Here is a 60,948-nt window from a genome sequence, read left to right on the forward strand (position 1 = left end):
AGCCTTCTTAACTGTTTCTATTCTTTCTTTCATCTTCACGTTTTCGCTCATACTTTCTCCGATGTTCTGCAATTTTCTGTGCCCCAGGTTGAACTTCTTTCAGCATTGCACTAGCATCTTCATCATAATCCAATTTACAGGCAAGTCTGTGTGCTTTCCCTCACCACTTGTAAGGCTGAGCTGAATCAGGATTTATTTATTTATTTATTTTAGATGGAGTCTCGCTCTGTCACACAGGTTGGAGAACAGTGGCGCAATCTTGGCTCACTGCAACCTCCACAACCCAGGTTCAAGCAATTCTCTGCCTCAGCCTCCTGAGTAGCTGGGATTACAGGCGCTTACCACCACGCCCAGCTAATTTTTGTATTTTTAGTAGAGATGGGGTTTTACCTTCTTGGCCAGGCTGGTCTTGAACTCTGACCTCGTGATCCACCCGCCTCGCCCTCCCAGTGCTGGGATTACAGGCGTGAGCCACCGTGCCTGGCCCAGGATTTATATCAATGGCTCTATCACAGTCTCAGATGGCAGCATTTGGCTTCCATAATTTGACAAAGACACTGGCCCTCTTGGCATACAAAATGGCCAAGTGAGGATTCAGCTTGATGGCATCTGTGAACAACTCAATGGCTTTCTGCAGTTCACCATCATTTAGGGCTTCAATAGCAGTCACTTTCTTATCATTTGCCTGATCCATCATCTCCTCTTATCTCTGCATTCTTATCTCCCATTTCTTGAGGGGCATCGGTCCCTCTTTCAATCACACCTTCATTGTCAATTTCTAGATCACTTTCCTCACTTGACGGTTTGTCTGCCTTTAAGTCTTCCTCCACCTTCTTACTGTCAGGTGTTTCTTCCTTGGTATTTTCTTCTGATTTAGCTTTCTGAGTAGCAGGTGGTACTTTACCCCCATGCTCTCCACTCACTCCCTCAGGAAGCGTATTTCCTCGGTGTGCAGAACACTCGGATCCTGCTTACACATTTTCACAAAGGCCGAAGCTTGTTCACTTTGCTGGCGTCCACAGTCAGGAGGCGGTGGGCGAGGCTGAGGAGCTGCGGCCCGGTTCCAGGCCCAGGCGCTGGCTTGGCGTGACCGTGCAAAAGGTGACTTTTGGTAATTATTATTAGGCGTTTTCCCTTATCCAGACCTGAGGCCTGGATTCAGCCCCCATGGGGCAGAGTGAGACACCATCGACCTCATGGGGTTAGTTCAGGGCTGCAATTAAACGATACACATGAACATGTATCGTTGCAAATGAATGTAAGAGGTAAAGACTAGAGAAAGCTACCTCCAGATCGCTTTTCAAATATGTCCAGACCTTGATTCACATTTTAGGGGATAAAAGCAGGGTTCTTTTTTTCCCTCACATTCTATGATCCAATTAAATAGGTATCCAAAGTTGTATGAATAAGCATTGTTTCCTGTTTTTAAAACAGTATTTTCATTTTGGTTCTTTTTTTTTTTTTTTTTTTTTTTTGGAGACAAGGTCTCGCTCTGTTGCCCAGGCTGGAGTGCAGTGGTGTGATCTCGGCTCACTGCAACCTCTGCCTCCTGGGTTCAAGCGATTCTCCTGCCTCAGCCTCTCAAGTAGCCGGGATTACAGGCGCGGGCCACTAGGTTCAAATAATTTCTGTATTTTTAGTAGAAATGGGATTTCACCATGTTGACCAGGCTAGTTTCGAACTCCTGGCCTCAAGCGACCCACCTGCCTAGGCCTCTCAAAGTGCTGGGATTACAAGCATGAGCCACCACGCCCGGCCTTGTATTTTCATTTTGATTGGGGCAAAAATACAACCTTTAAATCTTTTTTTCCCCCAACTTTTATTTTAGATTCAAGGGGTACGTGTGCAGGTTTGTGAGCTGGACATATGGTGTGATGCCGAGGTTTGGGGTAGACATGATTCCTTCCCCCAAGTGCTGAGCACGGTATCCAACCGTTTTTCAACCTTGCCCTTCTCCCTCCCCCATCTAGGAGTCCCCAGGGTCTACTGTTCCCATCTTTATGTCCATAAGTACCCAATGTCTAGCTCCCACTTATAAGTGAGAACATGCAACCGGCCAGGTGTGGTGGCTCACGTCTGTAATCCCAGCACTTTGGGAGGTTGAGGTGGGTGGATCACTTGAGGTTGGGAGTTCGAGACCAGCCTGACCAAAATGGAGAACCCTCCCCCCATCTCTATCAAAAATACAAAATTAGCCGGGGGTGGTGGCGCATGCCTGTGATCCCAGCTACTCGGGAGGCTGAGGCAGGAGAATTTCTTGAACCCGGGAGGCCGAGGTTGCCGTGACCCGAGATTGCACTATTGCACTCCAGCCTAGGCAACAAGAGCGAAATTCCATCTCAAAAAAAAAAAAAAAAAAAAAAGGTTAGATAATGCATATTTGGTTTGTTTTCAGTTCCTGTGTTAATTCACTTAGGATAATGGCCTCCAGCTGCATCCTTGTTGCTGCAAAGGACTCCACACCTTTAAATCTTTATTTTCCCTGGTTTGGCTTTGGAAACAACAGGTTACAGCCTTTCTGAAGCCCCATCCCATTCTTCACTCTTTCCCAGTTTATTAACCAACAGGTGACACCAATGGCCTCTGACAGCCTCGACCCTGGAATCCTGAGCAGACGCCCAGGAACCTGTGCCCGGCACATTCGCAGGGCAGAGCGAATTCACATCAAGCTCCCAAACACACCCTGTTGTTGCTGTTGTGTTATGTAATTTTAGTCATTATTTCGTTTACAAGCTGTGAGCACACAGAGCCACTCTGGTTCCGCCCTTGGATCGCCGCTCGCGAGCTGCGGAGGCCCACCTGGGCATCCCGAAGTGCTGAGATTACAGGCGTGAGCCAACGCCCCCCGCCGGAATGCTTTTGAGTCACATCTCCCGAGTCTCCTGCTCTCTCCAGCCTTGCGTTGCCTTCGTGGCCTCAAGGCCCCCGCCTTGGAAAACTTCCGCGTCCCCTCTTTGCCTCTGCAATCCTGCGTGGGAGCGCGGTCCCGCAGCGCTTTTCTTTCCTGTTACGTGCGGTCGCCCTCTAGTGACAACAAGGACGCACTGCTACGTTCCCACGCGAAGGCTTCCACCGCTGCGGCTCTGGGGCTTCTGGTCTGCGCGGGAGAACTCTGCGGCCCCGGAGTGCACCTCATCCGGACTCTGGTGAGGAGCATCACTGGGGGCCCTTGGCTCTTCGGCAACACGCGGCCTGGGGCCGACTCCCCAGAGGAAGGCTGGTCTAATGCAAACACTGGATCATGTTGACTGAATCCCCAGCGTCTCCAGAGCAGACGACTTGTCTGGAAGTCCCGCGGGCTTAGGAAATCCCATCGTTTGTTGGCAGGTGGGAAAAGTGTTCAGAGATGGGGCCGGGTGCGGTGGCTCACGCCTGTAATCCCAGCACTTTGGGAAGCCGAGGCGGGCAGAGCACTTAAGGCCAGGAGTTCGAGACTAGCTTGACAAACATAACGAATCCCCGTCTCTATTAAAAATGCAAAAATTAGCCCTGTGTAATGGTGCACGACTGTAATACCAACTACTTGGAAGGCTGAGGCAGGAGAATCCTTTGAACCCAGAAGGTGGAGGTTGCAGTGAACCGAGATCACACCACTGCACTCCAGCCTGGGCAACAGAGCCAGATTCCATCTCAAAAGCAAAAACAAAACTGTTCAGGGAGACAAGGATATGAGAGGGGGCTCCAGCACTGACTAGAAGGCCTGCCCCCTGCCCTCCCTGAGGGCACCTCCATTATAGACCCTGAAGACAGGGAGAGCAGAACTCCTAGGTCCCAGAACAGTCTCTTTAGAGCTATTCAGAACTACCTCGCTCCCCACCACCCTTCCCACAGGCACAGCCACCAGGAGCAAGCACCTTCTGCACCCAGCAAGCATCCAGGCAGGGGACAAACTCCCAAGGGGAAGGAGGTTTTGGTGGCCAAAACAGACCCTGAGTTAGCTTAGCGGCCAGAGAAACTGAGATCTGCAGAAGGCCAGGTGGGCCTGGTCAGCGCACCTGAGCCGCCACAGGCCTTGCCGAGGTCACCCCTTCAACTTTTGAAATACATTTTCTGCATCATCATTGTGAAGACCTCTCAAAAGTGACGATAGCTTCAACACCTGTTTTTTTTGTTTGTTTTTGTTTTTGTTTTGAGACAGAGTCTTGCTCTGTCGCCCAGGCTGGAGTGCAGTGGCCGGATCTCAGCTCACTGCAAGCTCCGCCTCCCGGGTTTACACCATTCTCCTGCCTCAGCCTCCCGAGCAGCTGGGACTACAGGCGCCCGCCACCTCACCTGGCTAGTTTTTTTGTGTTTTTAGTAGAGACGGGGTTTCACCATGTTAGCCAGGATGGTCTCGATCTCCTGACTTCGTGATCAGCCCATCTCGGCCTCCCAAAGCAACGCCTGTTTTAGTTGATGTGTTTTGCTTGCAGAAATGTGAAAGTTTTCTGCCTGAATATCACAGTGTGCCATTCTCAAGCGCTATGATCAGACTAGCTCTCGTGCTGGCTGAGTCAGGGTATTTAACTCTGGTATTAAATCTGGATAAAAGCCATCCATCATCTCAGTTTGGGGCTCTGAAGAATCGATAGAAAACAGCCCTCCCTGGCCGGGCGTGATGGCTCATGCCTGTAATCCCAGCACTTTGGGAGGCCGAGATGGGCGGATCACGAGGTCAGGAGATCGAGACCATCCTGACTAACACGGTGAAACCCCGTCTCTACTAAAAATACAGAAAAAATTAGCCGGGCGCGGTGGCGGGGGCCTATAGTCCCAACCACACGGGAGGCTGAGGCAGGAGAATGGCGTGAACCCGGGAGGCGGAGCTTGCAGTGAGTGGAGATGGCGGCACCGCACTCCAGCCTGGACAACAAAGGGAGACTCTGTCTCAAAAAAAAAAAAAAAAAAAGAAAACAGCCCTCCCATGCCCTGTGACAGCCTCCTGGGCAAAAAAGCAGTGGACTCAGTAAGCCAGCTGGTAGAGCTCCCGCCTGGTACCAGGGCTCCTTCTGTTGTTGCTCATGAGTGGGTTTCAGGTTGTGACCCCCTGAAACGGAAATGTATAGGTATTTACTAGGGAGAAGTTTCCCAACTTTTACTGGCATTTTCAAGGAATCTATATACAAACCAATTTGGAACTACTTCCCTAGGAACTCCCATTACCACGAGTAAAATAGTAAACCGATTTTTCCTGAACTGTAAAAGGTTCATCACGAAACTAGAATTGTTAGCAATGAAAGCAAAAGCTTTAAACTTGACAGTGGTCGATTTCCCAAGCTGGGCCTTGAAATTCCTGTCAAGGTTACATATGTGGATTTATAAAGTGCAGTCTGAGCCCCTGTGATCACAAAATGGCAAATGATTTTGTCCTCAGGGGCCTGGTGTCTCTGATGGGTACTCAGTAGTAGGGGTGTCTATTCCCTTAGGGAGGAGGGTGGACCTTGGTGGATCCATGGACTTGGTCCCAAGATTGTTAGAGATGTTAGATTTGTCCCTTAGAAGGTCACCTCTATATGTCGGAGGTAGTGGCTCATGCCTGTAATCCCAGCACTTTGGGAGGCTGAGGTGGGCGGATCACTTGAGCTCAGGAGCTTGAGACCAGTCTGGGCAACATGGTAAAACCCCGTCTCTACTAAATAAATAAATAAATAAATAAATAAATAAATAGCCTGGTGTGGTAGCACACACCTGTAATCGCAGCTACTCAGGAGGCTGAGGCATGAGAACCATTTGAACCTGGGAGGCGGAGATTGTAGTGAGAAGAGATTGAGTCACTGCACTCTAGCCTGGGCACAGAGTAAGACTCTTGTTTCAAAAAAAAAAGAGAAGGTCACATCTATAGAAGGTTTTTGTTCACTTCAGCCAGAGCTAAGTGATGGCTGACAATTTCCACTTGGCTGACGCACTCACAATATTTTTTTGTTTTTGTTTTTGTTTTTGAGACGGGGTCTTGCTCTGTCACCCAGGCTAGAGTGCACTGGCACAATCTCGGCTCACTGCAACCTCCGCCTCCTGGGTTCAAGCAATTTTCCTGCCTCAGCCTCCTAAGTAACTGGGATTACAGGTGCCTGCCACCATGAATGGCTAATTTTTGTATTTTTAATAGAGGTGGGGTTTCACCATGTTGCCCAGGCTGGTCTCAAACTCCTGAGCTCAAGTGACCTGCCCACCTCAGTCTCCCAAAGTGCTGGGATTACAGATAAGAGCCACTGTGCCCGGCTTCAAGATGTTTTTGATTAGGACCCAAACTGTCCAACTTTCTCTTTCTCCCATTCATCTGACCCTGATCCTCCTCTACTCTTCACCCTTAAAATATTTATATCTGCTTAGACTTCAGCAAAGCGAAACTCTGCATCCTGAAAACCTCAGCAGGCGTTTTGGGCCACATGTTCATGGCAACATAATCTGGATCCTATTCGTGGGGTCTGCGGTAGGGAACATTCTCACTTTGCATTAAGAAAAGGACAACCAGATACCAACTTTTATAGAATGAAATTAGGAAATTTTAGCAAAGCATTTAAACTATTTTTTTTTTTTTTTTTTGAGATGGAGTCTTGCTCTGTCACCCAGGCTGGAGTGCAGTGGCGCAATGTTGGCTCTCCACCTCCCAGGTTCAAGCAATTCTCCTGCCTCAACCTCCTGAGTAGCTGGGACTACAGGCGTGTGCACCACGTCCAGCTAATTTTTTCATATTTTTAGTAGAGATGGGATTTCACCATGCTGGGCAGGCTGGTCTCGAACTCCTGACCTCAAATGATCTGCCTGCCTCGGCCTCCCAAAGTGCTGGGATTACAGGCATGAACCACCGCGCCCGGCCTAAACTATTTTCTGAAGTAGATTTCCCCTGAAGCCAGAGGCTCCTCATCAGACATTTATTCTTCTCTAACTGACGAATGTGGCTTTTACTCTGGGGAGAAAAGCCTCTTTGTGGGCTGTGACCATCTGCCTCCAGCCACCTGGCTCCTCGTATTTGACAGGCTGGCGATCATGTTATGCTTGTACCACAGAGGACTGTGCAGATATCTGACCAGATAGTCTCGCTGCTTGGAAAGCGCATGTCTGACGCAACCCCGCCTGATGCCGTCATGAACCCTCCTCCCCAGCCAAGCCGTATGCATGGATGTTAGTGTTGGTGTGCTGTAGTGTCATTGTGTGCCCCCAATCTCCCTTAAAGACCACGGTTATTGCCAGAGTTATTAACCTGGGCCAAGGAGGAACTCCTACAACTCCCACTTCCAGGGCAGTGAGGGAATTTCAGGCTTTTTCTGGGCCACAGTTGATTTGCACCCTTGAGGGTGGTCCCAACAGGTACAGAAGAGCTTGGCACAAAATGCCCATGGATAGCAAGTCCTGGCTGGGGGGTTCTCCCTGCCATTGCCAGTTTTGGGTCAATAGGGGCACTGAGGGCTGGATGTGAGGCGGGAGGCAGGATGTGACCCTGAGCCCCCAGAGAAAAGGGACACATGGTTTGGATTAAGGCCCAAAGGAAGATCTGGCCTTGAAGTGTGCTGGTGTCACGGCCTGCAGGACGGAGTGACTGTGATTTGGGAGCAGGGTGTGGAGAATACCTGGATTCTAGGGCTGCTCCCTTTTGGGGTGTGTGAGTGTCCCTGGAAAGGCACGGTGGTCATGTGAGCTCCCTCCTCTGTTTCACATGGGCAAGTCCTTGAGTATTCAGGATCCTCCCAATATCCGACAGCTCTCAGGAAGCATCCCCTCCTGTCCTGAGGTGGGCAGAGGAGATGGAGAGAACAGGTGAAGGCAGGTGAGAGGGAGCCGTCACAGAAGCAAGACAGGATTGAGATGCACCAGGGCCTGGCTGGACGGTGGACCTCAGACTGAGGACAGGCAGAGGCGACCAGGCCAGTTCAGTCCCGATAGAGCCAACGCCGGGGCCCGAGAGACCGTCAGGCAAAACTGAACCCTGGAGAGCTGTGGCGCCGCTGAGGCTTTGCATCTACCCTTTAATCCGGGGTAGCCCAGACTGCTGGCTGCCTCCAACCCTGCCATCTAGCCTGACATCCAGCTTTACTGCAGTGGACTGACTTCCCTGGGAGGACCATGCTCTTAGATCCAGGTGGAACCAGAATCTGGTGGGTTTGAAATGGATTCAATCTCTTTGTCCTCATTGAGCTCCACACAGTCAGGCCAAAGCGGGTAGCCAGGATCTTGTGAGGAGACCCCCAGGTCTTCCTCTGCAGTCTGGCAACCCACTGGGGCCTGGGCACAGGCTGTAGGAGAGGGGCTGTTCACCAGGGCTGTGCATTCAGCAGAGCAGACTGTGGGCTGCTTAGCCCCAGAGAGTGCCATTCACCCGATGCAGATGTGAATGACATCCCTGGAGCTGAGCCACTCATCATCCCCGCTCCTGACAGTGACAAAAACACCCCGCTGAGGGCTAGAGAGAGTCTGGTTTAAAATTAGCCCTTTCACTTTCCTATTGAGTCATTACCCAAAAAAAGAGAGATTTTCTGCTTCCTTCTCTGAAGAGGGCAGTTGAACTTTTTATCCTGAAAATGGAAGTGTGCCTAGCCTCAGGGGAGAGTTGAGTGTTTTGTTTTTAAAAGCCTAGACTCATAAAATAATAATAATACAGGAGGTTTGGAATCAAGGAAGCCTCCGTGGACTGAGACCTAAAAATAGCCCAAAGATGGAGGAGGCTGATGGGACAGGTGTTCCCAGAGGGTCTGGGGAGGCGGCAGGCCCCCAGACTGTGGAGGGTGTGAGTGAAGGCTGCCTGTAGGGGGTGGCCCTGAAAGTGTGGGCAGGTGCAATGGCTGTCAATGCCACATAAAGGGCATCTACATCCTAAAGAGTGAAAGACTGGTGCCCAGAAACTACATCTACATCAGGCAGAAGAAGCAGCAAAATTCTGACCCACAGCCCAAGAGTGAGCATCCTTTTTCAGGACGTGAATAAGCCCTGGGGTCCTTGTTTACTCTCTTGGGAAGAGGTAGCACCAGAATGCACACATTGTGGAGTTCTCATGTATCTTTATAAATGAGGCCTGGAGCTGGATACAGTGTAACTCGGGGAAATAAGAAAGGTGACATTTCTCATACCTGAGTGTTAAGAAGCACATTGCTACTCATCAGTGACTTTTAGGAGCCCTGTCCACCTAAGGGACAACAGTAATGCAGAAATAGGAGAGGAAGTTGATAGGATTCAACCAACAAATAGTTCATCTCCAAAGCTGTTTCCTAAGGTTCGGTGGGGTTGGACTTTAAAGAAAGTGAGGTCGGGAGCCAGGCATGGTGACTCATGCCTGTAATCCCAGCCCTTGGGAGGCTGAGGCAGGCAGATCACTTGAGGTCAGGAGTTCGAGACCAGTCTCGCCAACATGATGAAATCCCGTCTCTACTAAAAATACAAAAATTAGCCGGACATGGTGGCACACGCCTGTACTCCCAGCCACTCGGGAGGGTGAGGCAGAAGAATCGCTTGAACCCAGGAGGTGGAGGTTGTAGTGAGCTGAGATTGCGCCACTGCACTCCAGCCTGGGTGACAAGAGCGAAACTCCGTCTCAAAAAGAAAGTGAGATCAGGGACATCAGGGATAAGCACGTTGCAGACATGATGGTTGAGCTAGGAGATCTCCCTTTAAAAACTCTCCCCTGGCTGGGCAGGTTGGACAATACCTGTAATCCCAGCATTTTGGGAGGTCAAGGTGGGAGGTTCGTTTGGAGGCCAGGAATTTGAGACCAGCCTGGGCAACATGACCAAGACCCTGTCTCTTAAATTAAAAAAAATAAATAATTAGCCAGGCATGGGCCAGGCGTGGTGGCTCACGCCTGTAATCCCAGCACTTTGGGAGGCAGAGGCGGGCGGATCACAAGATCAGAAGATTGAGACCATCCTGGCTAACATGGTGAAACCCCGTCTCTACTAAAAAATACAAAAAAATTAGCCGGGCATGGTGGCTGGCACCTGTAGTCCCAGCTACTCGGGAGGTTGAGGCAGGAGAACAGCGTGAACCCGGGAGGCAGAGCTTGCAGTGAGCCAAGATCGCGCCACAGCACTCCAGCCTGGGCGACAGAGAGAGACTCAGTCTCAAAAAAAAAGAAAAGAAAAAAAATTAGCCAGGCATTGTGCTATGTCCCTGCAGTCCCAGCTACTCAGGAGGCTGAGGCAAAAGGATTCCTTGAGCCCAGGAGATAAAGGCTGCAGTTATTATGATTGCACCACTGAGCTGTGATCACACCACTGCACTCTAGCCAAAGTGACAGAGCAAGACCCTGTCTCTTAGACATAAATTTAAAAATAAATTTTAAAACTCCCTTAAAAATCTCTTGCTTAAAAAATGAAGCACATGGGCTGGGCACAGTGGCCCACGCCTATAATCCCAACACTTTGAGAGGCGAAGGCAGGTGGATCATCTGAAGTCAGGAGTTCAAGACCAGCTTGGCCAACATTGTGAGACCCCGCTGTACTAAAAACACAAAAATTAGTTGGCAGTGGTGGCACGCACCTGTAACCCCAGCTACTTGGGAGGCTGAGGTGGGAGAATCACCTGAACCTGGGAGGCAGAGGTTGCAGTGAGCTGAGATCATGCCACTGCACTCCACCTGGGTGATACAGCAAGACTCTGTCTCAAAACAAAACAAAACAAGGCCAGGCACCGTGGCTCACACTTGTAATCTCAGCACTTTGGGAGGCCAAGGTGGGCAGATCACTTGAGGTCAGGAGTTCAAGACTAGCCTGGTCAACATGGTGAAACCCCGTCTCTACTAAAAATACAAAAATTAGCCAGGCATGATGTCGCACGCCTGTAGTCCCAGCTACTCGGGAGGCTGAGGCAGCAGAATTGCTTGAACCCAGGAGGTGGAGGTTGCAGTGAGCCAAGATCACGCCACTGCACTCCAGCCTGTGTGACAGAGCAAGACGCCATTTCAAAAAAAACAAAACAAAAAAGCCAAAGCAGATGGTCACCAAATCACACATATATCCAAATACAAGATCATTCATATAAGGTGGGGGAGATACTGCAGCACGGCCTCTCCTTCTACCTGCAGGGAGTTTTCTGAAGGGAAGAAAGAGCCATGATTAGGCGGAAGAGGAACTGGAGAAATCACAATAGATGAGGGGACCCCAGTATGAGGCAGTAGCACTAAGATTACAGGAGAATAGTAAACTCTAGACCAAGCAGGCAGGATCCCGTCTAAGGGGCAAGGTTGAGTGGATGGTTTTCAATGGCAGGTTTTCACAGCAGGCTAATGGATTCAGCTTTAAATGAGAGGGAAAAAGGGAAGGGAATGGCCAGGAACTATGTTGGGACAGACAACTGGGCCAAGCTTCAGGTGAGACTGACCTAAGGAGAGTCTGGCAGGATATGGAGTCCAGGACCTGGGCAGACTGGCCCTATGCTCAGGAGTTAGACAGGGAAGCTGCTGTGTGTTGAATGTATTCACCAGAATTCATGTGTGGGAAATTTGGTCCCCAACGTGGCAGTGTTAGGAGGTGAGGTTAGTAAGAGGTGAATAGATCATTAAGTGAAATCAATGCCTCTCTTGAGAGCATAAATGGGTAAATTATTCACTCACTTGCCCTTCGCCTCTGCTGCCATGTTATGGGGCAACATGAAAGCCCTTACCAGAAGCTGCCACCATGCCCTTGGACTTCCCAGTCTTTAGAACTATAAGAAACAACTTTCTTTTCTTTTTTCTTTTTCTTTTTTTCATTTTTTTGTTTTTTCGAGACAGAGTCTCGCTCTGTTGCCCAGGCTTGAGTGCAGTGGCATGATCTTGGCTCACTGCAGCCTCTGCCTCCTGGGTTCAAGTGATTCTCCTGCCTCAGCCTCCTGAGTAACTGGGATTACAGGCATGTGCCACCACACCAGCTAATTTTTGTATTTTTAGTAGAGATGGGGTTTCACCATATTGGCTAGGCTGGTCTCGAACTCCTGACCTCAAGTGATCTGTCTGCCTTGGCCTCCCAAATTGCTGGGATTATAGGCATGAACCACTGCACCTGGCCTTTTCTTTTCTTTATGAATTACTCAGTCTCAGAATACCTGGCAGGTGTTCTGCTAAAGCAACAGAAAATGGACTAAGACAGAAGCAGAGGAGAGACTCCCAGCCACCTGCACATTAGTGGTGAAGGACCCCTGATACTTCCCAGGCCAGCTCTCCCTCCCATATTGGCTTAGGGCTTCAGTGTTAGGAGCCTGGCAGTGGGTGGCATGGATCAGGCATGGGTCCCCTGCATCTCAGGGAATCAGAACATCTGGTGTCTCTCTATCTTGGGCAGTGCTAGAGAAACTTGCCAAGGTCTTGTTATTTCGGAGACCTTATATTCTACTCTTTTCTCCACTGCTGCCCACTTTTCCCTGAAAATGATTGCTTCATGGCTTTTTTCCTGATTATATAAATAATTACCACCTTTGTCTTAAAACACATATGAACACATATCTATTAATATATTTGATTAGACTACAATTTTCTAAATTTAGTCATGACTTTCTGGTGGTGTGTTCTAGGCCCTTTAATTAGATGTTTGCAAGGCCTGTTTGATATGGGGGATCCCTAGGCCTCAGGACTCTTGGACTAGCAAATCTCATTCATAATGATTTAGTTCAAAGGAGAAGAGAATACTATTATCCTTAAATCTGGGGCCTCTTCACCAAGGTGCTCCTGGGCACTTGTGTCTCCTCCCTTTGCTACCCTCAGTCTCTGGTGACAGGAGTCCCACACAGCCTGGCAGGAAAAGTCTGTTACATACCTGTGATGCGAGGAAGTGCTTTTCCTGGTCTTGTATATCCAAGCCCAGTCCTACTCCATTGCTCCCCCGGGTTCCCTGGTCCTTCTACCTGCTCCCATCTAGGTCTTTCCAAGTGCTGAGCCCCAGACTCAGCAAAGTCAGCTAAGGCTGGGGACACTAATCCAGAGGAAAGCTAGGTCTGCCCCCCATATCCCTGAGTCACAGCTGTCTATCCACACCATTATAATCCCACAAGTGCTGCATTGGACAGGAAAGGATTCTGGGGATGGAGTTCCTAAAAGGGAGGGTTTTGTTTTGTTTTTTCTTTCGATATGGAGTTTCACTCTGTCACCCAGGCTGGAGTGCAGCGTCACCATCTCGGCTCATTGCAACCTCCACCTCCTGGGTTCAAGCGTTTCTCCTACCTCAGCCTCCTGAGTAGCTGGGATCACAGGCGCCTGCCACCACGCCCAGCTAATTTTTGTATTTTTAGTAGAGACGGGGTTTCACCGTGTTGGTCAGGCTGCTCTTGAACTCCTGACCTCGTAATCTGTTTTGGTTTTTGGGGGTTTTTTTTTTTTTTTTTTTTTCAAGACTGAGTTTCACTCTTGTTGCCCAGGCTGAAGTGCAATGGCACAATCTCGGCTCACTGCAACCTCTGCCTCCCGGGTTCAAGTGATTCTCCTGCCCCAGCCTCCTGAGTAGCTGGGATTACAGGTGCACGCCACCACGCCCAGCTAATTTTTGTATTTTTAGTAGAGACGGGGTTTCTCCATGTTGGTCAGGCTGGTCTCAAACTCCTGACCTCATGTTCCTTTTTTTTTTTTTTTTTTTGAGATGGAGTTTCCCTCTTGTTGCCCAGGCTGGAGTGCAATGGCGTGATCTCAGCTCACTACAACCTCCACCTCAAGGGAGGGTCTTTGTTTCAACATGCAGATGTCTCAGGGAGCTGTTTTCCTGCTGGGCCACGGCTCTTTTCCAGTTCTCCCAGGATAAGCTTGCGTGCATTCAGGTGGAATGTTTTCTCAGTCCCTGCCTTACCCACACTCTCGACTTAAAGCCACCTTTTGTTCCTCTCCTAGAGCTGCCTAGCTCTCTCCTCTGCCTCGCCCAGCTGCAGGTGGATCCTTCACTAAAATGAGGTTGCCTCGTCACTCCCAATGGGTGACTGATGTCTCGGAAAGTTACAGGGGTGTGGTGTGGCTGAAGGAACTGGAAAGCGAGGCTTAGTCTGTTGAGTAACAGGAGCAACATCTATACCTCTGCCCCAGCCCATGACCTGCAAGGACTCCATCAGTGGGAGACGGAATGAAGCATTCGGGGAACCAGGAGAACTAGGGGAGCATAAAGCAGCAAAAAGGGAGAAAAGATGTGTTTGGGAGCCAGAGCTGCCCAGTGACGTGCTGGCGTTCCCACTTAGGAGCCATGCAACCCTGCACGAGCTCCTCAACCTCTCTGAATCTCAGTTTCCTTACCTATGCAGTAGGGATTTTGTTATTATAAAGAGTAAATGGACCTAACAGTCAAATGTAATGCGTGAACCCTGATGGGAACCTGGTTGGAAAAAAAAATAGAAAAATTTAAATTTGGTTTCTAGAATATCACCTAGCTTGGCGTTACTGTTAATTTCTTTGGTGTGAGAATGGTATTATACTTCAGGAAAACACGTGTATTCTTAGCAGATGCACGCTGAAATACTGAAGGGTGAGGGTTCATGAGGTCAGCAGCTCACACTCAGATGGTTCCATAACAACAGACAGAATGTTTGTACAGAGATGGAGAGAAGGACAAGAACAAGGTGTGAAATGCTAACTGTTGAATCAAGGTGGAGGGTGTTCATGTGATCACTGTTTATTCTTTCCATTTTTCTTAATGTTTAAAAATGTGTCAACTAAAGATTAGGGGGGAAAAGATAGACCAGGTGTGTGAAGCACTCTGTGCAATGCCCCATTCAGCATAATTTATTTAATAAATATTCACTAATTTCCTGGCGGAGATGTCAGTCAAGAACCAGGGATGGAGTGCCAGATACTGATCTGGGGATGCAGTGAGGATTTCTAGGGGGCCAGAGACAAGCATTAAAGGATGAACAACCGTGTGCACGTGTTGACCACAGACAGCGGAGAGTGCTAGAAAGACAGCTGACAGGTGAGAGACCAAGGTGGGGGCTTAGGCAGGGTGGGGGATGTCATACTGGCTTGGGTACCCTCTGAGCCTCTGAGCAGGTAGAATGTGAGCTGGGGATGGGCCTTGCCAGGGAGATGGCTGTGCGGAAACCTCTCTCCTTTCTCATGTGTGTCTCCAGGGCCCCTAAAGGGGCCCAAGATACCACGGGATGACATCAGCCAAGAACCAGGAGTGGGAATGTTTGCCTCCTCTCTGGGGAATTAAGCTGCAGTTTAATTTATGCTTGTAGAACTCCTCAGTCTGTTCGGACAGACCAGATACCATCAGCCACCCTTGACCAGTGAACTTCATGGTGTGGGGCAGGAAAAATAACGATGATTCCTGCAGGGCCACCTCCTGGAACCAGCCAGTGATCTGGAACTGGCATTAGAGGAAATTTTAGTGATATTTTACCCAGGTCCTGACAGTGTCCAAGATACTTCTCAGTAGCACAATTAACAAACGATATGATGTTCAGCTTCATTCATAGTTAAAGAAATGCAAGCTGGAATTCAATATTTGTGCCCATCAGATTGGTAAGGACTAAGAAGATTGATGATACGGAGCGATGGGGCGGCCATGGGAACAGCCCTCTCATCCTTTGTTTGTTGAGACTCTTGCGGGTAATTTACCAGTACCCATCACATCCAAAATTCTGACCACCCTTTGGCTCAGCAATTTCATTTTAATGATTCTATTCTGAAGATATTATCAGAGATGTGATTTTTAAAAACAATATATACAAGGATGCTCACTGAATTATACCTATATCATGTACAGCATTGCAGTAATTATGTCACCCGAATGGAAATAACTCAAATATCCATCAATAGGAGACTTCTTAAATAAATTACATATAGGAAAATGTTTAATGTGAGTGAAGTTTTGGAAATAAAGATATTTTTATATATAATAACAGTACAGGTTAGCATATACATTTGTTTAAAAATCTTGAATACTGCATACCAAAATGTTAATAACAGGGCATAGAAAACAGGTGACCTTTATTTTCTACAGTATACACTTTTGTAATATCTACATTTCGTATTGTAGGCATGCATTGCTGTTGCAAGCAGCAAACAGGATTTTAGAAGCGAGGGAAAGCGAGAAAAGATGAAAGGAAGGATCACAGTAGGTATTTGTTCCCTTTTGCCAGCCAACATCTGAACCCCCTTGAAACATTTGGGTAATTCACCTCTCTTAGGATGTCCACTTTAGAAGTTGTAAATGGCCTTCTGGTGCCAGGCTGCTGTGCTGTGTCACAGGAGGTACCGAGAGACGTCATCGAAGCCTGGCCCTCACCCCAAGAGAGACGTGGAGCCCAGTGGGACTTGGGTTTTCGGCCACTTGCAATCAGAGTCCTCCTTCCTTACTTTTATCCACCTTCCCTTCCCTCCTTCTCGCCCTGCGCTTCCCTTCCCCCTCCCCCTCCCATTCCCTTCCCCCTCTGCCTCCTCCTCCTCCTCACCTTCACCTTATCCTTACCCTTACCTCCCCCTTCCCTTCACCCTTCCCTTCCGCTTCCCCTTTCCCTTCCCCTTCCCCTTCCCTTCCCTCCTCTCCCCTTTACTCTCTTTCTGTCCTTCCTTCCTTGCCTTCCTTTCTTTTTTTTGAGACAGGATCTCACTCTGTTGCCCAGGCTGGAATGCAATGGCACAATCACAGCTCACTGCAGCCTCAAACTCCCAGGTTCAAGCAATCCTCCCGCCTCAGCCTCTCTAGTAGCTGAGACCACAGGTGCATGCCACTGCACCCAGCTAACTTTTTGCTTTTTTAGTAGAGACAAAGTCTCCCTATGCTGCCCAGATTCAAACTCCTGGGCTCCAGTGATCCTCCTGCCTTGGCCTCCCAAAGTGCTGGGATTACAGGTATGAGTCACCATGCCTGACCCAGTCTTAAATGATAAGGCAAAAAGTGGAGGAGGTATGGGAAGGATACTCAGGGTCTCATGAAATCCACAGAATTGAACAAACAAGCTTTAGGAAGGGCTGAGACTGGACAAACTCTGGGGCCCAGAGCCGGAGTTTCTGGGCCTTCTCTCTAGGGAGCTGCCCTACTAGGAAATCTGACAACATTCAGCTCTGGGTCTTTCAGATCTAGTGTCAAATTCCTGCAAAGAAGAACCTAAGCTCAGGAGAAAGATCTAGGCTTGAAGGTCACTCATATATGGTGGGTGAGAAGCTCTGCAGCAACTTTCAAAGGAACAACCAGGGAGGCAGAAGGAGAGCTGGTAGAGGTGGTGTCAGGAAGGCCACAAGCCACAGATGAGTGGGTTTTGAGAGGAGGAAGAAATGATCATAATGTCAAAACCTGAGATAAAACAAGCACTGAAGAGCATCTGCAGGCCGAGCACAGTAACTCACATCTGTCAGCCCAGCACTTTGGGAGGCCGAGGTGAGAGGATGGCTTAAGGCCAGGAGTTCAAGACCAGCCTGGGCAACATAGCGAGACTCCCCCATCCTTATAATGTGTGTATATATATATGTATTTTTTTTTTTCCAAAAAGGGAAAAAAAGCATTTGCTGGGTGACTGGTACCCTTGCCAAGGAAAATTTTGGCAGACAAATGGGGGCAATTACCTTGTTAAAGAAGGTTGGTCATGGCCCGGTGTGGTGGCTCGCGCCTGTAATCCCAACACTTTGGGAGGTTGAGTGGGCAGATCACCTGAGGTCAGGAGCTCAAGACCCTGTCTCTACTAAAAATACAAAAATTAAGCAGTTGTGATGGCGCACACCTATAATCCCAGCTACTTGGGAGGCTGAGGCACGATAACTGCTTGAACCCGGGAGGCCATGGTTGTAGTGAGCCAAGATCAGACCACTGCACTCCAGCCTAGGTGACAGAACAAGACTCTGTTTCAAAAAAAAAAAGTTGGCCATTGTCAGGCCTCTGAGCCCAAGCTAAGCCATCATATCCCCTGTGACCAACACGTATACATCCAGATGGCCTGAAGCAACTGAAGATCCACAAAAGAAGTGAAAATAGGCCGGACGAGATGGCTCACGCCTGTAATCCCAGCACTTTGGGAGGCCGAGACAGGCAGATGACAAGGTTAGGAGATCACGACCATCCTGGCTAACACAGTGAAAACCCGCCTCTACTAAAAATACAAAAATTAGCCAGGCGGGGCGGCGTGCGCCTGTAGTCCCAGCTGCTAGGGAGGCTGAGGCAGGAGAATGGCGTGAACCCGGGAGGCGGAGTTTGCAGTGAGCCGAGATCGTGCCTCTGCACTCCAGCCTGGGCAACACAGCGAGACTCTGTCTCAAAAAAAAAAAAAAAAAAAAAAGAAGTGAAAATAGCCTTAACTGATGACATTCCACCATTTTGATTTGTTTCTGCCCTACCCTAACTGATTAATGTACTTTGTAATCTCCCCCACCCTTAAGAAGGTTCTTTGTAATCTCCCCACCCTTGAGAATGTACTTTGTGAGATTCACCCCCTGCCTGCAAAACATTGCTCCTAACTCCACCGCCGATCCCAAAACCTATAAGAACTAATGATAAGCCCACCACCCTTCGCTGACTCCTTTTTCAGACTCAGCCCGCCTGCACCCAGGTGAAATAAACAGCCTTGTTCACACCAAGCCTGTTTGGTGGTCTCTGTACATGGACGCATGAGACTGCCATGACAAGGAAGAATAGAGAGGGTGTTAGCAGGAGGAGGGTGTTGGGCCCAAAGAGGCATTTAAAATTTGAGCATGTTGAATGATGCCCTTGACTGATGAGGAATGAGCAGAAGCCTTGTGGTGGTGGAGAAGGACCCTCCTCCCTGGAGGTTTTCTGCTAAAGCTTTGACTTTGTCAAAACACTCTCATAATAAGCAGATGGTATTGCTCTTTGGCCCTCTAGAAAGCCAGCAAGCAAAATGCCTTGAGCCACCCAAAAAACTGTTGCCGTGACTGTGACTTCTGCTCTTGACCTGTCCACTTTTGCTGTGACTGGGCCACTTCCACCTCTTGGGAGCCATTGCTTTGTGCTTTGTCTTCAGGATCCTACTGGTAAAGCCATGTTCCCATTTCCTGTTACAAATCTTCAGAGAAATGCTTCAGGATCTTGATCCTCCTTGTTTTAAATTTCCATTGAAAGTTCTGCTCTTGGCTGCAGTTGATCTGGACACAATGGTTTTCCATAGAGTGGAAACTTTGCTCAACTTTAATCTTTCAGTCAGAAAAGTGTAAGCTGAACCAGCTGAGACGTCTCTGGTGTTGGCTGTTGTTTATGCTGTTAATCATTGGTCCTCTTCATTAGGGCACAAACAAGATTAATTATTTTACTCAAAAATTGACATGGATGGTCTGCCACTGAGGGTTTTATCCTCAACATTGTCTCATCCCTTCTCTTTTTTTTTTTTTTTTTGAGATGGAGTCTCCTTCTGTCACCCAGGCTGGAGTACAGTGGCACAATCTCAGCTCCCTGCAACCTTTGCCTCCCGGGTTCAAGCAATTCTCCTGTCTCAGCCTCCCAAGTAGCCAGGATTACAGGCGCCCACTATCACGCCCAGCTAATTATTTGTACTTTCAGGCACCTGAGTAGCTGGGACTACAGGCGCATGCTACCATGTCCAGCTAATTTTTTGTATTTTAGTAGAGACAGGGATTCACTGTGTTGCCTGGGCTGGTCTCGAACTCTTGAGCTCAGGCAATCCACCTGCCTCAGCCTCCCAAAGTGCTGGAATTACAGGCGTGAGCTGCCGCGCCTGGCCTAATTTTTGCATTTTTAGTAGAGACAGGATTTCACCATGTTGGCCAGGCTGGTCTCGAATTCCTGACCTCAAGTGATTCACCCACCTCGGCCTCCCAAAGTGCTGGGATTACAGGCTGAGTCACCGCACCTGGCCTCATCCCTTCTTAAAATGAGTTATCCATTTGCAAACTGCTGGTTTCTTCGGGGCATTGTCCCCATGAGCTTTTCATGAAAACATCACTGATTTCGCCATAAATGTGATGGCTATTCTTGTTTCAAATTTAGCAGAATTCTTGTTGCTCTGACAGGAGCTCTTTTCAAGCTGATGTCTTATCCTTCTTAGTGCTTCAAACTAGATCTCGTTCAGACATGTGATAACAAGTTAGTACAAATTTATTTTGGTGCCAAAAATTTTTGAAATCCATGCATAGTTTTGCATTTTTCATGCATGCATAATATGCATTTTCCATGAACCTTTTGAAGACCACTTGTATAGAAAAAAAAACAGTATATATAGGGTTTGGTGCTATCCAAAGTTTCAGGCAATCACTGGGAGGTCTTTGAACTATCCCAGTGGATAAAGGAGGACTACTGTGCTAAAAACTATCCCTTGTTTAACTGAAATTCAAATTTAACTGACTGACCTGCATTTTGTCTATCAACCCTATCCTGGGGGCACTTAAAAATACCAGAGGACAGGCCGGGTGCGGTGGCTCATGCCTGTAATCCCAGCATTTTGGGAGGCCGAGGCGGGTGGATCACGAGGTCAGGAGATCGAGACCATCCTGGCCAACATGGTGAAACCCTGTCTCTACTAAAAATACAAAAATTAGCTGGGCGCGGTGGCGGGTGCCTGTAGTCCCAGCTACTCAGGAGGCTGAGGCAGGAGAACCGCTTGAACCTGGGAGGCAGAGGTTGCAGTGAGCTGAGATTGCGCCACTGCACTCCAGCCTGGGGACAGAGCAAGACTCTGTCAAAAAAAAAAGGAGGAGGAGGAGGAGGAAGAGAGGAAGAGAAAGAGGGGAAGAGGAGGAAGAAGAGGAGGAAGAGGAAGAGGAAAGGAAGAGGAAGAGGAAAGGAAGAAGAAGAAAGGAAGAAGAAGAAGAAAAGAAGGAGAAGGAGAAAAGAAGAAAAGGAAGAAGAAGAAGACAAGGAAGAAGAAGGAGAAGGAAGAAGAGGAAGAGGACGAGGAGGAAGAGGCAGAGGAGGAGGAGGAGGAGGAAGAGGAAGAAAGAAGAAAGAAGAAGGAGAAGAAGAAGAATTGCTTATCTTTTATCTTAGCGTTACTCAGTGGAGGGAGTCCTCCCAGGTGTGATGGAGAGTCCGTTCGAAACTCCACTGGATTGTTAGGACAACCAGGTGAGCTACTTTTCCACAGGCCGCCCCAATTCCTTTGGGTTCTGATTTCTCTGAGGTTCCAGGATCCAGACAGGCTTGGCCAATCCTTCCCCGCCCAAACTGTAACTCTCAGAACCAACACCCTGGCATAGGGCTGGAGGGGAAAATAGGTGAGGTCAGAGACAAAGAAGAGGGAAAGGTCAGGTGGGGCTCCGGGTTCCCTGCCACACGCCTCCGCTCACGTTCTGCTTTTCTCCGGAGAGCTCCCGCCCACCCTGCAACCCTCGCCTGGCCCGGCCGCCCTTGCCAGCTCCCTCCCAGTGCCTTGTGGAGGCGGGGCAGCAGAACCGCAGCCACAGCCAATCACAGCGGGGGCCTTCGAGGAGGGGCGTGGCCTGACAACTTCTGCAGCTCGGCTGGAGCAATCTGGACGCAGGAGAGCAAAGCTCCTCTGCACCTGACCCCAGGTGCGCCCCTCAGCGTCCCCGGCTCGCGGGGCGCGCGGGATGGAGCGGGTTTGGGAGGCTGCGCGCGGAGGCCAAGCCGGGGCGGAGCTCCCAATGGAGCCCGTGGGAAGCCTGGTGCCCGGGCTGGAGCAGCCGCAGGTCCCCGAGAAGGCGCGACAACCTGAAGGTCCCGAAAGCAGCCCGAGTCCGTCCAGGGCCATGAAGAAGGCGGCGGGCGCAGGCCGGGAGCCCTCGAGCGAGAAGCAGCTGCCTTCGCCTCGCCCCGGGACCCCGCGCGTGCCGCCGCTCAGCCTGGACTACGGCGCCTGCCCCGAGCCACCGTCGCCGGGACCCGCCTCGGTCAAGCTGCCCCGGAATGGCGAGGCGCCCGGGGCTGAGCCTGCGCCCGGCGCCTGGGCGCCCATGGAGCTGCAGGTAGATGTGCTTGTGAAGCCCGTGGGCGCGGCCGGTGGCAGCCGCACGCCGTCGCCCAGGCCCTCCACGCGCTTCCTCACGGTGCCGGTGCCCGATTCCCCCGCCTTCTCCCGCCAAGCGGACCCAGCGCACCAGCTCCTGCCGCGCGCATCGTCCCTGAGCGGCACGTGGGGACGCGGCTCGACGCTGGCTGCAGCCGGGACGGAGAGCGGCCGCGACGCTGAGGGCCGGGCCAGCCCAGTGGAAGGAAGCTCCCCGGGCTCCCCCACGTGCTGCCGCTGCAAGGAGCTGGGGCTGGAGAAGGAGGATGCGGCGCTGCTGCCCCGCGCGGGGTTGGAGGGCGACGAGAAGCTGCCCCGGGCAGTAACGCTTACCGGTGAGTTGCTCACCTGCGCCGGCAGCCGGCGCCGCCAGGTCGGGTGGACGTAGCCGAAACCCCCACACGCGCCCAGTCCTGGACCGCTGGGTAGCTGACCGACTAAGGGACCCAGTGGGCCATCCGGATCCCCCACCCGATCTGGCATCTCGGGCTTACAATCAATAACATTCCTGCCTACGTAACTGTAATCCACATTGTTGCGGTGGCTCACGCCTGTAATCCCAGCACTTTGGGAGGTCGAGGCAGCTGGATCACCTGAGGTCAAGAGTTCGAGACCAGCCTGACCAATATGATGAAACCCTGTCTCTACTAAAATTACAAAAATTAGCCAGGCATGGTGGCAGGCACCTGTAATCCCAGCTACTTGGGAGGCTGAGGCATGAGAATTGCTTGAACCCGGGAGGTGGAGGTTGCAGTGAGCTGAGATCATGCCACTGCACTCCAGCCTGGGTGATAGAGTAAGACTCGGTCTCAAAAATAAATAAATAAATAAATAAATAAATAATAAAAGGGCTGGGCGCGTTGGCTCACGCCTGTAATCCCATCACTTTGGGAGGCTGAGGCAGGCAGATCACAAAGTCAGGAGTTCGAGACCAGCCTGGCTAACATAATGAAACCCTGTCTCTACTAAAAATACAAAAAAAAAATTAGCCAGGCATGGTGGTGTGCACCTGTAATCCCAGCTACTCGGGAGGTTGAGGCAGGAGAATTGCTTGAACCTGGTAGGCGGAGGTTGCAGTGAGCCGAGATCGCATCACTGCACTCCAACCTGGGCGATAGAGCAAGACTGTCTCAAAAAAATAAAAATAAATAAAGAATATCTGACTTCTTTCTCCAGAATATAAAGTTGGAACTTAAATGTTGCGGTTTATGTTGGCATCCCAGGCTGAGGGGTTGGGTGCTGGGGTGAGGTGGGTGCGATGCTGGTGTGCTATGTCTGTGGTTCTGAGTTGGGTTGGTTGGGATGGTCTCCGCTAACCTGACTGTCCTGTTTGCCCCTGTCCCAGGGCTGCCCATGTATGTGAAGTCCCTGTACTGGGCCCTGGCGTTCATGGCTGTGCTCCTGGCAGTCTCTGGGGTTGTCATTGTGGTCCTGGCCTCAAGAGCAGGTATGGTGTCCCCCGCAGTCCTCATCCCTTCTCCCTGCTGCTCCACTACTGGGACTGTGTTTCCAGCCCTTAAAACACCTTAGAATTCGAAAGAGACACTGGGAGAGGCAACATGAAGACATGGTACTTGATGAGCAAAGTTAAGGAAAATTGGTGCCTTCCTCCCACTGGACACAGCTTGTGCCCTGATAATCAATCAGATGCCAGCCGTCACCCCAGGGACTTTGTGCACTGCACACACTATAAAACCTCCCTGGGGCCCTGCCCACCCTGAGGTTTGCCAGTTCCATGCCCCTTCATTTGAGGTGACAACCAGGCTTTGTTTATTTAATGCAGCTTACCCTGCAGCTCACCAGCAGTCTCTGTGCTTGCAGGAGCCAGATGTCAGCCATGCCCCCCAGGCTGGGTGTTGTCCGAGGAGCACTGTTACTACTTCTCTGTAGAAGCGCAGGCCTGGGAAGCCAGCCAGACTTTCTGCTCAGCCTACCACGCTACCCTCCCCCTGCTAAGCCACACCCAGGTGAGAAGGGGGTGGCCAATCTAAGGGGGTACAGATCCTTCTAGACCACAGAATCCTAGCACTGGAAAGAAGCTTAATGATTGAATCCAGCTCTTCATTATAGAAGTCACCAAGATATAGAGGAATAGCATGACCATAACTTCGTGTAGCCTCTAACTCCTGTGCTCAGGCGATCCTCCTGCCTCAGCCTCCCGGGTAGCTATAGGCATGTGCCACCATGACCAGCTTTAAAAAAAAATTTTTTTTTGGCCACGCACAGTGGCTCACACCAGTAATTCCAGCACTTTGGGAGGCCAAGGCGGGCGGATCACAAGGTCAGGAGTTCTAGACCAGTCTGACCAACACGCTGAAACCCTGTCTCTACTAAAAATTAGCCAGACATGGTGGCGGGTGCCTGTGATCCCAGCTATTTAGGAGGCTGAGGCAGGAGAATTGCTTGAACCCGGGAGGCGGAGGTTGCAGTTGAGCTGAGATCACGCCACTGCACTCCAGCCTGCGCAACAGAGCAAGGCTCCATCTCAAAAAAATAAATAAAAATAAAAATAAAAATTTTTTTAAGAGACAGGGTCTCACTATGTTGGCCAGGCTGGTTCAAACTTATGGCCTCAAGTGATCCTCCTTCGTTAACCTCCCAAAGTGCTGGAATTACAGGCATGAGCCACTGCGCACAGCCAAGCACTTATGTTTTAATCGTTGGTCTCTGGGTCATCTTTTGATGGGCTGGGTTTGGCTGGACAGCTTAGCTTTAGAATGCAGATTGCCGGGCTTGGTTTGAGGCTGCAGGTTGGGTTTGTGTTTGCCCCAGAAGCCTCTCATCTTTCTACCTGAGAGAAACTCTTCATAAGAAAGATGGCAGACGTCTGAGAAACAAGCCAAACTGTGCAAGCATCATTTGAAGCCGCCACTCCTGTCACACAGGCCAACGTTTCAGTGGTCAAAGCAATAACATGGCCAAGCCGAATATCAAAGGGCAGTGTAGAATAGTCCATTCCCATGGGAGAGGGAGAGGAGTGGATGTTAGCTGAACAGTAATCCAGTCAGTGGGTTTGAGAGCACCTACAAAAAGGGACCAATAGACAGGATCCAGCCCTTGGCATAATTTTTATTTTCATTTTTATTTATTTATTTATTTTTTGCGACAGAGTCTCACTCTGTTGCCCAGGAAGGCTGGAGTGCAGTGGCATGATCTCGGCTCACTGCAACCTCCACCTCCCAGGTTCAAGGGGTTCTCTTGCCTCAGCCTCCAAAGTAGCTGGGATTCCAGGCATGCGCCAGCACACCTGGCTAATTTTTGTATATTTAGTTGAGACAGGATTTCTCCATGTTGGTCAGGCTGGTCTCGAAATCCCCACCTCAGGTGATCCGCCCGCCTCGGCCTCCCAGAGTGCTAGGATTACAGCATGAGCCACTGTACCTAGCATTTTCCTTTTTTTTTTTTTTCTTTTGTTTTTTGAGACAGGTCCTCACTCTGTGGCCCAGGCTGAGTGCAGTAGTGCAGTCATGGCTCACTGCAGGCTTGAACTCCCAGGCTCAAGCAGTCCTCCCACCTCAGCCTCCTGAATAGCAAGGACTACAGGCATATGCCACAACTGGCTACCTTATTTTTTGTAGAGACACAAGTCTTGCTATGTTGCCCAGGCTGGTCTCAAACTCCAGGACTCAAGCAATCCTCCCACCTCAGACTTTCAAAGTGCTGGGATTACAGGTGTGAGCCACTGTGCCTGGCTTTTTTTTTTTTCCCATTTAAAAAAATTGTGTTAAAATACACATAACATAAAATTTATCATCCTAGCCATTTTAAGTGTACAGTTGAGTGATATTAAATACATTCATAATGTTGAGCACCCATCACCACCATCCATCTCCTGAAATCTTTTCATCTTGTACAGCTGAAACTCTAACGCCTCTAAACACTAATTCCCCATTGCTCCCATTCCCAGTCCCTGGCAGTCACCATGCTGCGTTCTCTCTCTCTCTTTGGTTTGGACTACTCTAAGAACCTCATACAAGTGGAATCACACAGTATTTGTCTTATTGTGACTGGCTTATTTCTTTTTTTTTCTTTTTTGAGACAGAGTCTTGCTCTGTCACCCAGGCTGGAGTGCAGTGGCACAATCTCGGCTCACTGCAAGCTCTGCCTCCCGGGTTCACGCCATTCTCCTGCCTCAGCCTCCCGAGTAGCTGATAGTATAGGCGCTCGCCACTACGCCTGGCTAATTTTTTGGTATTTTTAGTAGAGACGGGGTTTCACTGTGTTAACCAGGATGGTCTCGATCTCCTGACCTCGTAATCCACCCGCCTCGGCCTCCTAAAGTGCTGGGATTACAGGCATGAGCCACCATGCCTGTCCATGACTGGCTTATTTCACTTAGCATCATGTCCTCAAGGCTCACCTGTGTCATAGCCTGTATGAGAATTCGCTTCCTTTTTAAGGCTGAATAATATTCCATTGTATGTATGTGCCACATTTTGCTTATTTATTCATTGGTCAGTGGACAGACCCTTGGGTTGCTTCCATGTTTGGGCTGTTGTGAGTAACGCAGCTATGAATTTGGGTGGACAAATATCTCTTCAAGACCCTTTTTTTTTCTTTTTTTTTTTTTGAGATGGCATCTCGCTCTGTCTCCCAGGCTGGAGTACAGTGGCGCAATCCCGGCTCACTGCAAGCTCCGCCTCCCGGGTTCACGCCATTCTCCTGCCTCAGCCTCCCGAGTAGCTGGGACTACAGGCGCCCGCCACCTCGCCCGGCTAATTTTTTGGTATATTTAGTAGAGACGGGGTTTCACTGTGTTAGCCAGGATGGTCTCGATCTCCTGACCTTGTGATCCGCCAGTCTCGGCCTCCTATAGTGCTGGGATTACAGGCGTGAGCCACCATGCCCGGACTGTTTTCAGTTCTTAGAGTATATACCCAGAAGTGAGAATTACTGGATCATATGGTAATCCTATTTTTAATTTTTTGAGGAATTGCCGTACTGTTTTCCACAGGAGCTGTGCAATTTTACATTCCCAGCAATCCTTGGCTTAATTTTACCTGGGGGCAGGTGCCAGGAGTTTATATTAGCTGTTCTGGTACGTATGAAAACGCAGCATTCCTTCTTTCAGTGCTTTAAGGAGTGTGTGTTAAGCACTTACTCCGTGTTTGGCATGGGGGATTCAGTAATGAGCCAGAATAGCACAGCCCCCACCTTGACAAAGCTAAGAGAGCAGTGAGGGAGGCAGACATCAATCAGGAAATCATAGAAATAGATGTTTAATGACCACACTGATCTGTGCTGTGAAGGGGCGGTGCACAGTGCTATGAGAGTAAATGACAGGAGGATGTGTCCTGAAGGTCAAGGTGAGCAAGGCACCAGGTGCCTTTCAAAACACTTTCAAGAAAAGATAGTGAGGCCAGGCGCAGTGGATCACACCCATAATCCCAGCACTTTGGGAGCCTGAGGAGGCAGGCGAATCACCTGAAGTCAGAAGTTCAAGACCAGCCTGGCCAACCTGGTGAAACCCCATTTCTACTAAAAATACAAAAATTAGCCAGGCGTGGTGGCATGCACCTATAGTCCCCACTACTTGGGAGACTGAGGCATGGGAATTGCTTGAACCCAGAAGATAGAGGATGCAGTGAGCCAAGATTGCGCTACTGTGCTCCAGTCTGGGTAACAGAGTGAGACTCGATCTCAAAAAAAAAAAAAAGATAGTGACACTGGGCCAGACAGCCTCCTGGAATCCTCTCTTCTCTGTTCCAGTCTGGACCAGTTGCTCACCAGGTCTGCTGCACAGCTGTTCCAGAATTTCTATTTACCTGCATCCTCATTATGCCTTTTGCCTCTCTCCTTGGTGGGATTCCCTGTTTCACAGATCGCTTGTCTTTTCATTGGTTTCACCTCAGTCTCCTGAGTAGAGTCAGGGTTTTGCCACCTTGCCGAGGCTTGTCTTGAACTCCTGGGCTCAGGCGATCTGCCTGCCTCAGCCTCCCAAAGTGCTAGGATTACAGATGTGAGCCACCGTACCCGACCTCAATTTCTTGAGACCTTTTGTGCTTAAAGAACTTTTATTCTAACCTCCAAGCTACCAATCACTTGGCTGGTGTGTAGGAAAAACACTCAAACTGTCTTTCCTCTGCTCTCACACAACAACCACCATCAACCCAGAAGGCTTCTGTGACCACATGTGTGTTTTGTTTTGTTGTTTTTTCTCTTATGCACCAAGCAGTGGGCACCAGCTGGGTGTCCTGTAATTTAATTCAACTCCGATGCTCTCTTCCTGGAGATAGCTTCAGATCCCACAGTTTGAGGGCTCAGTCCCTAAGGCTGCCCAGCTTCAGACACCAGTCATAAGTCCAGGCCTCTGGAACTTCTGACTGGCTGGCTTTAAATTTGGGCTCCCACGTTCCCCCTTTGGGTTTGATTAATTTGCTCTAGCAGAGATGGGCCAGGACCTTCCCTGGAATAAGGTCTTATGACCCACAGCAGATTAGAGTCCTGCCTTGGGCAGAAGGTCGGAGAGAGAGATTCTATTTCCTAGGCCTGGGACTGCGTCTGAGGCCTGGAGCACCACAGCATTATAACAAATCATGTGGCAAGGGCTATGGGAGTTATGAGCCAGGAACTGTGGACAAGAACATTATTTTATTTTATTTTATTTTATTTTTTATTTTATTTATTTATTTTTGAGATGAAGTTTCACTCTGTCACCCAGGCTGGAGTGCAGTGGCGTGATCTCGGCTCACTGCAACCTCTGCCTCCTGGATTCAAGTGATGCTCCTGCCTCAGCCTCCCAAGTAGCTGGAATTACAGGCATGTGCCACCATGCCTGGCTAATTTTTTTGTATTTTTAGTAAAGACGGGGTTTCACCATGTTGGCCAGGCTGGTCTTGAACTCCTGACCTCAAATGATCCACCTGCCTCGGCCTCCCAAAGTTCTGGGATTACAAGTGTGAGCCACCATGCCCAGCCAAAAACATTATTTTAGTTAGAGATATAGAGATAGAGACATAGATATCATAATATCACATCTGAGTATAGAATTCTAGGTAGAAAACCGCTTTCCCCCAGAATTCTCCGTGACTGTCAGCTCTTAGTCTTGCCATTAAGAAATCTGAGCCAAGGTCAGGCACAGTAGAAAATTATTAGCTAGGCATAGTGGCGCACACCTGTAGTCCTAGCTACTCGGGAGGCTGAGGTACTAGAATTGCTTGAACCTGGGAGGCAGAAGTTGCAGTGAGCCAAGATTGTACCACTTGCACTCCAGCCTGGGCGACAGAGCGAGACTAGGTCTCAAAAAAAAAAAGAAGTATGAGCCACTCCGATTCCCAGTTCTTTGTATGTCACTCATTTTTATTTCTTCTCTGGAAAACTTCAGTGTCTTCTTTGTTCTCAGTGTTCTGAAATTTAATAATATGCCCTGTGGGTCTTTTTCTTCATTTACAGTTTTGCTGCTTTGTTTCTAATTTTCAGAACTCTTTTGACCTTCCAAATGTTCCTTTTTTATGCTGTCCTGTTCCTGTTTCATGGAGGCCATCTTTTCAGTCTTGAACTCCCAACCTCAAGTGATCTGCCTGCCTCGGCCTCCCAGATCACAGGTGTGAGCCACCACACCTGGCTGATGCCATCTTTTCTTATTTCATTGTGGATGCTGGTGGTTTTGAAATTTTCCTCTGCTCCCTGCATTAGCTCTGATTTTTTGTGTGTACTTTTTATTCTGTTTATTGTCTTTTTCATGTTAGAAAATTTCCTCAAATGTTGCGATCCCCAGCTGCTGTCATTGAGAGTAAAGAACTAAATTACAGATTAAGTGTTCTATGTCAGGTGGGAGGGTGGGGGTGAGGCTGAGCTTTTTTAGAGGCAGGCTTTACCATATGGAAATCAGGCAGGGACGCAGTCATTTTCTTAGTGAGTGCTGAGCTGTCATCATTCTAGGGGTAGGAGGGGGTGGTTTCACCTCTAAGTGTGTAGCACTTAAATATCCTTCCTATTTATTTATTTATTTATTTATTTATTTATTTATTTATTTATTTTCCAGACAGTCTCGGTCTGTCACCCAGGCTGGAGTGCAGTGGAGCAATCTCAGCTCACTGCAACCTCTTCCTCACAGGTTCAAGTGATTCTCCCGCCTTGGCCCTCTGAGTAGCTGGGATTACAGAGTCGCACCAACACACCCAGCTAATTTTTGTATTTTTGTAGAGACGGTGTTTTGCCACGTTGTCCAGGCTGGTCTCAAACTCCCGGCCTCAAGCGATCCACCCACCTTGGCCTCCCAAAATGCTAGGATTACAGGCACGAGCTACTGCATCCCCTTCCCGTTTTAGTATAAACACCTTCACCCTTAGCTGAACCTGATATCCTGGATTCTAAAAGCCTCTGTGGTTCATCTTTCCAAATAGCTCGCTCCATAGGGAAGATGAGTGGATCTTTGGGCTAGAGGTGGAGGATCCTAACTGCTTCTTTTACAGACTTTCAACCAGTCCTTTTTCCCATACTTTGGCCTTCAGAAGGACCCGTTGTCTCTAATACTTAAGCTTTGGGAGCTTCTCAATACACATTGGGGTATTTCTTGGCTTTCTCCCAGCTGTCTATCTGTCCTTTCCTTGAAAACCACTGAGCTTTCTCAGCTCTGAGGCTGTTACGGTTGTCCAGCTTCCAAAATATTGATGTTTCTCATCTGATGTTGGCTCTTCCCATTCTTTTTTTTTTTCTTCTTTCTTTCTTTTTAATAGACACAGGGTCTTACTATGTTTCCCAGGCTGGTCTTGAACTCCTGGGCTCAAGTGATCTTCCTGCCCTGGCCTCCCAAAGTGCTGGGATTACAGACATGAGCCAACCCACTCAGCCTCTCTTCCCATTATTTTTGTCCTTTTTTCTTTCTATTTTTATCATTTAAAAAAAGTTCTACTCTTATTTAAGGTTTTTAAATATGAATGAGTTTAAATCATTGAATGCTTTTTATGCATCCAGTGGGATGATAATATCTTTTTTGTTTCTCCTTTTAATCTCTTGTGGTGGTTTGTTTTATTCCTGGCTTCTTGTGATCAAGTCTACTTAGTCATGATTTTTTTTCCCCAAATATTTCTGGACTTGACTTGTTAATATGTCACTTAAGATATTTACATGCATGACATTTTGTCGGACTGTCCCTACCTGGAGTCAAAGTTGTTCAGCCCCACACAGTGGGGAGGGGAGGGAGTGCCTAGCTTTTTATTCCTGTGGGATTGTTCCTGCAAGTGCCTGCCATGCATTACAGAAGGATTAGGGGTCCAGGCTTTGCCCGGGGATAGGGGTCAGGAACTGCCACGTGTCAGGTGACAGCTCTGAAACAGTCTGCGGTCTGGTATCCCCACCTTCTGTATTGGGCTTCCCAGCCCTTTATCCCACCCACTTTGGCTGTCAGATCCACACCTCTCTGAGACACACGCCTCCTCTGAGACTCACCTCTGTTCGTGCCACCTCGCCTGGGGACAATGAGAGTGAGAGTGGAGGGACAGAGCCCTGAAGAACTGGCCACTGGGCCTGTCCTGTCAGCTGCCTGGAGTGCCTGATGTGTCTTGCTCTGGAGGAGCCAAGAGGAGCCCTCCTGAGAACCCCTGAGGACCCTTGTGAGAGCAGGACAGGAAGTGAGTTCTTTTTGTTTTTGTTTTTGTTTTTTTTTTTTTTTGAGACAAGAGTCTTGCTCAGCCGTTCAGGCTGGAGTGCAGTGGCGCAATCTTGGCTCACTGCAACCACCGTCTCCCAGGTTCAAGCGATTCTCCCATCTCAGCCTTCCAAGTAGCTGGGATTACAGGCACCTGCCATCATGCCTGGCTAAATTTTGTATTTTAGTAGAGACGAGGTTTCACCATGTTGGCCAGGTTGGTCTTAAACTCTTGACCTCAGGTGATCTGCCCACCTTGGGCTCCCAAAGTGCTAGGATTACAGGCGTGAACCACTGCTCCCAGCCAAGAAGTGAAGTCTTGAACACACATACCAGTATCTCTTATTGCTATATATTTTTCTCATTATTAATATGTTCACTGCAAAAAGTTTGGAAAACATAAACATTTAGAAAATAAATTTTACTCATTATCTCATATCTAAAGATAAGCACTAACAAAATACTTGGGAATAGCTACTGCCAGGCTTTTTTCTATGATATGTAACTTTTTTAAAAAAACAAAAATGGAAGACCGGGCCTGGTGGCTCATGCCTGTAATCCCAGTGCTTTGGGAGGCCGAAGCAGGTGGATCACCTGACGTCAGGAGCTCAGGACCAGCCTGGCCAACGTGATGAAACCCTGTCTCTACTAAAAATACAGAAATTAGCCAGGTGTGGTGACGGGTGCCTGTAATCCCAGCTACTCAGGAGGCTGAGGCAGGAGAATCACTTTAACCTGGGAGACAGGGGTTGCAGTGAGCCGAGATTGTGCCATTGCACTCCAGCCTGGGCGATAGAGTGAGACTCTGTCTCTTTAAAAAAAAAAAAAAAAGAAAAGAAATGTGCTGTTTCATAATCTGGTTTTATTTTGTTTTTTTGTTTTGTTTTGTTTTGTTTTTAGAGACAGGTCTTACTCCGTTGCCCAGGCTAGGGCGCAGTGGTGCCATCATAGCTCGCTGCAGCCTCGAACTCTCCTGGGCTCAAGCAATCCTCCTGCCGCGGCCTCCCGAGTAGCTGGAACCACAGACATGTGCCACCACACCCAGCTAATTTTTTATTTTTTGTAGAGATGAAATCTTACTGTGTTGCCCAGGCTGATCTCAAAATCCTGGCCTCAAGCGATCCTCCCACCTCAGCCTCCCAAAGTCCTGGGATTGTAGTCATGAGCCCCTGTGCCTGGCCAATTCTTTTTCTAACTTTTGTTTAAATCTTTGTCAGTTTGACAGGGGAAAAAGAAGACTGGCTTTGCATTTCTTGTATTTCCACATAAGGCCAGACCATGGCTCATACTGGTTCGGCTGTCTGGGAATAGTCTTAGAATTGCTTATCCATAGCTGGGTGCGGTGGCTCATGCCTGTAATCCCAGCAATTTGGGAGGCTGAGGCGGGCAGATCATGAGATCAGGACATCGAGACCATCCTGGCCAACATGGTGAAATCCCATCTCTATTAAAGATACAAAAAAATTAGCTGGGCATGGTGGCATGCACATGTAGTCCCAGCTACTTGGGAGGCTGGGGCAGGAGAATCACTTGAACCTGGAAGGCGGAGGTTGCAGTGAGCCAAGGTCACACCACTGCATTCAAGCCTGGCAACAGAGAGAGACTCCATCCAAAAAAAAAAAGAATTGCTTACCCATGCCCTGTCTGTTTCTTTTCTCTTAGCATTACTCAGTCTTTTTCTTGTTGGTGTGTAGGAACTCTTTCCTTTGGTTGTCCGCTTGTTATATAGGGAATATCCTTATGCCCTTAGGCACACTTGTGCCATAAGGAATCTCTACTCCTTATACCCCACAGTGTCCTGACGTTGTGCTGGGGACTGGGCATGCAGGGGTGCGGAAGGCATGGCTGGGCCTCACGGTCCAGTGGGAGCCCTCAGATCTTCCTCCTAGTCCTGTAGTCTTCCATTTATTAAAGAAGTAAAACCTTTTTTCAAATCTTATTGTATTAGCTGGGCGTAGTGGCTCACACCTATAATCCCAGCACTTTGGGAGGCTGAGGCGGGTGGATCATCTGAGGTCAGGAGTTTGCGACCATTCTGGGCAACACGGCGAAACCCCATCTCTACTAAAAATACAAAATCAGCGGGACATGGTGTCACATGCCTGTGATCCCAGCTACTTAAGAGTCTGAGGCAGAAGAACACTTGAACCTGGGAGGCAGAGGTTGCAGTGAGCCGAGATCGCGCTACTGGGTGACAGAGCGAAACTCTGTCTCAAAAAATAAGTAGGCTGGGCATGGTGGCTCACACTTGTAATCGCAGCACTTTGGGAGGCCGAGGCAGGCAGATCACTTGAGATCAGGAGTTTAGGACCAGCCTGGGCAACATGGTGAAACCCCATCTCTACTAAAACTACAAAACTTAGTTGAGCACGGTGGCACATGCCTGTAGTCCCAGCTACTCGGGAGGCTGAGGCAGGAGACTCGCTTGAACCCGGGAGGCAGAGGCTGCAGTGAGCCAAGATCGTGCCACTGCACTCCAGCCTGGGTGATAGAGCGAGACCCTATCTCAAAAAAATAAGTAAATAAACAAATCTTATTGTATTAGTTTACTGGGGCTACTATAGCAAAATATTGCAGACTGAGTAGCTTCAACAAGCTGACGTTCTCACAGTCCTGAAGGCTGGAAGTCTAAGATCAAGGTGTCAGCAGGTTCCGGGTTTCCAGAGGCCTCTCCTTGGCTTTCAGGTAGTGGCCCTTCTCCCTGTGTCCTCACCTGGCAGTCCTGTGCCCTCCCATCTCTAGTGTCTCTTGGTATGTCTAAATTTACTCCTCTTGTAACAACCCCAGTCACATTGGATTAGGGGCCACCTGAACAGCTTTATGTGCATTTAAGCACTCTTTAAAGGCGTGACTCCAAGTACAGTCACATTCTGAGGTACTGGGGGTTAGGGTACCCACGTATGAATTTTAGGGTGACAGAATTCATCCCGTCACACTTATGGAATCCCAACACTTAAAAGACTGACACGCGTGACATTTTGATATGTATCAAATTGTTTTATAAGTTCAAAAGAGAACACTATCCTTAAGTTCAAAAGAGAACACTATCCTTTTCACTCGTGTCCGTGTGAAGAGACCACCAGACAGGCTTTGTGTGAGCAGCAAGGCTGTTTATTTCCCCTGGGTACAGGCGGGTTGAGTCCGAAAAGAGTCAGCGAAGGGAGATAAGGGTGGGGCTGTTTTACAAGATTCGGGTAAGTAGTGGAAAATTACAGTCAAAGGGCGTTGTTCTCTGGTGGGCAGGAGCGGGGGACACAAGGTGCTCAGTGGGGGAGCTTTTGAGCCAGGATGAGCCAGGAGAAGGAATTTCACAAGGTGATGTCATCAGTTAAGGCAGGAACAGGCCATTTCCACTTCTTTTGTGATTCTTCAGTTACTTCAGGCCATCTGGATGTGTATGTGCAGGTCACAGGGGATGTGATGGCTTAGCTTGGCCTCAGAGGCCTGACATTCCTGTCTTATATTAATAAGAAAAATAAAACAAAATAGTGGTAAAGTGTTGGGATGGCAAAAATTTTGGTGGGTGATATGGAGAGATAATGGGCGATGTTTTTCAGGGCTGCTTCAAGCGGGATTAGGGGTGATGTGGGAACCTAGAGTGGGAGAGATTAAGCTGAAGGAAGATTTTGTGGTAAGGGGCAATATTGTGGGGTTGTTAAAAGGAGCATTTGTCATATAGAACGTTTGGTGATGGCCTGGATGCGGTTTTGTATGAATTGAGAGACTAAACGGAAGACACAAGGTCTGAATAAGAGAAGGAGAAAAACAGGTATTAAAGGACTAAGAATTGGGAGGGCCCAGGATATCCAATTAGAGAGTGCCTAAGGGGGTTCAGCCTAATTAGTTGCTTGGTTAGCAAGTTTTTAGGCTCTATCTTTGAGTTTTTTTTGTTTTGTTTTGTTTTTTAATGTTGTCATATACCAGGCCAGATTGATTTAGGTAAAAACAGCACTCTTCATTTAAAAATATACAGAGTCCCTTTTTTTTTTTTTTTTTTTTTTTAGCAGTAAGTCAAGGCCTTGGTAATTTTGGAGGAAAGAGAAATGCAAAGCCAGCAATTGTTTGTTAAAGAAGGATTAAGGCCGGGCGCGGTGGCTCACGCCTGTAATCCCAACACTTTGGGAGGCCGAGGCGGGTGGATCACAAGGTCAGGAGATCAAGACCATCCTGGCTAACACGGTGAAACCCCATCTCTACTAAAAATACCAAAAAATTAGCCGGGCGTGGTAGCAGGTGCCTGTAGTCCCAGCTACTCGGGAGGCTGAGGTAGGAGAATGACATGAACCCGGGAGGCGGAGCTTGCAGTGAGCCGAGATTGCACCACTGCACTCCAGCCTGAGGTAGGAGAATGACATGAACCCAGGAGGCGGAGCTTGCAGTGAGCCAAGATTGCGCCACTGCACTCCAGCCTGGGCAACAGAGACTCTGTCTCAAAAGAAAAAAAAAAAAAAAAAGAAGGATTAAAAAACGGCTAGGAGGCGGGGCACAGTGGCTCAAGCCTGTAATCCCAGCACTTTGGGAGGCCGAGACGGGCGGATCACGAGGTCAGGAGATCGAGACCATCCTGGCTAACACAGTGAAACCCCGTCTCTACTAAAAATACAAAAAACTAGCCGGGCGAGGTGGCGGGCCCCTGTAGTCCCAGCTACTCCAGAGGCTGAGGCAGGAGAACAGCGTAAACCCGAGAGGTGGAGCTTGCAGTGAGCTGAGATCCGGCCACTGCACTCCAGCCCGAGCGACAGAGCGAGACTCCGTCTCAAAAAAAAAATGGCTAGGAGTGAGTGAGTGAGATTGATAGTGTGGTGGAGATAGTTGGGGCGAGGTAGAGGGTGGCATAAGAACGGGAATGAGAATAAGAGAATATAAAAGTAAAGAATAGCCAGGGTGAAAGCGGAGTGGCTCAAGCCTGTAATCCCAGCACTTTGGAGGCCGAGGGGGGCGGATCACAAGGTCAGGAGATAGGTAAGACCACAGTGAAACCCCGTCTCTATTAAAAATACAAAAAATTAGCCGGGCGCGGGTGGCGGGACTAATAAAGGTCCTAGCTACTCAGGAGGTGAGGCAGGAGAATGGCGTGAACCCAGGAGGCGGAGCTTGCAGTGAGCCGAGATCGCGCCACTGCACTCCAGCCTGGGCAACAGCGTGAGACTCCGTCTCAAAAAAAAAAAAAAAACCCAAAAAAGAGTAAAGAATAGGACTTCATCAGGGCATGTGAAAGTATTGGAGTGTACTTTGTCACTGAAGATCTTCTATCCACTTAAAGAGAGACTTAAGGGTGGCAGTTTGAGGTAAAACCAGGCACCACTGAATACCAAGAGCCTGAGAAACTGCTTGGGTGGTTTGACTAATAAAGGCCGGTCCGTTATCAGACTGTATAGAGGTGGGAAGGCCAAACCGAGGAATTATGTCTGACAGAAGGGAAGAAATGACAGCGGTGGCCTTCTCAGACCCTGTGGGAAAGGCCTCTACCCATCCAGTGAAAGTGTCTACCCAGACCAAGAGGTATTTTAGTTTCCTGACTCAGGGCATGTGAGTAAAGTCAATTTGCCAGTCCTGGGCGGGGGCAAATCCCCGAGCTTGATGCGTAGGAAAGGGAGGGGGCCTGAACAATCCCTGAGGAGCAGTAGAATAGTAGATGGAACACTGAGATTTTTTGAGGATAGATTTTTACGATGGAAAGGAAATGAGAGGTTCTATGAGACGGGCTAGCGGCTTGTAACCTACATGGAAGAGGTTATGAAATGACGACGGAATAGAATGGGCCTGTGAGGCTGGAAGGAGATATTTTCCTTGGTCCAAGAACCATTTGCCTTGTGTGGGAAGAGATTGATAGGTGGAAGTCTGAGTAGGGGAGTAGGTGGGAGTGGCCAGATGAGAAGGAGAAAAGCTGCCATGAGGGATAGAAGTTGGAATGCTAGCTGCTTTGTTTAGCTACATTATCAGCGTATGCATTGCCCTGAGCGATGGGATCTGATGCCTTTTGATGGCTGCTTGCAGTGAATGACTCTAGCTTCCTTTGAAAGTAAAGTGGCTTTGAGAAGAGTTTTTATTAAAGAGGCATTAATGATGGAGGACACTTGCATAGTGAGGAAATTTCTTTCTGCCCACGTAACAGCATGGTGGTGCAGGATATAGAAGGCGTATTTAGAACCAGTATAAATATTGACACATAGTCCTTTTGCAAGAGCAAGGGCTCAAGGCAATGAGTTTGGCTTGTTGAGAGGTAGTGGAGCGGGGCCTTAGCCTCAATGATAGGTGTGCCATTAAACGAACTTGATATGATTCTCGCATTCCCAGTCTGCTCTGACGATTGCTGGGGGCAGAGCAGTGCCTCAATGATGGTATGGAAGATAGCATAGTCTGGCTGGTGAGTGGCAAACTGCCATCAATAAACCAAGTGTGTTCAGGGTAAGGAACAGGAAAGAAGGAAAGATGGGGAAATGGAGTGAATGTCAGGTGGATCAGAGAGCTACAGTCATGGGGGGTCAGGTATGGTATCAGGAATAATATGGGAGGCCGGATTGAAGTCCAGGCCAGGAACAATGGTAATTGTGGGAGACTCAACAAAGAGTGAGTATAGCTGAAGGATCCAGAGGGCAGAAAGTATATGCGTCAGGTGTGAGGAAGAAAATAGATTTTGGAAGTTATGAGAACTGTAGGGAGTGAGTTGAGCATAGTTTGTGATTTTGAAGGCCTCTACAAGTATTAAAGCAGCGGCAGCTGCTACATGCAGACATGAGGGCTAGACTAAAAGAGTAAGGTCAAATTGTTTGGACAGAAAGACTACAGGGTGCGGTCCTGGCTCTTGTGTAAGAATTTGGACCACAGAGTCCTGCACTTCAGCTGTGTGTAATGAAAAAGATTGGGATGAGTTAGGGAGAGCTAGTGTGGGTGCAGCTTTTAGGGCTGTTTTTTAAGGAATGGAAAGGGGAGTGGGGAAATGATTTAGGATTTATGGGGTCAGCTAGGTTTATCTAGAATAGAATAATGGGTTGTGGAGGGAGGTATTGAGGATAGGAGAGTATATGGGTTTGGCACCACAGGGAGGATAGACGAAACAATTTGGTTAAGATGCAGATCCTGAACTAACCTGTAAGCCTTGTCCTGTTTTTGGACAGGTAAAATGGGGGAATTGTAAGGAGAGTTTATAGGCTTTAAAAGGCCATGCTGTAACAGGCGAGTGATAATGGGCTTTAATCCTTTTAAAGCGTGCTGTGTGATGGGATATTGGCGTTTAGTGGGGCAAGGGTGATTAAGTTTTAATGGGATGGTAAGGAGTGCATGATCAATTGCCAAGGAGGGAGTAGAGGTGTCTTATACTTGTGGATTAAGGTAGGGAGATCCAAGGGCAGCAATGAGGTGTGACTGTAGCCCAGGAATAGTCAGGGAAACAGATAATTTAGTTAAAATGTCTCGACCTGACAAGGGAGCTGGGAAGGTGGGGATAACTAAAAAGGAGTGCTTAAAAGAATGTTGTCCAAGTTGGCACCAGAGTTGGGGAGTTTTAAGAGGTTTAGAAGCCTGGCCGTCAATACCCACAACAGTTATGGAGGCAAGGGAAACAGGCCCTTGAAAGGAAGGTAATGTGGAGTGGGTAGCCTTTGTATTGATTAAGAAGGGGATGAACTTACCCTCCACTGTAAGAGTTACCCAAAGCGTCTGTGATGGTCTGGGAGGCTTCCAAGGTGATGGGGCAGCGTCAGTCTTAAGCCGCTAAGCCGAGAAGATCTGGGAAGGAGTCAGTCAGAGAGCCCTGGGCCAGAGTTCCAGGGGCTCTGGGAGTGGCTGCCAGGCAAGCTGGACAGTCTGATATCCAGTGGGGTCCCGTACAGATGGGACATGACTTAGGAGGAATCCCAGGCTGCAGGCATTCCTTGGCCCAGTGGCCAGATTTCTGGCACTTGAAGCAAGATCCTGGGGGAGGAAGTCCTGTAGGAATCCTTGACTGCTGCGGCTTAGGCATTTTGAAGTTCTTGTGTGCCGGAGGTGCGGCTGGGTTTTTTCTCACAGCAGAGGCAAGTAATTGTAACTCAGAAATGCGTTGCCGTCTGGCTGCCTCTACTCTATTATTGTACACCTTGAAGGTGAGGTTAATGAAGTCCTGTTGTGGGGTTTGAGGGCCGGAATCTAATTTTTGGAGCTTTATTTAATGTCGGGAGCGAATTAGGTAATAAAATGCATATTGAGAATAAGACGGCCTTCTTTTTGACTTTTCAGGGTCTAGGGCTGTAAACCGTCTCAGGGTTGCTGCCAAACGAGCCATGAACTGGGCTGGGTTTTTATATTTGATGAAAAAGAGCCTAGGCCAGGTGTGGTGGCTCACGCCTGTAATCCTAGCACTTTGGGAGGCTGAGGCAGGTGGATCACGAGGTCGGGAGATCAAGACCATCCTGGCTAACATGGTGAAACCCCGTCTCTACTAAAAAAAAAAAATACAAAAAAATTAGCTGGGCGTGGTGGTGGGCGCCTGTAGTCCCAGCTACTCGGGAGGCTGAGGTAAGAGAATGACATGAACCTGGGAGGCGGAGCTTGCAGTGAGTAGAGACCGTGTGCCACTGCACTCCAGCCTGGGCGACAGAGCGAGACTCCGTCTCAAAAAGAAAAGAAAAGAAAAAGAGCCTAAACGCTAGCCAATTTGAGAGAGATTGGATAAAGAAAAAGGAGCATTAACCTTGACTATGCCTTCAGCTCCAGCCACCTTTTAAGAGGAAATTGCTGGGCAGGTCGGGGAGGGCTAGTTGCTAGTTGCAGAACGAAGCTGTAAGCCAGACCAGGTGTGAGGACGGGAGGTGATAGAAAGATTATAGAGTAGGGGAGCAGAGGCTGAGAAAGAATTGGGACCTGGCTCGGCCTGGTGAGGAGCAGCCTGGGGAGGAGGGGAGAGGTCAGATGGGTCTGTAGAAAAGGAAGATTGGAAAGACTCAGCAATACTTGGGGTTGGGACTGAGGGGACAGGCGAGAGGGAAAGAAGGAGGATTTGGGACGAGTTGCATTGGGAACAGAGACTAGGGAGGGACCCACGTGTAAAAGAATGCCTGGACATCAGGCACCTCAGACTGTTTTCCCATTTTATGACAAGAATTATCTAGATCTTGTGGGATGGAGAAATTGAAAGTGCCATTTTCTGGCTATTTGGAACGATTGTCGAGTTTGTATTGGGGTCAGGCGGCATTGCGGAAGAAAATAAGGCGTTTAGATTTTAGGTCAGGTGTGAGTTGAAGACGTTTTAAGTTCTTGAGAACACAGGCTAAGGGAGAAGAAGGAGGAATGGAGGGTGGAAGGTTGCCCATAGTGAAGGAGGCAAGTCCAGAGAAAAGAGGGTGGAGACACAGAAGGGGTGGGGGGTGCTTGCCCCCCCAGAAAAGCAGTACTTGCTGCTAAGGGTGAAGGACCAAGGCAGGTGTCCCCACATGATCAGACACCTCTGAAACGTGGGTGAATAATCAAGCAGGCGTCCCCACAAGATTAAACATCAAGGGAAGACTGTCTTCCCGAGTCCGTGACCGGCGCCAGAGTTTTGGGTTCACAGATAAAACGCGTCTCCTGTCTGTACCAGAAAAGCAAAGGAACTGAAATTAAGAGAAAGGAGAGATTGAAAGATAGCGCCAAGATTGAAAGGAGAAAGAGGTTGAGGAATAGTGAGAGAGGTTGGAGAAAAGAGTAAAAAGAGGCTGCTTATCCGATTTAAAATTGGTGAGATGCTCCTGGGGCTGGTTGTTCTGAGGACCAGAGGTCGTAGGTGGATCTTTCTCACGGAGCAAAGAGCAGGAGGGCGGGATTGATCTCCCAAGGGAGGTCCCCCGATCCGAGTCACGGCACCAAATTTCACTCGCGTCTGGGTGAAGAGACCACCAAACAGGCTTTGTGTGAGCAGCAAGGCTCTTAATTTCACCTGGGTACAGGCGGGCTGAGTCTGAAAAGAGTCAGCGAAGGGAGATAAGGGTGGGGCTGATTCGGGTAGGTAGTGGAAAATTACAGTCAAAGGGTGTTGTTCTCTTGCAGGCAGGGGCGGGGGACACAAGGTGCTCAGTGGGGGAGCTTTTGAGCCAGGATGAGCCAGGAGAAGGAATTTCACAAGGTAATGTCATCAGTTAAGGCAGGAACAGGCCATTTTCACTTCTTTTGTGATTCTTCAGCTACTTCAGGCCATCTGGATGTGTACGTGCAGGTCACAGGGGATATGATGGCTTAGCTTGGGCTCAGAGGCCTGACAGTTCAAATAGCCCTGTGATGTGGAGATGATGGTTCCTTTTTCTCTTTCATTGATAAGGAATCTTGTGGCAAAGAAAAGCTGAGTAACTTGTGCTTGATCAGAGTGTCAGAGAAGATATTTGCACCAAACACCTGGCTCAGAAGCCCCACCCCAACACTGCTGCTATGGTTTCAGTGTGTCCCCCACATTTCTCTTTCTCTTTTTTTTTTTTTTTTTTTAAAGATAGAGTCTGGCTCTGTCACCCAGGCTGGAGTGCAGTGGTACGATCTTGGCTCACTGCAACCTACCTCCCAGGTTCAAGCAGTTCTCCTGCCTCAGCCTCCTGAGTAGCTGGGATTACAGGTCCCACCACCACGCCTGGATAATTTTTGTATTTTTAGTAGAGACAAAATACAGGCTGGTCTCGAACTCCTGACCTCAGTTGATTCACCTTCCTCAGCCTCCCAAAGTCCTGGGATTACAGACGTGAGCCAACTTGCCCAACCTCTTTCTCTTTTTTTTTTTTTTTTTTTTTTTTTTTTTTTTTGAGACGGAGTCTCGCTCTGTCGCCCAGGCTGGAGTGCAGTGGCCAGATCTCAGCTCAGTGCAAGCTCCGCCTCCCGGGTTCCCACCATTCTCCTGCCTCAGCCTCCCGAGTAGCTGGGACCACAGGCGCCGCCACCTCGCCCGGCTAATTTTTTGTGTTTTTAGTAGAGACGGGGTTTCGCCGTGTTAGCCAGGATGGTCTCGATCTCCTGACCTTGTGATCCGCCCGTCTCGGCCTCCCAAAGTGCTGGGATTACAGGCTTGAGCCACCGCGCCCGGCCATCTCTTTCTCTTTTTTTAAATTGACACAGAGTCTTGCTCTGTCACCCAGGCTGGAGTGCAGTGGCAGGTCGCCACTTGGTTCACTGCAGCCTCTGCCTCCCAGGTTCAAGCAATTCTGGTGCCTCAGCCTCCCAAGTAGCTGGAATTACAGGCTCCTGCCACCACATGCAGCTAATTTTTGTATTTTTAGTAGAGGTGGGGTTTCGCCATGTTGGCCAGGCCGGTCTCAAACTCGTGATATCAAGTGATCTGCCTGCCTCGTCTTCCCAAAGTGCTGAGATTACAGGTGTGACCCACTGCACCCAGCCCTCTTTTTTTCAGACAGGGTCTTGCTCTGTTGCCCAGGCTGGAGTGCAGTGTGGTGATCATGGCTTGCTGCAGCCTCCACCTCCTAGGCTCAAGCAATCCTCCCATCTCAGCCTCCTGAGTAGCTGGAACCACGCCTGGGTAATTTTTTTGATTTTTAGTAGAGGCAGGGTCTCACTCTGTTGCCCAGGCTGGTCTCAAACTCCTAGCCTCAAGCAACCTCCCCATCTCGGCCTCCCAAAGGGCTGGGATTACAGGCATGAGCCACTGCACCTGACCCAGCCTCCAAAACTGTAAGAAGTAATTTATTTTCCTTATAAATTACCCTTTCTGTGGTAATCTGTGACAGCAACAGAAAACAGACTAAACAGACCAAGACGATGACATTGGAGCCACCACCAACACTGGGGCCAGGTCCCCTCACAACCCCCATGGCAGGCTCAGGAAAGGGTGGCTGGTATCTTCCCATTTTTCCCATATAAAAATCTGCTGGAGGGCCAGGCGCAGTGGCTCACGCTTGTAATACCAACACTTTGGGAGGCCAAGGTGGGCCGATCATCTGAGGTCAGGAGTTCAAGACTGGCCTGGCAAACATGGTGAAACCCAGTCTCTACTAAAAAAATGCAAATATTAGCCAGGCGTGGTGGCACGTGCCTATAATCCCAGCTACTCAGGAGGCTGAGGCAGGAGAATCGCTTGAACTCAGGAGGTGGAGGTTGCAGTGAGCTGAGATTGCACCACTGCACTCTAGCCTGGGCAAGAAGAGTGAAACTCCATCTCAAAAAAAAAAAAAAAAATCTGCTGTAGGTAATTTTTTGTTTTGTTTTGTTTGTTTCACCGTGTTAGCCAGGATGGTCTCAATCTCCTGACCTCATGGTCCACCCGCCTCGGCCTCCCAAAGTGCTGGGATTACAGGTGTGAGCCACCGCGCCCAGCTGGAGGTGATGTTTTACAGTGAGCACAGATTACTGTGTAACCAGGAATAACATTTATTTCTAAATGTTCCACAAATAATATAGGCTGTGACTGGGGGAATATGCCAGGGCACCAGTAGCCCATGAGGGCAAGAGGAGCTCAGTAGAGAACGGTTTCTGCTCAGCTCCTGGGCTGGGCCCTGAGATGTTGTCGTTGAGATGGGAATGGGCTGTGCAAAGAAAGCACCCCAGGCTCCTGTACCAAGACTGTACAGACCCAGACTGGTTGTATCTGCAAATTGAAGGCCTATAGGAATGTAGGTGGGTCCAAAGGTGGTCTCCAGAGTGCCTGGAGTTGGGGCCAGGAGCCAAGCAGGGCACGGATCAGATTGTTGCAGGGACATAGTTCATCCCATTACTTACTTACGGAATCCCATCGCTTAAGACTGATGAACATGGCATTTTGTCCTGAGACAGACCAACTGAGCACAGCAAATGCCAACAGGAAGCCAGTAAAACGGGCCTCGCGTCAGACAGGTTCACCTCAGATGATTTTAGACTTCCTTGTTGCCAGTGTGGGGAGGTGGGTTTAACTATCCAAATTGGAAACAGAACCTGAGATAAAGAATTTAACCAAAAAAATGCATACAGCATCAATCATTTGAAACATAAGTAAATCTACAGAAAACATATCACATTCTGGGTAAACCCCTTCCCTGCAAAAAGAACAATGCTAAGATTCAAGATCCAGGCAGTTAAAATCTGGAATATAATGGTTGTGGAACTCTGGAATTTTCCTGAGTTCTGGACAAGGACCGGAAGCTCCCGAAGGTGCTGAGGCAGGGTGGGGAGGACAGGACACACACATAGAAGCAGCGCACACAAACCCCAGGAACGCACCAGGGCCAGGGCGCCCGGGGGTACAGGATAGACGTGGCTCATCTTCCCCAGAAGCCTGTTTTGCTCAGGATTAGTGAAAAGTAGGAAGTTGTAAGTGCTCACCATTAGTTTACTAACAGCTTTGCTTTGCAGAGTGGAGGAGGGAGGAAGCTACCTTAACAGCACATGCTGAACTCGAGCCCGATCCTAATTTCAAAAAGTTTAAACCATGAATACATATACATCCTAGGATTAAGAAAAGTAATTTGACACTTTGGGAGGCTGAGACGGGCGGATCACGAGGTCGGGAGATCGAGACCATCCTGGCTAAAACGGTGAAACCCTGTCTCTACTAAAAAAACACAAAAAACTAGCCGGGCGAGGTGGCGGGCGCCTATAGTCCCAGCTACTTGGGAGGCTGAGGCAGGAGAATGGCGTGAACCCAGGAGGCGGAGCTTGCAGTGAGCTGAGATCCGGCCACTGTACTCTAGTCTGGGCGATAGAGCGAGACTCCGTCTCAAAAAAAAAAAAAAAAAAAAAAGAAAAGTAATTTGAAACATTTTAATATTAAAACAGACATGGGTGAAGATAGAGAGTAGAATGGCGGTTGCCAGGGCAGCGGGGGATGGGGAGTTGTTTAATGAGGACAGCTTCAGTTTGGGGAGGTAAAAAAGTTCAGGAGATGGATGGTGATGACCATTTCACAACAATGTGGATATACTTAATGCCCTTGAACTCAACACTTACCATAGTTAAAATGGTAAATTTTATGTCATTAAATTTTTTTTTTTTTTTTTTTTTTTTTGAGTCAGGATCTTGCTCTGTCACCCAGGCTGGAGTGCAGTGGTGCGATCATGGCTCACTGCAGCCTCGACCTCCCGGGGTCAAACCATCCTTCGGCCTCAGCCTTCTGAGTAGCCGGGACTACAGCAGTGTGCTGCCACACCTGGTTAATATTTGTATTTTTTGTAGAGACAGGGTCTCACTATGTTACACAGGCTGGTCTCAAACTCCTGGGCTTGAGTGATCCGCCCTCCTCAGCCTCCCAAAGTGCTAAGACTACAGCTGCGAGCAGCCATGCCTGGCCGTGAATCTTTTATCACAATTTTTTTAAAAAGAAATGTATGAAGGCATAGGAAATAATTTTCTATAATTTTAAGATGTAAAAGATGAGATTTTCAGTCCATTCTGCACAGGATCACATTCCCTCTCCCCATATTAGTGGGAAAGTTGGAGAATCCACAGTTTAAGGAGGCCTCAGAATCTTTTGCACAGAGCAGTCCTTTTAGCCACAAATTACTTAGTAGTTCCTGGAGTTTATTTATAACTCTGAACAACACCTTCCCCACACCACCATTTTTGCTAACAATGAGATCAGGAGTCTCAACTGCAAGGAAAAGAAGAATGGAATGGAGTGGGTGGGTCTAGGCGGGGTTGGGGCTGGGGGAGGCCTTCAGCTCCTGTCACCAGGAGGCCCAGAGGGGAAGGGAGAGAGAGGCAGATGGCTTGGGGCTCTGACAGAAGGGCAGGGTCCTCTTGAGGTTGCTGTAAGCATCAAAGGGGCTTATGTGTGTCGGAGGCAGGTCACAAGCTTTGCCCACCACACATCAGAGGCAAGAGGACTGGGATGAGTGTGTACTAGGTAGCCCTGGCTTTATGTTAGTATCTCAAGCCTCATCACAAGCATCCTCATTTTACAGAGGACCACCCAGCGGCTCTGAAAGGTTGGGTAACTTGTCTAAGGTCATGTGGCTCACAAGTCATGGAGCCAGAATTTGCATATGGGGTAGCCTGGCCCCATCTCAGCCCTGGAGAGGCACTGAGCCCTGGTGTGCCTTCCCAAACAGGCAGCTGAGGGCTCCCAGGAAGACGCTGTTGGGCCGCTCAGCCCTCTGACTCACACCTCAGAGCAGCTTGGGGCCCTCCCATCCTCTCTAGGGTTCCCCGCCCAGCCCCATCCTGGGCCCCAGTGTGTCCCCGAAGCACCAGCCAAGGAACAGCTGCCCAGTGTACCTTCTCTGTTCCGCCCACTCACCACTCTCCATTTTCCTGTGTGCTCTTTAGGATTCAAGAAGGGTAAGATTAGCAACCTTCAGCCTGGAAGTTGCCCCTGGCTTCTCTCTGGGCTGCTGACTGACTGGTACTAACCTTGAGGGGCAGAAGATGGGTTTTCTGTGACACTTCTGGGACACGCAGTGGCCTGATGGCCTGGGTTCACTGTGGCTCTTGCTGATTTTTGGCAGTGAGCACGGGGAGGCAGTTTCACTGAGCTGACCTACTGTGTGCTGGGCTGTCATAGTGCAATGCTGAGTAAGACGAGCTCCTGGCCTGCACCAGGTTCACCATCTAATACAGGAAAGTGACAAGGAGGCAAGCCATTAGGAGGTAGCACATGAGTGCTGGCACGTACCAGCAGTCCCAGCTACTTTGGAGGCTGAGGTGGGAGCATCGCTTGAGCCCAGGGGTTCAAGGCCAGCCCGGACAACGTAGTGAGATCCTGTCTCTTAAAAAAGAGAGGCTGGGTGCGGTGGCTTATGCCTGTAATCCTAGCACTTTGGGAGGCCAAGGCGGGTGGATCACCTGAGGTCAGGAGTTCAAGACCAGCCTGGTCAATATGGTGAATCCCCATCGCTACTAAAATGGGCATGATGGCAGGTGCCTGTAATCCCAGCTACTCAGGAGGCTGAGATGGGAGAATTCCTTGAACCTGGGAGACGGTGGTTGCAGTGAGCCAAGATTGTGGCACTGCACTCCAGCCTGGGCAGCTGAGCAAGACTCCGTCTCAAAAATAAAAATAAAAAAGAGGCAACTTTATTCTGTGAAAGTTGTGGAAACCAAGGGGAGAGAGGAGCACCTAGTTCACCTTGGAGAGGGTCAGCCCAGTGTCCGTAAAAAAAGCAACCTTTAGCTCAGATCTGAAGGATGGAGGAGGTGGCAGCAACAGGACAATCATCAGTCCAGTGCTGGCTTTCTGAGTCCCAGGGCTTGTCTTTGTTGACCTACACCATTTTCTCAGGGAAGAAGAATTCAGCGTACACGAAATTCATGTATACCACTCTGCTCCTAACCTGCCTCAGAGGGAACATGTGCTTCTTGATGTTGTGAGCGATATGTACTTTCTAGTATAGTCTTTTTTTTTTTTTTTTTACTTGGCATGATTTCATATTTACATTTTCCTGCATAATGACATTTTCTATACACTTGTCATTTTTAATAGCACTATAATTTTCCATCACGTCGACATCCTATAATTTGCCTTGTTATTTCTCGGTTGCTGAGCGTTTGGGGAGTTTCCGGTTTTTCTTCACAAATGGCACCGTGTTATCTTTAGATAAGTTCATTTTTCCCCTTTATATTCTCGGATTTATTTCCCAGCGAAATCACCCATTGGAGCAGGAGCGGTGGTGCTGCTCTTGTTACATAGCGCCACACGACATTTCAGAAAGAACAAGCTGATGCGGGCTGTGCCGGCATCGCTGCCCCTCCACCACGTCCGACCCTGGGGCTTAAAATATTTAAACTTTTTTTTCCAAGTTAAAAAATCTTGGCCGGGTGCAGTGGCTCACACCACTAATTCTACACTTTGGGAGGCTGAAGTGGATAGGTACTTGAGGCCAGGAGCTCCAGACCAGCCTGGGCCATCATGGCAAAACCCATCCCTACTAACAATATGAAAATTACCTGTGCCTGGTGGTGCATGCCTGTAGTCCCAGCTTCTCAGGAGCCTGAGGCAGGAGCATCGCTTGAACCTGGGAGGCGGAGGCTGCAGTGAGCCAGGATCGTGCCACTGCACTCCAGCCTGGGTGACAGAGCAAGGCTCTGTCTCAAAAAAAAAAAAAAAAAAAAAAAAAAAAATCTTAAATATATACTTTAAAACATTGTCTTTTTTGCTTTAATTCATTGTTTAAAAATAATGTGACACTGAGGGTAAATATTTAAAAGAAAAAAAAAAGTCTCCTCTAGTACCTCTCCAACATACTTTGGTTTTTGTTGTTCCTGCACGTCTGCATGCATTATTATTATTATTATTATTATTATTATTTTGAGATGGAGTTTCCCTCTTGTCAGCCCAGGCTGGAGTGCAGTGGCACAATCTTGGCTTACTGCAACCTCTGCCTCCTGGGCTCAAGCGATTCTCCTGTTTCAGCCTCCCAAGTAGCTGGGATTACAGGCACCTGCCACCATGCCCAGCTTTTTTTTTTTTTTTTTTTTTAAATAGAAACGGGGTTTCATTTTGTTGGACAGGCCTGTCTCGAACTCCTGGCCTCAGGTAATCCGCTAGCCTCGGCCTCCCAATGTGCTGGGGTTACAGGCATGAGCCACCGTGCCTGACCACCTCCCTCACTTTCTGAGCTTCCTTGTTTCTTTGCCCACTCAACGCCCATTGAGCATCGCTTAGTAGTGTTTGGCGTTCACATCCCTTTGGCTGAGACAGGGTCACCCCCATTCTGGCCCCCAGCCCTGAGCACAGCGCCTGGCACCCAGCAGGCATCCAATCCAGCTTTCAAGGTGGTTTTGTTCTGCAAGCACTGGCTTGAGCGGATCCTTCTGGATTGGCCAGGTGGGACCCTGTGGAACCCATACGCCCCAGGTGAGCCACACCAGTGTCCAGGGGAGTGACCATCTTACTTTTCTCCCTCAGGACTTCCTGGGCAGATACCCAGTCTCCAGGCACTCCTGGGTGGGGGCCTGGCGAGGCCCCCAGGGCTGGCACTGGATCGACGAGGCCCCTCTGCCGCCCCGGCTGTGAGTGACCATGGGCTTTTCTCCCTCCTCTGCTGTTCTGGATCCTCCATTTGTCCAGGGTCCACCTCCTTGCTGCTCCCCTAACCTGGAATGCCACTCGGAAAGCAACCCACGCCCATCCTCGCGGCCTGGTGCCTGATGAGTCCCTGTCACTTCACTCCTTATTTGGGTTCCCAGCACGTTCACCCAAGCAGGGTTGTCACCCCCGTTTTACAGATGCGGGTTCAGCTGCCCAGGGAGGTTTGGGGATTCATCCAGTGCCACGTGGCTGACCAGTGCAGTGACTCACTCAGTGCGCAGGCCGGTAGAGGTGACAGGCACACAGGCTAGAGGGTCTGTCTGGGAAGTGAGGCCCCGGCACCCTAAACACCTCTCCTCTTTCCCCTCCCACCCTTCCCCAGACTCCCTGAGGACGGCAAGGACAACCCGGATATCAACTGCGGGGCCCTGGAGGAAGGCACTCTGGTGGCTGCAAACTGCAGTACTCCAAGACCCTGGGTCTGTGCCAAGGGGACCCAGTGATCTGGGCTCTGCCTGTCCTCAGCCTGCCAGGCGGATGCAGCACCCCTACAGGGGAGGCCAGTTGAGAGCTTGGGCAGCCTCTTCCTGGACCCAGGCATCCAGGTCTCCCTGCTCTGTTCAAGGGGGCACACACGAGCGAGTCTAGGAGCTGGACTTCAACCCAGGAAGATGCATCTGAGGGAAAGGAGATTTTCTGTGGCCTCAGGCCTGAGTGCCAATATTAGTCTCCAGCTTCTGTGGATGATTCGTTTGATGACATTGGGATGGTTGTTTAGCATTTCTGTGCCTTGGTTTCATTAAAATGACAATTTCTCCCTAGAGGAAAAAGACAGGGTTAGCAACCATAGCTGATTCCAATCTGGGTTCTCATTCCGACTCATGGAAATGAGTCTGCTGTTGTTCGGTGGCAGTGGGACTTGGCAGGGATAACGTCATTGCTGTGAATTCTATTCCAGGCAGCTGGGTGTACGTCGGACACAGCCTACCGGCAGCCTCTGTGGGAAATTAACCAAGGAAAAGGAGCGGTCAGGCCTGGGAGGAGTGGGGAGAAAGGTTTTCCTTCCCCGCCCTGAGAGTTGGCAAAGGGTTGGCAGACAGGAAGGTTCTGGGTGGAGATCCCGCATGTGGGCTGGCCGGCTCCTGGCAAGTTGATGCCCAAGGGTAAGACAAGACAGAGAGGACAGGGCCATCTGGCAGGAGAAGCCAGGAGAGCACCCCAGCTTGGTAAGTGGAAGCTGAGAAGTCTGAGTGAGAAAGGAAATCAGAGAAATGGGGGCAGGTTCCAGGCAGCTCTTCCACCCACAGCTGCAGAGACGACCAGCCTGAAGAAGCCTCTGTGCTGGGGTGCGGTGAAGACCTTCAGGCTGGAGGAAGTGGCTGACAGAGTTGTGTAGTCCCTTGAGTCCAGCTAGACCTCCAAACAGCAGGAGCCTGGGCCTGCGTCTTAGCTTGGTGCTGGGCACGCACTCAACTGGCCCTTGCAAGCCAGCCTTCCCTCTAAAGTCAGACCACGCACCCAGATCCCTCCTAAACAGAAATCCTTATTGGTGCATCTGAGCCAGTAATGGGCTGTCTGGGAGAATGGGATGGAGAGTCCTAGATGGAAGAAATTTCTCACACTTTTTTTTAATTAGTATTATTATACTTTAAGTTCTGGGGTACATGTGCAGAACGTGCAGATTTGTTGCAGAGGTATATACGTGCCATGGTGGTTATCTGCACCCATTAACCTGTCATCTACGTTAGAAATTTTTCCTAGTGCTATCCGTCCCCCAGCCCCACACTTCTCACACTCTTGAGATGTAACAACAAAAAGGGAAATGGAGACCAGGTGCGGTGGCTCATGCCTGTAATCCCAGCACTTTGGGAGGCTGAGGTGGGCGAATCACAAGGTCAAGAGTTCGAGACCAGCCTGGCCAACATGGTGAAACCCCATCTCTACTAAAAACACAAAAAATTAGCTGGGCATGGTGGTGGGCGCCTGTAATCCCAGCTACTCAGGAGGCGGGGACAGGAGAGTTGCTTGAACCCAGGAGGCAGAGGTTGCAGTGAGCCAAGATTGCACCACTGCACTCCAGCCTGGGCGACAGTGCAAGACTCTGTCTCAAAAAAAAAAAAGGGAAATGGAAATTCCCTGGCTGGAGGTGAAATGGGTGTCTCAGGTGGGGCAGACACCAATCAAAATACATCCTATGTGGGTAAGAAGCTGTGTATGTTACCACTCCCACCCCCTGCCGTATGTTCCCAGGGTCTGTGCCTGGAGAAATGACACATCTGTAGGTTATGAGTATACAAAACCTTATCTAGCCTTCTCAGTACCTTTTAGAGAAGGGAAGTGTTGTACTTAAAGTCACCCAGCTAGAAAGTGCAAGGTCTAGAATGGAACCCACTTGCTATCTGACTCCAAAGGCCATACTCTCCATCCCAGCACACAGTAGAGGAATCTAGAAAGGTATTAGTGGCAGCCGAGTGGGAAGCCATCAGGTGGAGTGAGGGAGAAAGGAGGTACCAAGTTACTTCACACTTGTGATAATCCACACCCTCGGTTATCTGTTGCTTTATAACAATCTTTTTTTTTTTTTTTTGAGACAGAGTCTCGCTCTGATGCCCAGGCTGGAGTGCAGTGTCATAATCTCAGCTCATTGCAACCTCTGCCTCCCGGGTTCAAGTGATTCTCCTGCCTCAGCCTCCTGAGTATCTGGGACTATAGGCATCCACCACCATGCCCAGCTAATTTTTGTATTTTTAGTAGAGATGGGGTTTCGCCATGTTGGCCAGGCTGGTCTCGAACTCTTGACCTCAGGTGATCTGCCCGCCTTGGCCTCCCGAAGTGCTGGGATTACAGGAGTGAGCCACAGTGCATGGCCTGCTTTATAACAAATTGTTCCCAAACTTAGCAACAACTATTTGCCCCAGACGACTATTTTCCTCCCCCTCATTCTGTGGATTGACCAGGCAGTTCTGCTTTAGATGGTATTGGATGGAGTGCTGGAATGGCTGGAAAGTCCAAAATGGCCTCACTTGCTCAGCCAGCAATGTGGTGCAGGCTCCTAGCTGGGGCCCTTTGTTCTTAGTTCTCCTGTACCTGCCGCTCTCCACGTGGCTGCTTGAGCTTCCTCATAGCATGGCAGATGGATTACAAGAAGGAGCATTCCCAAATAAAGGACAACATAAGCTGGATCTCTGGAGGGCCAGCCTCAGAAATCACCCAGTGTCACATGGGCCACATTTTATTGGTTACAGGGACAGCCAGTTTGAAGGGGAAGAGAAATATGCCTTTATGCTGTATCCAGTGCTAGCCCTTGCTACCTGCTCTCGCAGCCCCAGTGCTCAGGGCAGCACTGGCAGAACCGAAGTACTTGCGGAGTTAAAAACAGCAACATCCAAGAAAATCATTAACTTTTAAAACTGTCTCCCATCCCAGTAGGTATAGCTTAAAAAGTAATAATAAAAATAAAACTGATTGTGTCTGAAATATTTCACAATTTAAAAATGGCCTTGTGCCGGGCGTGGTGGCTCACGCCTGTAATCCCAGCACTTTGGGAGGCCGAGGTGGGTGGATCCCAAGGTCAGGAGATCGAGACCACGGTGAAACCCCGTCTCTACTAAAAATACAAAAAATTAGCCGGGCGCGGTGGCGGTCGCCTGTAGTCCCAGCTACTCAGGAGGCTGAGGCAGGAGAATGGCGTGAACCCGGGAGGCGGAGCTTGCAGTGAGCCGAGATCGCGCCACTACACTCCAGCCTGGGCGACAGAGCGAGACTCCGTCTCAAAAAAAAAAAAGGCTTTGTAAACCCGTAGGACTTCTGAATTCATCAAGACAATCATTAATTATGGCCGGGCACAGTGGCTCACGCCTGTAATCCCAGCACTTTGGGAGGTCAAGGTGGGCGGATCATGAGGTCAAGTGTTTGAGACCAGCCTGGCCAACATGGTGAAACCCCATCTCTACTAAAAATACAAAAATTAGCCAGGCATGGTAGCGCACGCCTGTAATCCCAGCTACCCAGGAGGCCAAGGCAGGAGAATCACTTGAACCCGGGAGGTGGAGGTTACAGTGAGGCAAAATCGCACCATTGCACTCCAACCTGAGTGACAGAGTGAGACTCCATTTCAAAAAAAAATTGTTAATAGAATTTTAAAAGTCAAGAATAAGGATATAAAGAAAATATTTTTGTACAGGTGTATAATATTTGTGTTTTAAGCTAAGTGTTATTACAAAAAAGTCAAAAATTTAAAAGAATTATGAAGTTACAGTAAGCTAATGTTTATTATTGAAAGAAAATTACTTTTCATAAATTTAGTATAGCCTAAGTGTGCAGTGTTTATAAAGTCTCCAACAGTGTGTAATGTCCTAAACCTTCACAGTCACTCCCCACTCACCCAGAACAACTTCCAGTCCTGTAAATGCCCCATACAAGTGTACTGTTTTCATTTTTTTTTTTTTTTGAGGCGGAGCCTCACTCTGTCCCCCAGGTTGGAGTGCAGTGGCACAATCTCTGCTCACTGCAACCTCCGCCTCCCAGGTTCAAGTGATTCGCCTGCCTCAGCCTCCCGAGTAGCTGGAATTATAGATGCCTGCCAACATGCCGGGCTAATTTCTGTATTTTTAGTAGAGACGGGGTTTCATCATGTTGGCCAGGCTGGTCTTGAACTCCTGACTTCAGATGATCCACCCACCTCTGCCTCCCAAGGTGCTGGGATTACAGGCGTGAGTCACCACACCCAGCAATTTTTGTTTTTGCTTTTTTTTTTTTTTTGAGACAGAGCCTTCCTTCTGTCGCCCAGTCTGGGAGGCAGTGATGCCATCTCGGCTCACTGCAACCTCCACCTCCTGGGTTCAAGCAATTCTCTGCCTCAGCCTCCTGAGTAGCTGAGATTACAGGTGCTCGCCACCATGCCTGGATAATTTTTGTATTTTTAGTAGAGATGGGGTTTCACCATCTTGACCAGGCTGGTCTTGAACTCCTGACCTTGTGATCCACCCGCCTCAGCCTCCCAAAGTGCTGGTATTACAGGCGTGAGCCACTGTGCCCAGTCAATTTTTTTTTAATTTAATTTTTAAACAGCGGCCATGCTAATCTCTGTATTGTTCCAATTTTAGTATGTGTGCTACTGAAGAAAGCACTATTTCTCTGTTTTTAAAATTTATTTTATTTTATTTTATTTTTTTTTTTGAGAAGGAGTCTTGCTCTGTCGCCCAGGCTGGAGTACAGTGGCGCAATCTCAGTTCACTGCAACCTCCGCCTCCTGGGTTCAAGCAATCCTCCTGCCTCAGCCTTGAGTAGCTGGGATTACAGGCGTGAGCCGCTGTACCCAGCCTATTTCTCTTTTACACCGTATTTTACTGTACTTTTTCTATGTTTAGATACACAAATACTTACCATTGTATTACATACAGCTGCCAACAGTATTCAGTGCAGTATATTGAAGTCAAAATATAGAGATGAATCCCTAAATTTCTCATGTTATTTGGGATACCAGAATTGCAACTTCAGGCATACACACAGACTGACTGGTCTTTAATATGTCCAAAGAACAAAGAGGAGGTTTTATAAAAAGGAGAAATGTTGGCCGGGTGTGGTGGCTCACACCTGTAATCACAGGACTTTGGGAGACAGAGGCAGGAGGATCGCTTGCGCCCAGGAGTTTGAGACCAGCCTGGACAACATGGTGAGACCCCATCTCTACGAAAAAATAAAAAATAAGCTGGGTGTGGTGGCCCCCAGCCTGTAGTCCAGCTGCTTGGGAGGCTGAAGGTGGAGGATCGCTTGAGCCTAGGAGGTTGAGGCTGCAGTGAGCCTTGATTGTACCCCTGCACTCCAGCCTGAGTAACAGTCAGACCTGTCTGTCCGACAAGAAGAGAAAGGAGAAATGCTATGCATTGTTTTTCCAGAAAGTCCATTAGCACTAGTAGAGTGTTGGGGAGCTGGCACGCTCTGATTGGTAAGTGGCTTCAGTAGGTAAAACTAGATTTAGAGCGGTAGCAGGATGTTTCAGAAGCCATTAGCTAAAACTGGTTTCAGGTGAGAGCAGGCCGTTTTGGCCGCCAGGCTTGCAGAGAATTGCATTCTGGGAGCTGTGTTATGTGCTCTAAGTGCTTTTTCCCCCCAGCTTCTCAACTGTTTTAATTGGGTCCGACAAGAACGACCCAATTCAAAAGGCCAGTCGCGGTGGCTCACGCCTGTAGTCCCAGCACTTTGGGAGGCTGAGGTGGGCAAATCACTTGAGGTCAGGAGTTCGAGACCAGCCTGGCCAACATGGTGAAACCCCCCCCCCAGTCTCTACTAAAAATACAAAAATTAGCATGGTGTGGTGGTGGGCGGCTGTAATCCCAGCTACTTGGGAGGCTGAGGCACGAGAATGGCTTAAACCCAGGAGGTGAAGGCTGCAGTGAGCTGAGATCGTACCACTGCACTCCAGCCTGGGTGACAGAGCGAGACTCTGTCTCAAAAAAAAAAAAAAAAATGACCCGAGTCATATAATCAACTTTCACAAGTAACATGCTGTACAGGTTTGTGGCCTAGGAGTAATAGGCCATACCATAGAGCCCAGGTGGGTAGGAGGTTCTACCCTATAGGTTTGTCTAATTAAATGGTGTTTGCACAATGATAAAATCGCCTAACAACAAATTTCTTAGACATTTCCCTGTTGTTAAGTGACACATGACTATTTAAAATGTATTTGATCTGAAGCTATCTCTTTCGAATGCTATTTTATCGGATTTTAATGTCATGCTGACTTCATTAAAAGAATAAGGACTCTCTGTCATCTGAGCTCTGCAGGAAACACCACTGATGTGTGTGGCAGGGTAGGCAAGGAAGTGCTTAGAGTCTTCCAGGTCCTGTCAAAAGAACCGAGGACGAACCTGAAGAGGCTTTCACTGACCAAAGGCAGTTTTCTTTTTAAATTAATTAATTTTTGCTTTAAAAAATCTTTTTTCTTAGGATTACTGTGATTAAATTAAGGGTCTTCAGATGAGAGGAGCCTGGGTTACCCAGGTGTACCCAGTGTAATCACAAGCGTCCTTATAAGAGGGAGGCAGGTGGGTCAGAGGGCGCTGGAGGAGGAGGAGGAGACTGGATGTCAGAAGCCGGGGTGGTCGTCGTCGTCGTCGGGACTCAAAGATGCTACACTCTGGCTTTGAAGGAGGGGACCAGGAGCTACGGACTGCAGGAAGATTCCAGAAGCTGAAAAAGAGGCTGGGTGCGGTGGCTCACGCCTGTAATCCCAGCACTTTGGGAGGCTGAGGAGGGTGGATCACTTGGGGTCAGGAATTCAAGACCAGCCTGGCCAACATGGTGAAGCTCCTTCTCTATTAAAAGTACAAAAAATTAGTCGGGCATGGTGGCAGTCACCTGTAATCCCTGCTACTCAAGAGGCTGAGGCACGAGAATCACTTGAACCCAGGAGGTGGAGATTGTAGTGAGCCAATATTGCGCCACTGCACGCCAGCCTGGGCGACAGAGGGAGACTCTGTCTCAAAAAAAAAAAAAAAGCCTGGAAAACTCAAAGAATGGATTCTCCCCTCAAGCCTCCAGGAGGAACGTGGCTCTGCCGACACCCTGATTTTGCCTCAGTCAGACTGCAGACTTCTGGCCTCCCAGAGGTAAGGTACACATTTTGCATTCTTTTGAGCCTCTAAGTTTGTAGCAACACTATCAACTGTATCACAACTTTAAAAATATTTTAGACCGGCCATGGTGGCTCACACCTGTAATCCCAGCACTTTGGGAGACCGAGGCGGGCGGATCACCTGAGGTCAGGAGTTCAAGACCAGCCTGGCTAACACGGAAACCTCATTTCTACTAAAAATACAAAACATTAGCTGGGTGTGGTGGTGTGCACCTGTAATCCCAGCTACTCAGGAGGCTGAGGCAGGAGAATTGCTTGAACCCTGGAGGCGGAGGTTGCAGTGAATCGAGATCATGCCATTGCACTCCAGTTTGGGCAACAAGAGCGAAACTCCATCTCAAAAAAATAAAAAATTTAAAGAGCAAAACTGTCTTAAAAAACATATATATTAAGGGTCTTCAGATGAGAGGAGCCTGGGTTACCCAGGTGTACCCAGTGTAATCACAAGCATCCTTATAAGACGGAGGCAGGCGGGTCAGAGGGTGCTGGAGGAGGAGGAGACTGGATGTCAGAAGCCGGGGTTGGAGGAAGGACTCTATAGGCAGATTACCAAAGGGGTCCGTGAAACCAAAAAAGGTTAAGAACCCGTGATCCATCTGTCCCCTGTGATTTCACCCTGTCTCATGGCATTAAATACCATCAATAAGCTGATGATTTCAGAAAGGCATCTGTAGGCTGTGCCGCTCTTCTGAATGTCAGATCTGGTCCCCAGCCGCCTGTCAGGCCTCATGTCCCTTCTTCCCTGGGCTCGCTCCCCTCCAGCTGTTTCTCAAGCCCGCCTGTCACTTCTCCTTCCCTCTTCTCCTTCCATGGCTGAAATTCACCTGCTTGAAATCATCTGTGTGCTTGATTATGCGTAAGCTCCACATGGACAGGATTTGTCTATGCATGAATCCAACCTTGGTGCTTAGAATGATGCCAGCCCAGCCTCACGCCTGTAATCCCAGCACTTTGGGAGGTCGAGGCAGGCGGATCACCTGAGGTCAGGGGTTCAGGACCAGCTTGGCCAATGTGAGGAAACCCCGTCTCTACTGAAAATACAAAACATTAGCCCAGCACAGTGGTGGGCACCTGTAATTCCAGCTACTCGGGAGGCTGAGGCAGGAGAATCACTTGAACATGGGAGGCAGAGATTGCAGTGAGCTGAGATCACACCACTGCACTCCAGCCTGGGTGAAAGAGTGAGGGACTCCAACTCAAAAAAAAAAAAAAAAAAAAAAAAAAAAAAGGAAGTAGTGCCAGCCCATAGGAAATACTTAATTCCCCTTAGTGGAAAGGAGGAAGGGATGAACCTTCCTGAAGCTCTTTGTGTTTGGGTGAATCTCGTCTCTTGTCCACAGTTGATGATGGATTTGCTTCATTATTCAATCTAAGACTTCATAGGAAGATCAGCGTATTTTTATACTTATGGATAGGAGAAAATATGTTTGGTTTTAGCGCTGTCTGCATATTTATGTTCAAAATATCTCACTATTTAATCTGTTTGCTCTGTAGGGTGTGTATCTTAGAGTTTGGGAGTTTTGTGTCATTGACTAGTGACTATTTTTATATTGCATTGGCTGCTCATGGTACCATAACAATATACCATAGACTGGGTGCAAGGTAAACATAAACCACAGAAATGTATTTTCTTCCAGTTCTGGAGGCTGGAAGTCTGAGATCAGGGTGTCCACAGGGTCCGTTCCTGGTGAGGGCTCTCCTCTTGCCTTGCAGATGGCCACCCTCTCGCTGTGTCCTCGTTGGCACAGAGAGGAGGAGCAAGCTCTTTAGTGTCTCTTATAAGGTCACTAATTCCATCACAGGGGCTCCTCTTCTTGACCTCATCTAAACCAAATTACCGGCTGGGCACGGTGGCTCACGCCTGTAATACCAGCACTTTGGGAGACCGAGATGGGTGGATCACCTGAGTTCAAAAGTTCGAGACCAGCCTGGCCAACATGGTGAAACCCCATCTCTACTAAAAATACAAAAATTAGCCAGGCCTGGTGGTGGGCGCGTGTAATCCCAGTTACAGTTAATATAGAATGTCAACTTGATTGGACTGAAGGATGCAAAGTACTGTTCCTGGGTGTGTCTGTGAGGGTGTTGCTAAAGGAGATTAATGTTTGAGTCAGTGGACTGGGAGAGGCAGACCTACCCTCAGTATGGGTAGATACCCTCTAAGCAGCCTCCAGCATGGCTAGGATAAAAGCAGGCAGAAGAAGTTGGAAATAGCAGACTTGCTGAGGCTTCTGGCCTTCATCTTTCTCCCGTGCTGGGTGCTTCCTGCACTTGAACATCAGACTCCAAGTTCTTCAGCTTTTGGACTCTTGGACTTACACCAGCGGTTTGCCAGAGGCTCTCAGGCTTTTGGCCACAGACTGAAGGCTGTACTGTCAGCTTCCCTACTTTTGAGGTTTAGGGACTTGGACTGAGCCACTACTGGCTTCCTTGCTCCTCTGTTTGCAGACAGCAAACAGACTTAACCTAGTGATAGTACAAGTCAATTCTCAGTAAACTCCCTCTCAGGCTGTGGCGGGCGGATCACAAGGTCAGGAGTTTGAGACCAGCCTGGCCGACATGGTGAAACCCCGCCTCTACTAAAAATACAAACATTAGCCAGGTGTGGTGGCACACACCTGTAATCCCAGCTACTTGAGAGGCTGAGGCAGGAGAATCGTTTGAACCCGGGAGGTGGAGGTTGCAGTGAGCTGAGATCATGCCACTGCACTCCAGCCTGGGTGGCAGGGCGAAACTCCATCTCAAAAAATAAACGCCCTCTCATCTATACATACATCCTGGCCGGGCGCGGTGGCTCACGCCTGTAATCCCTGCACTTTGGGAGGCCGAGGCGGGCGGATCACGAGGTCAGTAGATCGAGACCATCCTGGCTAACACGGTAAAACCCCGTCTCTACTAAAATACAAAAAAAATTAGCCGGGCGCGGTGGCGGGCGCCTGTAGTCCCAGCTACTCCGGAGGCTGAGGCAGGAAAATGGCGCGAACCCGGGAGGCGGAGCTTGCAGTGAGCCGAGATGGTGCCACTGCACTCCATCCTGGGCGACAGAGTGAAGACTCCGCCTCAAAAAAAAAAAAATAAATAAATCTATACATACATCCTCTAAACATCTAGTTCTGTCCCTCTAGAGAACCCTGACTAATACACTGGTCATACTGTTTCATTTTTTCCTAGGGCTTGGTATATACGTTATCAGCATGTTGATCCAAGTCATTTTATTTGTAGAAAGCCCTCTTGGCATATTTTATTTCTTTAAATATCTTCCCTGGCTGGGTGCCAGTGGCTCACTCCTGTAATCCCAACACTTTGGGAGGCCAAGGCGGGTGGATCACTTGAGATCAGGAGTTTGAGACCAGCCTGGCCGACATGGTGAAACCCTGTCACTACTGAAAATACAAAAATTAGCCCGGCATGGTGACATGCCTGTAATCCCAGCTACTCAGGAAGCTAAGGCAGGAGAATCCCTTGAACCTGGGAGGCAGAGGTTGCAGTGAGCCAAGATCACACCACTGCACTCCAGCCTGGTAACAGAGCAAGACTTCACCTCAAAAAAAAAAAAAAAAAAAATTTTCCTGTTCCATTATTTTTGTTTTTGCCTCCAGGAATATTAACTAAATGTATATAGTACTTCTTGGATCTTCATGTCTATCATTTTCTGTGTATCCATTTTAAACTTTTGTCTATTCTACTTTGTTCTTTACTATTTTTCTCAATCCCAGTGTATTGGTTTTTTTCTTGCTCTTTTTATGATTTCAGGATTACTTCTTTTCAGTTGTGCTGCATCCACTGTGCCTGGCTGTCTGTGATGGCTTTTGTTTTGTTTTGAGGTGGGGTCTGACTCTTGTCACCCAGACTGGAGTATAGTAGCATGATATTGACTCACTATGACTTTCGCCTCCTGGGCTCCCTCGATCCTCCTGCCTCAGCCTCCTGAGTATGTAACTACAGGTGTGTGTGCCACAATGCCTGGCTCATTTTTGTATTTTTTGTAGAGAAAGTTTTGCCATGTTGCCCAGGCTGGTCTTGAACTTTGGAGCTCAACTGATCCGCTCACCTCAG

The 60,948-nt window shown here is 48.9% G+C and overlaps 1 protein-coding gene, 1 non-coding gene and 1 pseudogene across 2 annotated transcripts; 1 reads left to right on the top strand and 2 right to left on the bottom strand.

Moving 5' to 3' along the window:
• The window catches only part of LOC126950796 (hsc70-interacting protein-like), a 1,508-nt pseudogene extending 339 nt beyond the window's left edge, over positions 1-1,169 (bottom strand).
• A 20,167-nt stretch (positions 1,170-21,336) lies between these two features.
• KLRG2 (killer cell lectin like receptor G2) lies at positions 21,337-50,657 on the top strand. Its single transcript, XM_050782264.1, has 5 exons — positions 21,337-22,118; positions 23,129-23,230; positions 23,605-23,750; positions 49,134-49,237; positions 49,639-50,657. The coding sequence occupies exons 1-5, from the start codon at positions 21,368-21,370 to the stop codon at positions 49,757-49,759; spliced, it is 1,224 nt and encodes a 407-aa protein (XP_050638221.1). The 5' UTR covers positions 21,337-21,367; the 3' UTR covers positions 49,760-50,657.
• A 3,624-nt stretch (positions 50,658-54,281) lies between these two features.
• Positions 54,282-54,385, bottom strand: LOC126951799 (U6 spliceosomal RNA). The gene has a single exon (XR_007724656.1). It is a non-coding gene; the product is annotated as a U6 spliceosomal RNA (small nuclear RNA).
• Between the last annotated feature and the right edge of the window lie 6,563 nt (positions 54,386-60,948).

The sequence above is a fragment of the Macaca thibetana genome, chromosome 3 (genome assembly GCF_024542745.1).
Source record: "Macaca thibetana thibetana isolate TM-01 chromosome 3, ASM2454274v1, whole genome shotgun sequence".
Lineage (NCBI taxonomy): Eukaryota > Metazoa > Chordata > Mammalia > Primates > Cercopithecidae > Macaca > Macaca thibetana.

Excerpts from the sequence above, each read along its gene's own strand:
- KLRG2 (XM_050782264.1), top strand. The coding sequence starts at position 21,368 with ATGGAGCGGGTTTGGGAGGCTGCGCGCGGAGGCCAAGCCGGGGCGGAG. Across the intron at positions 22,119-23,128 it reads CCGGGCAGTAACGCTTACCG|GGCTGCCCATGTATGTGAAG; the intron begins GTGAGTTGCTCA and ends CCCCTGTCCCAG. Across the intron at positions 23,231-23,604 it reads GGTCCTGGCCTCAAGAGCAG|GAGCCAGATGTCAGCCATGC; the intron begins GTATGGTGTCCC and ends CTGTGCTTGCAG.